The sequence below is a fragment of the Telopea speciosissima genome, chromosome 1 (genome assembly GCF_018873765.1).
Source record: "Telopea speciosissima isolate NSW1024214 ecotype Mountain lineage chromosome 1, Tspe_v1, whole genome shotgun sequence".
NCBI lineage: Eukaryota > Viridiplantae > Streptophyta > Magnoliopsida > Proteales > Proteaceae > Telopea > Telopea speciosissima.
In genome coordinates, this window is record NC_057916.1 from 7,211,482 (window position 1) to 7,272,429 (window position 60,948).

At 38.6% G+C, this 60,948-nt stretch overlaps 3 protein-coding genes and 2 pseudogenes across 3 annotated transcripts in view; 2 read left to right on the forward strand and 3 right to left on the reverse strand.

Moving 5' to 3' along the window:
* LOC122648973 (alanine--glyoxylate aminotransferase 2 homolog 1, mitochondrial-like) overlaps nucleotides 1-3,339 on the reverse strand; it is a 5,383-nt gene extending 2,044 nt beyond the window's left edge. Inside the window, exons 1-5 of the mRNA XM_043842304.1 lie at nucleotides 2,988-3,339; nucleotides 2,230-2,460; nucleotides 1,365-1,535; nucleotides 399-542; nucleotides 102-281 (exon numbers count right to left, since the gene is read on the reverse strand). Of these exons, the coding sequence (XP_043698239.1) occupies nucleotides 102-281; nucleotides 399-542; nucleotides 1,365-1,535; nucleotides 2,230-2,460; nucleotides 2,988-3,245 (984 nt within the window). The 5' untranslated portion in view covers nucleotides 3,246-3,339. The remainder of the gene's footprint in view (nucleotides 1-101; nucleotides 282-398; nucleotides 543-1,364; nucleotides 1,536-2,229; nucleotides 2,461-2,987) is intronic.
* Nucleotides 3,340-16,300: 12,961 nt separating this feature from the next.
* LOC122661903 (protein RAE1) lies at nucleotides 16,301-35,012 on the forward strand. The gene is made up of 11 exons (XM_043857418.1): nucleotides 16,301-16,381; nucleotides 16,485-16,571; nucleotides 16,812-16,889; nucleotides 16,971-17,164; nucleotides 17,313-17,454; nucleotides 17,721-17,801; nucleotides 26,646-26,774; nucleotides 29,502-29,579; nucleotides 33,602-33,673; nucleotides 34,316-34,396; nucleotides 34,609-35,012. The coding sequence occupies exons 1-11, from the start codon at nucleotides 16,331-16,333 to the stop codon at nucleotides 34,657-34,659; spliced, it is 1,044 nt and encodes a 347-aa protein (XP_043713353.1). The 5' UTR covers nucleotides 16,301-16,330; the 3' UTR covers nucleotides 34,660-35,012.
* On the forward strand, nucleotides 21,245-44,088 carry LOC122661923 (annotated as a pseudogene).
* A 1,776-nt stretch (nucleotides 44,089-45,864) lies between these two features.
* On the reverse strand, nucleotides 45,865-49,494 carry LOC122661913 (phosphopantothenate--cysteine ligase 2-like). Its single transcript, XM_043857427.1, has 9 exons — nucleotides 49,011-49,494; nucleotides 48,755-48,878; nucleotides 48,617-48,661; nucleotides 48,410-48,495; nucleotides 47,922-47,974; nucleotides 47,715-47,774; nucleotides 47,350-47,451; nucleotides 46,943-47,062; nucleotides 45,865-46,299 (listed from the first exon to the last, which is right to left on the reverse strand). The coding sequence occupies exons 1-9, from the start codon at nucleotides 49,180-49,182 to the stop codon at nucleotides 46,048-46,050; spliced, it is 1,014 nt and encodes a 337-aa protein (XP_043713362.1). The 5' UTR covers nucleotides 49,183-49,494; the 3' UTR covers nucleotides 45,865-46,047.
* A 6,510-nt stretch (nucleotides 49,495-56,004) lies between these two features.
* On the reverse strand, nucleotides 56,005-60,692 carry LOC122661507 (annotated as a pseudogene).
* Between the last annotated feature and the right edge of the window lie 256 nt (nucleotides 60,693-60,948).

A 60,948-nucleotide genomic window follows, 5' to 3' on the forward strand; every position in this document is an offset into this window, starting at 1 on the left:
AAAAGCAAACCAATGATGCATAAATATGATACAACCCCCCCCCCCCCCCATCCCTCTCTTTTCAGATCATGTACAAAATTATAGAGGGTAATAGAACAGACCTTTGCCATCGTAACAATGTCTGGAAGAACACCTTGGGTTTCAAAGCCCCAGTAGTGGCTTCCCGTTCGACCGAACCCAGATTGCACTTCATCTGCTATGCAGACACCACCTGCCTTACGTACAATATCATACACCAGTTTCAAGTATCCAGGGGCCAATTCAACTGCTCCGCCAACTCCCTAGAAATTGTCAAAAATAAGGAATTCCATAAAAATAGAACAGAAGTTTCCCAGTCAAAAACAGATGGGTAACAAAAATAAAACCTACACCTCATCATATAACTTATCTAGCCTAACCTGAATGGTTTCTGCGATAAAGCCAGCAACTTTTCCTGAAGTACCGAAGTCAATGTGATCTTGTAAATCTTTGGCATAAGAGGTGGCATCAGAACCAAAGACCCCACGATACGGATCTGGATTCATAACATGATGAATTTCTCCCTGTAAAAGATTCACAGCAAGTCTTGGCGAGGTTAGATGAAAAAATCAGTTTTGGTCTTGTAAAAATTTGTTACTAATCTGAAATCAAAAGGAAGAGGACAGAGAAATGGCCTGAGTAGGTCGTTCTGTCCTTAAGGCAGTTTTTGCACCTACTACTTCAAATGGGTTACAGCAAACCTGAAACTATCATAGAATTGTTTGGTACGCCTCACGCGTACGCGCTCGGACGGTCACTGTCCTCGCTCGCCAGGGCACCGTACATCCTTTCTAAACATAAGATGTGATAATAGATCACAAACATACATAAGCCAAATGATTTACTTCTTCACAACCGATGTGGGACTACACCAATATTTGAAAATTTCCAACAAAATGTCTTTTGAAAAAGAAAAAAAACCATCCAATGTGATACTAGATTAATAAAAGTTGAAAAAAGTGGTGGGACGGGGAGTGCAAGGGATTATGTGAGACGTATGAAACTCCAAGAAAAAATAAAACCTTCTGAAGATTAAATAACAAAAAATGCTCAGACCAGACATGTACAGGCCTATGGAATGACAATATTCAAAATCAAACAAATGCAAATAAAATATTATGCTGCTATGATATATCCAATGTTTGGGCAGTCCACGGGGAAGGTCAGAAAAAAAAAAAAAAAAAAAATCAAATGATGCACATCATTACTCAACTAGAACAGAACCCAGTATTCCTTCCACCTTCAGACTTCAGTACTACTACAGATGGTTAAGGAAATTTATATGGAGAGGCAGAGGTTTTATGAAGGGAAACAAATTATTATGAAGCTTTAGGAGATACACGAACCTCTGGTATTGAGTACTTCCAAGTACTTAGAGCCGTCAGACCAAGTGTTCCAGAACTTCCACCATGATATCCATTTCTCAGAGAAATCATACCAAGATTCCCACTATATAGCCGAGCCATCAACATTGCTAAGTCATTTGCCTCAGAACCAGAATTGACAAAATATACAACCTGCAATTTTTCAAGCTGAAGTATTACTGCTATGAACTCTTCTTCTTGAAGCATAATATATCCCTTAGTACAACTAACCCCATATTGTGGTTGGTAGAAGAAAAATAAATTTAGGCAACCAGGAAACAGCAGAAAAGTATGGGGGGGAAAAAACATAATTCATAATTATAAAACTGCCTGATCTTATTTACTGCTAAATTTCCATCACAGAAAATTTGTAATTTTCTTCACAACATACTTCAAAATACTTATTGTTCATCCTTTACAAGAATTGCAAATTTTTAGTCAGTGCCTCAATGAGACAAAAAGTTACCTTTGATCAAACTTTATACTCATTTATATAGATTTCTAAATTTTCTAAAAGGCACTCAGCATCCATCTAATTTTGAGCGATTTCAAAGTGATCTAGCACTTACAATGATCATATTTGATGCATTTGAAAAGGCTCAATGAGAAGCCTTTAAGGTCCCTGTAGGACAACATAGAGTGCACAACCATGAAGCCACAGCTCATCGATAACTGACTAGTTCAGTTAATTCGTGTATAAAATCTTCTGGCTTTTTGTGCATGCCATGATGGAGGAACAATAGCACTGTTGAATGGATGTTTCTGACTCTCAATTTCCAGTCCAGTTAAATTTTTAAGGCTTAAAATCTGCATTTACTACCAACATATATATATTAAAAGAATGAACCTTTAGGTTTCCAGGCATTTTCGATGCTAATGCCTCTGCAAAATCAGCTATTGCATGGTGCAAGTAAATGGTTGTAGCATGCTGGAGAAGCTTGCTTTGTTCTACTATAGCATTCACAACTTCTGGATGGCAATGTCCACAAGACACCGTGACTATTCCAGCAAATGCATCAAGATAACGTCTTCCATTCTCATCAAATAAATACTGCATCTTGCCTTCAACAATATTGAGCTGGACAAAAGAAATTGATCAAAACAAAATCATTTTCTAAAATAAAAACCGATATAGATCAAAACACCCAAGAATAATAAGATAAAGAAATCATAATTCATATTCCCTGTCATTGTACAGATATTAGGAATTATAAGGTAAAGATCTAAAAGGCCAAAGAACTCAATAAAACAGTAGAATACCTTATAGCCCCTCCATGAAATTTTCAGAGAATAACAATCAAACTAGAGCAAATAAACAAAGCAGGGCCAGATAAAACAGCAAAAGATCTGTTGACAAGAAAATGAATTTTAAAAGGACCAGGCTTCTAAAACCAAGAACTCAAAGGGAACAGACCTTCAAAGGACATTCAAAAAAATATATATATATTTCCTGTACAAAAACTATCTGCAATTCAATTTTAGGGAATTAAAAAAAATCGAACATCAAACCGAAGAGTGACCCAAAAACCTTAACACCAGCGAGTTTTTTCACTTTCACACTTCCAGCGATTTACATGGACGAAGCAAGAGAGCAGGAGGACTTACGGGCTTCTGATAGAAATGGAACATAGAGGGACCAAGATACTTCTTTCGTTTCTGAAGAATTTCGTCTCCTAGAGGTCCTTTGTAAGCCTTCGGTGAGTAATCGAAGGAAGGGAGCGTAGGTGCATTGTAAGCATTCGGTGCGTAATCGAAGGGATGTAACGCAGGTGCAGCTATGGAAGAAAAGCTACGGAACAACAAGGGTCGAAGCTTCTCCCCAGCTTCATGGCTTCGTTTCAAGAGATATCTCTGCAATGCCATCGCCAAATCACCGGAGAATATTGGCCAAAATACTCCGATTGTTCACCGGTAACGCTCGGCCCCGGAGAAGTGATATGACACAGAGCTCCGCTGCAACGCTCTGGTTCGAGTTTGGCTTCTTCAGTTGGACATGTATTTGACGCCATTTTAATTAGAGAATGGAGGGATATTTTAGAAATTGCTGACGTGTACTTTCTTGGTTTTTCTTTTGTCTGTCACCTGCGAGGGGTCTGTGTAGAACAGCTGTAGCCCGCTTTTGACATGACATGTCAATAAAAAGGAGGGGTCAAAACCCAAAGGTGAGGAAGATTCTCTTTTTGTTTTTGTTCTTTTTTTTGGGAAAAATAGAAAGATTCTATGAGGTTGGTTTGATCTGGTGACGTGTACTCATGATATGGAGTATCACGAGTGAGAAAGATTCTCTTTTTGGAAAAAACAGAAAGATTCCCTTTTTTTTTATATTGCTACTGATTTGACATGGTGACGTGTACTCATGATATGGAGTTAGGTTACTCCCAAGTTGGCTAGTTGACAGCCTGGAGTAGGTTACCTCCAAGTTGGCTAGTTGACAGCATGGAAGTAGGTTTACCTCCAATTTTGGTACGGATGAAATTTAAAATAAAAAAAAAACCAAGAAAAATAGGATAATTCGGCAATAACAATATCGGTATTGATATGTATTGGCCCACATGGAGAGTGATAAAAAAAAAAAACTATATTTGGAGAGTATCATGGGTATCTACATAGTGGATCCAAGGTGCTTTCCACGTACACGCCTCGTCAACCTGGTCCAGTGTGGTTTTTTTTTTATTTTTTGGTAGAAAGCAGGGCTATTCATTCATGTGTGCCCAACGCCAAAAGAAAGAAAACAAAAAACATAACGCAGATAGTTGACATGTGATACACAAAGTTTTAAATTTGTCAAGGTTCAGAAACCAATGAGAGACATATGGTCCTGACATACATGCCATAGGCAGGACCGGTCGGGGGAGGGAGTGGGTAACAACCACATCCTAATGAAACTCGTTGTAGGCACAGCTTGCATAATGAAGCGCATGCACGAACGTGCCATAAAAAAAGAATACATCCGCAATAAACAAAAAGAAGACATCATTTTTTATGCCGCATGCCAGACACGTCCCTGGTAGACAGGAAAAGTCACAGTATGCACGTGGCCCAATGAAGATCTTGATGGTCGTTACATCAATTCCAGGGCGCATATTCCGAGTAGCTTCACCATCGCCGACGATGGTGACCGCCCAATCGAAGGGGGGAGGGCTTCGATTCCGACCAAATTCAAGGCGCCACAAACGCCAAAACCTGCGAAAAGGTGTGGTGGATGGGGACAGTAAGGGCGATAGCATGGAGGGTGGAGGCATCAATGAGGGTGAGGGTGAGGGCGGTGACAATGAGAGAGGTGGTGGTGAGGGCGATGGCCTTGGAGCAGAACAATTTTTTGCCAACGAAAGCAAAAAACACAAACCACCCACCGAGAAGGCCCACCATTTGTGGCCACATTAGAAACAAGAACGAGCAGCTCATTCTTATTCTTGGCCTCAGCCTCGTAGGATTGAGCCATCTCCATCACCAACGTCGTCGCAACCGCTTGTAGCGTGGCAGAATCGAACATCTGGTCAACACCACCCAACACCGCCGCATCACCAAACACCTGGTCTCCTGTCCGGCACCAACAATTGTTGCATCTGGTTTCAAAAACGCACTTGACGCCGAGGACGTGGTTGAACTTGAGAGTGAACCGATGAGCATCAATGGGACTGGTTTGAATCCCATGGAGGAGATGCCAAGCAAAGATAAGCGCCTCCTTCCCTGCCTGTTGATGGTGCGGCTTATCATAAAGAAACTCATCGACCAACACCAGAGCATACTGAGATTCGACGAGGTCCCCTATTTTTCCCTCTAGAACAGGGGTATCATCTTCTTCAGGTTTTGGTGGCTGAGGCGGTGTGGGAGCAGCGGGGAAGAGCAAATGGGTAGTGTCCCTGGCCTGCTTCAATCCAGGCGACCGAGTGTAGGAGAGAATGTTGTCGGAGGTGCCAATATGCTGGAGCTCTGCTTCAATCCAAATAACCGAGATGAGGAGCCCAATCACCAAAACCATCTTCCCCTTATCGCGTAGGTCAAGATCAGTACTGGTGCCAACGGCGGAGCTAAAGGCGAGGTCGTTGGCGCCCCTGGCGATAATGTAGAGCTCCCTACCGGTTATGCACATGAAGATCCAGAGGGTACAGCAGGTCTCGTCAGAGCAGGGTAAGAAAAAAGGCCACAGAGGGTGAAAGACGCCGTCCCCAAGTCGATATGCCATCGTCAGCATCGTCAGCATCGTCATCCTCGTCGGAATCTTCTTTAGTAACGAGTCCGATGACCATGGCGGAGAAACTGAGGAGGAGTTGAAGGAGAAAACACGCACAGAGGCGGAGATTGGACACACATGGCGGCGGAAAAGAGGTTCACAGCGGCGAAGAAAAGAAGAAAGAAACCCTAAGTCTCTGACAACTTGGGGGAAGAGAAAACCCTCATCACTGGGTCCGGTGTGGTTAAATGGGCTTGAGTCTAAGTCATAGATATTTTAGGTCCATTTGTCATAGGCTTGTCATTTAGGTCTAATACGAATTGGAGAATTCATTGCCTTAAAATACATATCCTTTCATATGGGTCGTGTCTTTTCACATGCTTGAAGGGATACCTCCACATCCATGCTTTGTAATCTCAGATCGGATTGGCCGATATCGGTCCGATCGGATCGGTATCGATTGAAGCCGATCCCGACATTAGACCGATCCAACAAGGTTTAACTAAATCATTTTTTGGATCGTCCAACTCGATTGGATCGGCTGATCCGATCTGATATATGCCAGTTTTTTAGGTTTTAAAACCCATATTTATTCTTGATCCCGACTCTTTTAAGCTATGATTTATAAATTTAGGGTTTCAAATTTATGAAAAAAGGAGGATCTTACCGTTTTTTACTAGGGAATTGATTAAGAAAATATTTTATTCCATTTAAACATTGATTTGCTTAGTGTTTAAAGCTTTAGCCTCAAATCTGGGAGTGAAAAGAGGGGGGGATCTTACCATTTTGGACTAGGAATCTATTATGGAAAGATTTTATTCCCTAAAATGGCGTTTTCTTTTGTAAAGAAATGGCGTTTAAATTTGCTTAAGATTGTTAAGGATATAACCTCAAATTTTCTAAGATTGATTCCATTCCACAAAACTTGGAGGTTTTTAGATAATGGCGTAGTGGGTGAGATTGAGGAGGAAAAAAACTATAGGCTCAACCTAAACAATAGGATTAAAGAACATTACCGTTTTTTCCGCTTCTTTTTTTATTTTTTCAATTTTTATTTTTTAATATTTGTTTTACCGATACAATAACCAAACCCATAAAACCTTGATTTTGATATTTTTATCGATTTTAAATGATTATAACCGATCTGGTATCAGCCTTGACCGACCCCGAAACCGATGCCTGGATTACGAACCTTGTCCACATCTATAAACAGGGGTAGGGGTAGTACCTGTCATTCAGTTTCATCAAATCCAAATTCTTTGGGGACGGCATTCTTTGATTGATATGGAATATCATGCGTGGCAAAGATTCTATGAGGCTGGCTTGATCTGGTGATGTTTACTTATGATATGGAGTATAATGAGTGAGAAAGATTCTCTTTTTGGGAAAAAACAAAAAAAAAAGATTCCTTTTATTTTAATATTGCTACTGATTTGACCTGGTGACGTGTACTCATGATATGGAGTGACATTACTACCAACCGCTCCCAACTTTGGCTAGTTCACAACATGGAGTAGGTTACCTCCAATTTGGTACGGATGAAATTTTAAAAAAAATAAAAAAATAAAAAATAAAAGAAGAAATATACAAAATATTTGATAAAGGTATTGAAAAATTATCACCTCAATTTGTCTGTCGGTCAATTCTCTCTAATAAAGGGAGGTGGATCCCACTCAAACAGTGTGTTTACGTAAGGAGTAGGGTGATCATTCCCCCCCCCCTCTTTTAGATGGAATTGAGGAAATTGCCAAGTAGGTACATTGTGGGGATAAAGATCTAGGTTTAATTTAGCAATAACAATATTGGTATTGATATGTATTGGGCCACATGGAAAATGATAAAAAAAAAAGGGCTATATTTGGAGAGTATCACTTCTTGGGTATCTTGGAAGTGGATCCAGGGTGCTTTCCACATATGCGCACATCAAGCTAGACCAGTATGGTTAAATGGGCTTGAGTCTAAGTCCATTGTATATAATTTTTTGACAAAAGACTTTAGATGTTTTAGGTCCATTTGTCACAGGCTTGTCATTTAGGCCTAAAATGAATTGGTAAATTCATTGCCTTTAAGATACATACCCTTTCATATGGGTTGTGTCTTTTCACAGAGACACATCCATCCATGCACAGGGAAAGCCAAGATTAATGAATTTGGAATCTCCAGGGGAGATTGAATCTTGACCATTCGTTGGGGACACACACTTTAAGGGGCACCTCCACATCTATAAACAGGGGTAGTGGCTGTCATTCATTTTCATCGAATTCAAATTCTTTGTTGATTTTTTGGAGACAACATTTTTTTATTGATACAACACTTTAGTTTCCTCGAGAGAAAAAGAATTTATCATCCATACTGTCTAAAACATCAGGGGAAAAAAAAAGAGATGATTTATTCAGTTCATTGTTCAATTTGAAAGTTGGTAGTTCGGTTGATTTGATGCGAAACCGATCGTAGTCAAGAAAAATGTCCACATTTTGAGACAAAATCAAACCGATTTGTCTCGGTTTAGTTCGATTCAATTTTAACGGTTAGTTTCGATTCTAAATTGACACCTTCTAAAGCTGTCTTTGATATAGTTTAAATTTATATTTAATTGACACCTAAATGTAAATAGATGTGTTTGGTATGATTTATGACCCTTATTTATCAATATTATTTTTATACAAGAAGATACACCCTTAAATGTTTAATTGAAACTTGAAATAACCCTATCCTCGACATATTCATAGAAAAAATCACCAAATAACAACGTTCCATTGATTACAATTCATTAAAATCCACCCACTAATAATTGGAGTTTGGCTCACGTTCCACTAATTACAATTCATTAAAATCCACCTGCTAATAATTGGAGTTTGGCTCTTGGAATTCAACCACTTACTCTAATCCAATCTCCTACGTTGAAAAAGTAAGGAGGAGGAGGAGAGTCATTGGACTTCAACAAATTTTGATCGGAAGTCTCTCAAAATGCCTATCTAAATATACTTTGTATATTTTGTTTTGTTTTGTCTTCAAGGTTTTAAAGGTTTTACCCACCCAAATTTTACTTTGTCTCTTGTAATTCTTTGTTCCCACATGAAAAGTGAGAAAACACTTTTAATTGGGGAGGAACATATTTACTAGTTATATCATCTGCAATAGCCTGAATCTCGAGACGTTGTTTGAACCAACCATATATTTTATTGAGATAGGTAAACTAAAGAAATTCCTCCTCTGATAACCGTATAAGGGAAGTCACCGGAGTGGGTTTGGGGTGCTTTTCACGGACGCGCACACTGAGTTGGGCCGATGTGGTTAAATGGGCTTGAGTTTAGGTCCATTAGATATCTTTTTGGGACAAAAGACTTATAATACTATACCCATTTGTCACTTATTTCCAAGTCACGGGCTTGCTATTTAGGCCCATTACGAATGGGTAAATTCGTTGCTTTAATACACATACCCTTTCACATGGGCTATGTCTCTTCACAGAGCCAAGCCAGGCCGGTGTGGTTAAATGGGTTCGAGTCTAGGTCCACCAAATCAGGCCAGTGTGGTTAAATGGGCTTGAGTCTATGTCCATTAGATACATTTCTTTTGGACAAAAGACTTAAGATTCTTTAGGCCCATTTGTCACTTATTTCTAAGTCACGGGCTTACCATTTATGCCCAATACGAATGGGTAAATTCATTGTCTTTAGACATATACCCTTTCACATGGGTTACGTCTCTTCACAAAGACACACCCATATGTAGGAAAAGGCCAGATTCATGGATTTGGAATCTTAAAGAGAGATTGAATGCTAGCTATTTGTTTTGGGGACACACCCCCTTGAAGGAGCACCTCCACGTCTATAAATAGGGGTGGTGGTTATCATTCATTTTCATCTAATCCAAATTCGTTTTTGACTTTTTGGAGACAATATTCTCTGATTGACACCAGAAATGAAGATTGCGTTAAGATATGACGAAGAACTAAAAAATAGAGGATAAAATTGCATAATGATGTCAGAAATGAAGTTAAGAAGATTGTGAGGATGATTAGGGCGAAGAAATATGAAGATCTCTATATCAACTTAAACACCAAAAAAAAAAAAAAGATGAAAAAAATATTATATATAAGATAGTTAAGATGAGAGAAGGGAAGAGTAGAGATTTCGATCAGACGAGGTGTATCAAGGGTGATGAAGGAATAGTGTTGGTAAGGAATGAGGACATTATGAAGAGATGGGATGCGTATATTTATGACCTACTGAATGGAGATACGTCGAGTAGGATTGATATGTAAGAAAGGTTATTGTGGCGAAAGTTAAAGAAGCTTTAAGAGAGATGAAAGCAAGCAAGACACCAGGCCCATATGAGATTCCAATAGAAGTATGGAAAACCCTAGGAGGTTGTGGGATGTATTGGTTAACCAATATGTTTAACAAGATTATGAACACAAGGAAGATGTCAAGTGAATGGAGGAGAAGCATTGTATTCCCTGTCTACAAAAATAAATGTGATATAAAAAACTGCAATAACTATTGATACATAAAGCTAATGAGTCATACTATGAAACTTTGGGAGAAGGTTATTGAAGCTCGTTTGAGAAGAGAGACTTATATCTCAATGAAACAATTTGCCTTTATATCAGGTAGATCTACGACAGAAGCAATCTACTTATTAAAGGGACTCATGTAAAGATATAGAGATAACAAAAAGGATCTACATATGGTCTTTATTGACCTAGAAAAAACCTATGACTAAGTCCTTAGAGATATAATTCGGCGTGTTCCAATAAAGGGAGAGGTGTCGAGTAAATATGTGGATGTAATTAAATATATGTATGAGGGCGTGGTGACTAGTGTGAGATCTACGGGAGGGCAGAGCAAGGAATTTTCAATTACAATTGGGTTACTTCAGGGATCAGTCATAAGCCCTTATTTATCTATGTTTATCATGGACGACCTAACCACGAGCATTCAAGACGAGGTCCCATGGTGTACACTCTTCGTCGATGATATCTTTTTGGTGGATGAGATAAAAGAAGGGATTAACGCTAATTTAGAGCTACGAATATCAAACTTGGAGACAAGAGACTTTAAGATTAGTAGAACGAAGATGGAGTATGTATAATTTTAGTCACATTGTGATGGATGACACGGTGCAAATTGAGAAAAGAGAGATACTACAAAGTGACTATTTTAGATATATGGGGTCAATCATAAATAAAGAAGGTGACATAGAGGATGACGTTTCACGGATAATTGAAGTAGGATGAATGAAGTGAAGAGGTGCGTCCGGAGTGTTGTGTGACCGACGTATTCCTTTAAAGCTCAAAGGAAAGTTCTATAGGACTGTTGTTTGATCGACTATGATATATGAGGCAAAATGTTGGGTAATTAAGAAGTATCATATTGAGAAGTTATGTGTAGCATAAATGAAGATGTCAAGATGGATGTGCGGAAACACTAGGAAGGATAAAGTTCGGAATGAACGTATTAGAGCTGACTTGAAGTTACCTCGATCAATGACAAGCTACGAGAGAATCGTTTGAGGTGGTATGGTCATGCCCAAATGATGCCTAAGGACGCCCCAGTAAAGAGGAGTGATATGATTCCGATTGAATGAGCTAAAAGATTAGGGGCAAGCCTAAAATGACCATAGAAAAAGTTGTGATGAAGGACATGCATAGTTTAGGTCTTGTACTAAGTATGACCTTAGATAGAGCCTGTTGGAGGGCAAGGATCCATGTAGCAGACGCCATCTAGTTAAGACTCTTCTTGCATGCTGGGTTGTGCCTCTTTCCTCTTACTTATGTTTTTTTTTCCACCTTTCATTTGTCATTGTTCAATTTCATTTATCATCTCATCCCCCATCCTTCTTTTTCCATCTCTTCATTCCCTTTGTTTTGTTTGGATTCATGTAGTTGACCCCATTAAGTTGGGATAAGGCTGAATTTGTTGTTGTTATTTAATTATGTGATTGATACGACATTTACTCTGGTTTATTTGAGGGAAAAATAATTTATCATCCACATTGACTAAAACATTGGAAAAAAATATATGTATGATTTATTCGATTCTGTGTTCGATTTGAAAATTAGTAATTTGGTTGATTCGACGAATTCAATCACGAAACTGAGACCGAACGGAACCAACAAAAAATGTTCACATTTTGTGACAAAAATCAAACCGATTTGTTTTGGTTCATTTCAATTCAATTTTAACAATCAATTTCGATTCTAAATAGACACACTTTGTCTTACCCTCCCTGTTTATTTATCTAGTTACGATGTCAAGGTGATTTTGTAAGTATACATTATGTTCCTCCATATATACATGTACATTATTCAAAAGGGCCAACCCATATACATCTCATCTAATCTAACCCATGAGATCGGCCATGACTCATGGACTATACCCATGGCCTATTTCTTCAACCCAAGTACCATTCATAAAAATGTACGCTTTATTCATTTCCTTATTTATTGCAAGGTGATGGAAATTTTCACTCGTGCCCTACAAGATAAAGATAGGGGCAAATCTTTGTCAATCCAAATGAAGTAAAAGTAGAGATGTTCTGTATCCCTTAGAGGGTTGGGGTGAAGATCTTCTGTAACCTTAAGAGGAAAACAAAATGACCAAATTTTCCTTAACCATGGTCAAGGGAAAATCCCTTGACCAAGGGCTTCAAATGGTGTCTATAGGGTATCAACAACAATGAGAATAGTTTCAATCATTCATAAATAGAAGGTAGACATTGACGACCATTAATGGTTGTCCTTTTCCTTTACGTGACGTGAAGGAAAACTTTCCCCAAAACGAAATGGTACTTTGATAATTCACCAACAAAAATGAAAATTTATTTTTTATAGATTAAAAGATTGGTTGAAAATACAAACAAAAACAAGAATGCATCATAGATTCACATGATTGAAGGGAAGTGCTAATTGCATGCAAGCATGTAGGAATGCTCCCTTTATGATCACTCCCAACAATGCAAGAGTATCTATGGGAGAATTTTGTTGTTCTGCATGCAAATAACACTCACTTGTAATTGGACTGAGCTTCGAAAATTGCCATGTGGCTAGTACAAACTATGTCTTATCCCAAATTTAGCCATATAAAAAAGGGAGTGGGATAGATATGATGCCCGCTCATATTGACATCATGTTTGCTTAGAGAGATGAATTTTGATGAGTTTCAATTCATATATAAGGAGAACCATGTCATTAATTAGGTAGATGAGTGAGAGCTTGTGAGGGGCGTGTATATGGTCACATACCCATCTTTTTCCCTATAGTAAATTTCAGACTCAAATATCCTTTCCTGTAACTTCCAATCATCTATTAATCAACATACCTTATTCGGAGTTTGTAGATTTCCAAAGCTTTACTTTTTACCACTTAACATGTGAGCAAAGGAACTTTGTATGGATTGAAACTTATACATGGTTAGGATATTGAGTTATAATTGTTTACAAAATTTAGGCTCAACACAAAGGGGCGCTGCTCTCCATGCTGCAGCGCAGGCTGTGCCCAGACACATGGGGGTGGGTGCATTGACCACCCTGCCCCCCTGAGTGGTAGGCCCATGTGCCTGGGTACAGCGTGTGCTGCGACACAGAGAACATTCTCCCTAACACAAATTATTTGCCATCGTCTATGAAACCCAACTAACAGATAGATCAATCGACATTGTTTCGAAAATTGGAATCAGATCGATTGAATTGATAAATTCAGTTAAATATCAATTGTAATCGATCCTGATTTTGGATGTACCGATCTGGTATGGGGTTTTAGGACCATATCATTAGGTTTGCGATATAAGGGGTCAATTCTAGGGTTTCTAGGACCGACTTGACGCTTGATTTCGAGTTTAAAATCATTGATTGGTTTGGCAAGAAATGTGTAAAATTGGGCATGGAGATTACGCAAATACTTATTGATTATAGGGTTGTAAGACTCATACACGTGGTTATTACGCAGTTGCTTACCAATTCTAGGGTTTTTAGGACCCATTCGAGGACATTGATTTATGGTTTAAAATATAGTTGTAAAATCAGATTTTCGGACTCGACTCGTCTTTCAGAAAAACCTAGTGACTTGGCATTGTCAAACCCGGTCAAAGCGAGTCACTTTTTTTTTTTTTTAATACAATAAATATGTATAAATTAGTAAAGAAAACATAAAATTTCAGAAAAAAAAATATAGGAAAAACCAAATAAAACAATGAATCGCATATCAATGCATTTTGAGTTTATACCATTAAACAAAAGAACGGAGTCGAAGATTTAAGGGTTTCTTACTATTTTAGAATACAGATCTACAATTTTACTCAACTCAAAATTTAAGTGAACCGAAGTTATAGTTTTTAAAAAAACGACTAAACTCGTCGAGTTTGTCATGATTTTGGTAAACATATCGAGTCTTATTTGACTCGGCCGATTTATAACACAATCTCATAATTTTTTTACTCTGACCTAATCTGCAGTACTCTTGACCAAGTTTTCCAAAATTCTGACTCGGGCGACTCGCCCCCAGTCAAAATCCGATTTTCCAATTATACTTTAAATGCTAAAAAGAAATAGAATAACATTATATATCAGTTTAAAATCCTTAGTTAACCACGCAAGAAAAAATATAAAATTACGTGTGGTGATTACGCAGGGCTTACTTCTTTCCGCGTTGCCCGCCGTGTTTGGTAACACTCATCAGAAACGATTTCATTGATTTCTTGATCTTCGGGGAGCACATTGTGAGTTGAATAGTGTTTCGCACGCCGGTCCGGTTTTTTGTTCACAATGAGCAGTTTTGGTTTAAGAAGTGGTCAGTGAACAATTTCCACAGAGTAAATTTTTTTTTTCTTTTTTTTGCTTTTGCCGCTCGTGAATAAAATTGCGCGAACGAAAACACTCTCGAAAATGAAAACTCCCTCGAACACATTGGCGCCTCTACTCGACTCGACTCTCAGACACCTCTCTCTCTCTCGACCGAGACGCACGTACCAAGAGGCAGACGCAAGAACCCAGGTATGCTTCGGCCATGGCTTTCATCCTCCACTCCCCTCGCTTTCTCTCTCTCACACGACTTCTATCGTCTCTCTATCTCTCTCTATAACGTGCCTCTGTGTGTATGTGTGTGTCTTCTTCATCTCCCACTCCATTCGCTTGTCTGCAAATCCATTATTGGTTTGGCTTTTCAATCCCAAACCCTAGAACCATACAGATTAAATCTCTAATCGAGCATAACCTTACCCTTCAACCGTTTACTTAATTTTTTTTTCTTTTTCCTTTCAGAGTCCATTGCAACTATGCCTTCTTCAACATCTGCAACTCAAATAGCAACATGTGTTCTCCAGAATCACCATTTACTTATTTCATTTTCTTTCTCTTTCCCTGAATTTCCCTTCCTGTTTCTGGTTGTGCGGGTTCTGTAAATTATGTTTGGCTTTCAATTGTTTGGCCTATGGGATAGGGAAAGATCAATATATATATATATTTTTAAAACTAAGATTATTGTATATTGATTGTTGCTTGTATAATCAATCAAATATTTGTTTGGCCTATTGTTTCAAAGTATGGCGTGTATAGTTCTTGTATGCCTTGTTTACTGAGTTTTTTGTTTGCCAACTGTTATGATTATGACTCCTTTATGTACTATTATCTGAATTCAAGAAAGGCCTTGATACACATGTTGTTGGAGTGTATGTCTGATGAGAAGATTTGTGCCACCTCTGAATATGCCTATCCTTGCAATACTCTTTTGAGTGGATTACTCTCTTTAGAGATAGTGGAATATCCATTCTGTTTCACGTAGGAGATGTACAGAAATGATATACTATCATTTATTCTTTTGTTTATATTGTAAAAAATAAATAAAATCTGTCAAATTGAGATTGGAGAATTGTCCATCCAAACCCACATCAAATTTGTTGGTTTTTTACCTCAGCAGAATTGGAAAATTCATGAGGCGTATTATATGCTCTCTGTGCTTTCGAACAAGAGCTTTTCCCCTTCTTTTTGCAGTTGCATTATTTTCTTTGGGCTTTGTGCAAGTCTGGTCAAATGAGTCCTGCTTTGGCATTGTTATGTTTTCTGAAGAAGAAGAGACTTATAAATGATGTATCCTCTCATATACAGCTTTGGTTCATAGGTTTAGTAGAGAAAAGCTACGGGGAAAACTTTTCATCTCTTAGAAGAGATGCAAAATGAGTATAATTAGAAAAAATATTTAAGTGAAAATGATATTTTAGTACAGTGGCATTTTCATAGTTATGCCCACAATTATTGGTTTAATGGTTTTATATTAGAGGTGATGGCATTTCATAAATATATAATTGAAAATGATATTTTAGTAAATATAATGAATGTTGGAAGTGATTCTATAAGGTGCCTACATGTTTTTTTTTTTGGTTGTTGCGGAAACATTTATTTCTCCTGGTTACCAAACGCCAATCTACTCCCTGTAATTACTCTCTGTGAGCAGAAATAGAAAAAAGTACTTACAAATCAAAAGTCCTTTTTGAGAGCAGAATTGTTACCAATGTAGCCAATTGACACGAATTCAAATCAACTATATTTCCTTTTCTTCCTCTCTTTCTTTTGCTCTCTCACATGCTCATTCACAGGTAAGCACTCCGCGCCTGTACAAATTCTTCTCGCTTATAGTGTATATTGAAGGAGTGTCACGATTTGCAGAGGATCACTTTGTTTTAAATTTGACAAGTATAGTTTGAGGTATTTGTGAAATTATTTATCTGCTTTAACTTATAGGACGACATTTGTTTGACAGGAAATTTCATTTTGAGCAATGTCTAACATTGCATCTGCTTCAAATCCGAATCCTAATAAGTCTATCGAGGTTTTGTAATCTTGATCTTGAAGCTTACCTACTGCCTAGTATTTCTATGCTTTGCTTACTCCTTAGGTTGTTTTCTGATTTTTTGATGTGTTGCTTGATACAGGTCGTTCAACCTCCTACAGATTCGGTTACTAGCCTTAGTTTCAGTCCCAAAGGAAATTACCTCGTTGCTACTTCTTGGGACAACCAGGTTTCTTGATCGCCGCTGCAATAGAATTTGTTCCTTATTACTTTTTTTTTTAATCATTCTCTCGCAATGGTCATCCTAATTTGCGCTAATTTAAATTGCAGATCATAATCATATACACACTTCCTTAATTTTTTTATCTTAAATTTCTTTCTAACTTTACCACCTCCCTTTTACTTTGTTGACTGTTCATAAAAGTCTAATCCGAGATACGCATTTCGTTTTATGTGTGGAACTTGATAGGTTAGATGCTGGGAGATCATGAAGACGGGGGCCACTGTCAGCAGTGTGCCGAAAGCATCCACTAATCATGACCAGCCGGTAATAAGTTGTCAATGTGTGGGATTTGCAGACTCACTCTTGTAGTTTTTATATTTAGTATTAAGTATAATATATCTGTAGGTTTTATGCTCAACTTGGAAGGATGATGGAACTACTGTGTTTTCTGGGGGTTGCGATAGGCAAGTTAAGATGTGGCCACTAATGTCTGGTGGTCAAGCCACGACCGTAGCAATGCATGATGCACCCATCAAAGAAGTCGCTTGGATCCCACAGATGAATGTTTTGGTTACAGGAAGCTGGGATAAGACTCTAAAGTGCGTTTTGATTTCTTCATTTACTTTCTTCATAACAATAGATTTCTTTCCGGTCCAGTAGTTGAGTGGCTAAGTTTGTTAAAATAAGTAACTGTTGTGAATTTAGTGAATGTGAATAATCTATTAATAGTTTTGCTAATCTGCTTAGGTACTGGGATATTCGACAACAGAATCCTGTACATACTCAACAACTCCCTGAACGTTGCTATGCACTAGCAGTTAATCATCCTCTGATGGTCGTCGGCACCACTGATCGAAACTTAGTTGTGTTCAACTTGCAAAATCCTCAGGTATTGATTTAAATTCACTATTTAGTAATTAAATAGTTGGTGAAATACTAAATTCTTTGTCTAGTAGTACTAAATATAAGCTTGCTTTTTTTGTTTTTCCGATTTGCAGGGTCAGTCTTAAGTATGATAGGCTCTAGTAGTTGATCTAAGCATATATCCTAACCTTCTTAATGCTCCAAAATGCTCTATCAATAAATTACTACTTCTTCAGTTCTCAATTGCTCGCCCTATATATTATATCTAAATCATTATGTACATATCAACAGACTGAGTTTAAGAGAATCACTTCGCCCCTGAAGTATCAGACAAGATGTGTTGCAGCATTTCCTGATCAACAAGGTTTCTTGGTAAATACATTTATTCTGTTTGTCTATATTTGAATTTGTTAAATGGTTCCTTTGCTTCTATTTCTCTTTCTTATAGTTTGGTCAGAAACATGGAAGCATGTTATTTGATGAAGGTAGCTTCTTAATTTCATTTTTGTGTTACATACTGCTGCAATAATGGTAATGTAATGTATTAAGAGAGAGAGGGGGGGGGGGTACATGCCTTACCTATTAGAAATGATATCATCTGCAGTACCTTTGAAAAATAGAATCTGTGATGTTGCATGGCCTCACTTGGAACAAATAAATGTTTATCATGTAATGTATCCAATAATGGCACATTGATTCTCTTTGCTTGTTGTTAGATCCACTGAGGTACACACTTTACCTATTAGAAATTATCAGTTGCCTATGGAACATAGAATCTGTGATATTGTTGGCCTTGCTACCGGACAAATATTGCACAACTTAAATGAGTCAGAATAGGTTTCCCCACCTCGACCACCCCCAAAAATTTTTAGGAAAAATTTCACGTACCTCCCCTACTTTCCAAACTAAGTAACAAAAACACCCAGTCCGTTAACTGTACACATTAAACATTAAATTTGTGTTTTAATTGACCAAAATGCCCTCATCTTCCTCAAATCTTTTAGGTTTTGATAAAACCTGCAACTGATTCATCTTCCCCAAACCGTTTCCCCAAAACCTTCTACTCACAGCAACCATCATTCCCCCTGCCGCCATATCCATTTTCTTAGGTTTATTGTACAGGTGAGATATTGAAATAGATCATCATCTACCTCCCAGTGGAAATAGAGCACGGGAAGGTGATTGCTCTTTCGAAAGTTGCAGCCCCTCATCCAGGATACCAAGGAATCTCTTGAATTCATGCGACCATAGCCCCAAAACCCATTATAATATTAAATGTAAACTCCAGAAATCAAGCTGGGCGATAGCTACAAAGCAGTTCTGGTTTCAAGGAAGTATATCACCGCAAGATTGGAGTTAGGACATGAGAAGTTTGGGATTTAAAAGGGTTTAAATTCATAATGGGTTTTTTCTCCTTATCTTTGATGATGAAGAGATTGACAGTAAGATTCTAGGTGAGAGAAGGGAAGGAAAGCAGAGACGAACCAGTCTTGAATTGGAAGAACGACAAGAGAAAATGATGACAAAAGATAGATTTAAAGAAAGCATCTATCACTGCATTGAAGGCTGCGGGATCTTTCTGAGGCATATGATTGAATAGCTCCCTTGCAGTTTCCCCCTCTCCTGTTCGTGCATATCCAACAAGTATAGTTGTCCAAGACACTTGACTCTTGTAAGGCATTTTATCTAACAAGGTTCTAGCCAACGTCATATTTCCAAATTTAGCATACATATCAACAATTCCAGTTGATAAAACCAAATCAGAACCAAAACCCATCTTCAACACCTGATTATGGAGCTGCTGTGCTTCTTTAATGGCCAAATTGAATCCACAAGACTTCCCAAGGATGGGAACGTGTAATCATCTGGCAAAAATGGTTTTGATACGAAGGCATCTATAAAGGTTCACAGACTCTTTAAATTGGTTTCTGTCGACTTGAGCTCTAATAATGGAATTGCAGAGAAATGGGTCGTCCCTGTGACATCGGTGATCAAATACACTGAGCATGCCGGATTCCAGGGTGGAGGTGATTCTGCAGGGAGAGGACGATAATGGTGGTAATGGTGAGTGGCGGTAGTGGTGGTGGTGGGGGCTGCGGCAATGGTGGGTGGTGGTGGTATTGGGTATCTACATTTGTAAAAGAAGAAGAAGAAGTGTCATTTTACCCCATCAAAGGTATATTGGTCATAACAGGACATAAAAATTCCTACCGTTAGAAACTAACGTGTACACTTAACGGACTGGGTGTTTTTGTTACTTAGTTTGGAAAGCAGGGGAGGTATGTGAAATTTTCCCAAATTTTTAATAAACTTAAACTGTGGTTCATAATGTTGAAGGTTGATAAAATATTCTTTGTCCAAGTGTGCATCTATACACTTTTTAGAGAAATTGCTTGTCTTGAATAGTTGATTCATTACAACCATAGGGAAATTCTTTGTTTAACACCAGAAGGTTAGTATTTGTGGTGCTTTAAATCCCTAAGGCATGGGAACCTAATTTAGGAAAATATTGATGCAACTATAGTGGGCTCCTTCATACCTGAGATAATGGTGAAAAATTTTTGTTAATTATTAAGAGAAGCTGTTGCTTATAATTATGTGAAATATTTTATTCCACAACCTTTTTCTTTTCCTTTATCCTTTGTGAGTTTGTGAGTGTGTGTGTGTGTGTGCAGAGATTACAGCTTCTTTTACAACTTGTTATTTGTTGTTACAGATGTATTAGACCAGCCTTTAAAAAAAGCGAAAGAAAAGACAAGTAGTTTGGCTAACCTCGCAAACAAAGTGTGTGTGCAATCAACCTATGAGAAAGGGAAGAAGTTAGACTAAAAAAGGGAAAAGGGTTAAACTAGGATTGAAAAGATTCATGTCAAGTTAACTGGTTAAAAATCTCCTAGTATCTTTTTGAAGCATTTGCAGTTTCTTTTCTACAGCTTTATCATGCACTTTTTCTTCTTCAAACTCTCTTTAATTGGTCTAAAACCTCATGAACTTAACTGAAGCTTCCTCTACTATTACATCACCTTTTAAATTGCAGTTAACACTCCCCCACAAAAAAGACAAAAAAAATTTGGTCTAAAACCTCATGATTCTTAACCGAAGCTTCATCTACTATTACATCACCTTTTGAAATGCAGTTAACACCCCCCCACAAAAAAGACAAAAAATAAAATATCTTATTCAGTGTCTCTCCCTCTCTCTCTCTCACACACACACACACACACACACACATATCGAGTCATAAATGCAGAAAAATGACCATTTATCTAACAGTGAGCACACACAGTCTGTCAAAGTCTCAGCAAACAGCTGACGCCCCCCCTGAGGTTTGAGAAGTCTCTTCACACACACACACACATCTACAGACATTGAGTCATAAATGCAGAACATGGCCATTTAGCTAACAGTGATTGCTCAAGGATGTTTTCTTCATGTTTAACCTCCTGTGGTTATACAAAAATCTATCAAAGTCTCAGCAAACAGCTGACAACTCCACCCTGAGGTTTGAGAAAGTGCAATCTCTCCAACAACAGAGGATTTTAAGTGTGTTAATTGTATGTACCGTGGGATACATTGTGTTGTAACTCGATTGGGGGAGTCTTCATTATATCGAGATTTTGTGTTTTGGGTTCCTAGTATGATTATGATTATTAGAGTCAGTCTTTAAGTTAATCTTTGACTTGTTATTATCTTTTATTTCTGATTCCTATTGCGAATAGGAGTCCACTATTATGCATTCTCTTAATTATAAATAAAGGATTTTTTTGGGGTGGGGGACTGCTTGGTATCAACTTCTGCTCTCTAGACAGTCCCCTTTTCTCTCCTTTCTCTCTCATCTGTTCTCTTCTCTTTGATTATCTGGTTTTACTACTCAGATACTGTTACATGGTATCAGAGCAGTAATATCAACAAATAGATCCTTTCTTCCATTCCAGTTTTGAAAGTCTTCAAGGGTTTCAAATTTTCTCTGATTGCGGCCTTCATGTTGCCCTTACTTGGTTGATTCTTCCCTAGTTAATGATATCACAACAATAAAATAGGGCATTCTACTTTACAGCATCTATATGGAGATATTGGAGCACAACAATCGAATTTGATTCTACTATGTTTGAGGTTGTAATTTTTGTGAAATCTCTTCTCGAATCTGAGACCTGAAATTACTCTCTTCTCTGCCATTCGATGTGGCTTATTTTTTGAAAACAAACTGGTACATATAAAAGGTACACTTGATCCAAAGCTTGGGTCTATCTACTAATTTGATCTTGTTTATTTATATCCCCATACCTGCTGGTGGATGCTCTTTGAGCTTTTCTTTGACTATTTGCTCCTGGAATTACCTGTGATCTCCCCACCTGATCGAGCCAAGTTTTTGGTGTTTTATTTCTGTACAAGTCCCTTGTTTGATCCCAGTTTTAGGTCAATCAGACATTCGGACCTGTTGAAGTTCTGGAAATTGAAATCACCCTAAAATAGGATTTACTTGGGTATTTAACCTCTGCTGCTTGTGCTCTACTGCTACTATTTAATTGGTTTTCTGATAAGTTGCTCTAATGGTTGATCCTAAACCACCCATGGACAATGTCCAAGTCCAGATTACTAACATTAAACTCTATGGAGTCTCCAACTATCTCTTATGGGCCCAGGCAGTACAGGCCTACATACATAAAAAAAGGTGTACCCAGTGCACAAGGCTCCCGCCACTGTGGGGTCTGGGGAGGCCTACATACATGCCAAAGGAAAATTGAAGTATATTACTGATGATCCTCCTACTCCTAATCCAAAAGCTCCTCCAACGCTCACAGTTTATGATGAGTGGATGCGTGAGAACTCTACTATAAAAATATGACTATGGAACAATGTTGAACCTGCTATCTGCATATCTCGGCTGGGCGTTTTGTTAGGACATTTTGGTGCTCAAATGACCATATTTTGGTCCAAAACTTCAGGGAAATACTGTAGGACAGATTTTACAGCTTCAAACAATTCCACAAGAGGATCTTAAACCAGGGAAATAGGTCATACTTATGGGTACTCAAGTTGTAACAAGGCTGAGGGATTATGGGTATGAAACAGCATGGGAGAAGACCAAAGTATTAGCAGCTTAGGGGTTAGGAAAGAACAGGGGTGTATGAATATGGATCTGAAATAAAGGTAAAGGTTAATTACATTGGTTCTATGTAATCAGCAGATTAAAACATTCTTACCAATTTCATAAACAGGGCAGAGAATTGCAGGAATCGATCTCAGGGGCAGGTTGAGGGAGAAAGGTGATATCAGCAGATCCACTGGTCCAATGGTCCTGAAACTTGGATAGAGTGGTCCTCTCATAGGGGGAAGAAGCTTGAACAAAAGTGGGGAACAAACTGATTATGGGATTTGGCTGGAGACTGAGGTTATGGAATTAGAAAGGCTAGAATTATAAACTAACCAGAATTTGGGGTCAGAACTTGCAACATTGAGGATTGATTGTTGAAGACACCTTCCAACAGTTTTAAGAGCAGTGTAGGGATGAAGAACATAAGTTGATATCAGCCTTCTGGGCTTCCCACCACAAGGAGTTGACTGGATCGAACACCAGCCCCTTCTTAGATCACACACTAAGGAATATCCATGGGAGAAAACAAGCATGCCAACAGAAGCAAGGGTTGAGGTAAAATCATGGGATATCTTGTGTCCCCTTGGGTTGCTTTATAGAATAATAGAAAGTAGCAGCAGGGGTCCAAAATTAGAAGGTTCCCAAAATAGGAAGTTTCCAATTGGTCACCTTTTGCTTGGAGTACAAGGCACAATCAGTTTTAAACTGATGTGAACTAACTGTTGACAATAATTATTACTAAATAAAGTAGAAAGTAAAAGTAAGTAACATCAACTAGACCAGCTGGATTGGACCACTACTTAAATTGAACCAACCGGTTCATACAAGGACATATGGAATTAAAATAGATCAACCCAAGGCAAAAAATCGTGGCTGCTAGAACTAGGCAGCAGCCATCTTCTTTCTTGGATACACCTTTAGATCTGCATCAGCTCTCCCTGGCTTGAAAACCTTTTACTCCAATGAATGGGTGAAGAACATATAATGCTCGTACAAGTTGAGATCAAGCTTCTTGGAGTCATCACCGTGAATCCAAGTACTATCATGGTAGCCGTTGCCACGACGAGTGGTTTTGTAGGTGTCGTCCAAAACCTCATCAATAATGTCTTCTGTAGGTGACTTAAGTTGGGGCATCCTTAGCATTTGTTTAGTATCACCTTCGTCAGAGTGATGCCTCACATACAAGTGCAAATCAGCCACGTTGAAGATGTTGCTTATGCTCATATCTTCGTGCAACTCGAACACATAAGCGTTTGGTCCAATACATTTCAGCACCTCGTATGGACCCATCTTCCTTGGATGGAGTTTCGTGTTGACACCAGGTTGGAACATCTCGCAATTGACATGAACCATCGGCATGTCCCCTGATCGGAACTCCACATATCGTCGATGACGATCATCTGTAGCCTTGTAGACATCGGTTCTAAGAGTGATTCATCGTCGAACATCAACATGTACCTCCGTGACGTGCCGCAAAAATTCGTCGGTCTTAATAATAACGCAGGCTTGGGGTGGTAGTGGAACGAGGTCAATTGGTTGCCGCGGTTGAACTCCAAGTAAGATCTCAAAAAGAGTACAACCAATCGTTCGGTTCACTCAGCTATTGTAAGCAAACTCAGTAATATCAAGTATGACTGGCCACGTCTTCTCATAGTCCCTGACTAAACACCTCAACAAGTTCCCCAAACTTCGATTCAGGTGCTGGAAAAGTTTTCTTATTTTCCCCATCTTGGTAACCAAATCTCCTATTTGTGGATACCAACAATTCTTCAGCACATAGAGCTTTCTCAAAACAATCTCTAACATTCGCTACATCGGTAACACCAATTGCTCTATTGATGTCAGTACGTAAGCCCAATCTGCACCAAGATAAATCTTGTATATCCTTCTCCCTAATCCCAATTCAAGAGGAAAGAGAATCAAATTGCTCCATGTACTCTGCCACTGATAAATTCCCTTGATGAAGAGAATTTAACTGGTCCTGTAGTCGAGCTCTAAAAGTAGGTGGCAAGTACTTGTCTCTCAATTCATCCTTCATCTCTTTCGAAGTGGTAGGTGGTCTACCATGATCTTCTAGCTCATTCTCATGAGTTCTCCACCACTCACGTGTAACCACGATCTTCTAGGTCATTCTCATAGGTGTCATAACTATACTAAAATTCTGAATGAATCTTCTGTAGAATGAGGCCAAACCATGGAAGTTGCGAACCTCAGTGATTGTCTTCGGTTCTGGCCAATCAATGATGCTTTTGATATGCTTCGGATCAGCTTCATTTGAAGCACTAAAGCCAAGGAATACAACCTTGGGCAGGATAAAGGAATACTTCTTGAGATTTATGTACAACTTCTTTGTACGAAGAACTCTCAAGACTTGTCTTAGGTGGTCAATATGGTCATTTGGGTGCTTGCTGTAGATCAAAATATCGTCAAAATAAACAACCAAAAATTGACCAATAAAAGGACGAAGTACCTGAGACATAACGCGCATGAAAATGCTAGGTGCATTTGTCAGACCAAAAGGCATGACATTCTATTCGAACAACCCATCCTTGGTTTTGAAGGTGGTCTTCTATTCATCTCCGAGATGTATACGAATATGATAATAGCCGCTCCGAAGGTCCAATTTAGAGAAGACCTTAGCTCCGGACAGCATACCTAACATATCATCCAACCGTGAAATAGGGAACCAGTACGTGGCGGTTATTTTATCTATTGCCTTGCTGTCCACTCACATTCGCGACGAGTTGTCTTTCTTTGGAGTAAGCAAGGCTGATACGGCACATGGGCTTAAACACTCCATGACAAATCCCTTTCGAAGCAAATCATCAACTTGCCATTTGAGTTCAGCATGCTCTGTAGGGCTGTGACAATAAGCTGAAAGATTCGGTAACACCAAACCAGGTACTAAATCGATGGCATGTTGTATATCCCGTATAGGAGGCAACTCATCAGGAACAAAGTCAGAAAAATCAGAAAGCAATTCTCAAATTGGTCTGGAAAGCGTTACCTCATGCTGAGGAGTAACCTCCCTATTGATGAGCCAACATCCGTCCTCTGTCATGGCTTGTGTAGATATATTCCTTATGAGGAATAGCCAACAACTCCTTCTGTGGTAGAGCCAGCACCTTCTTCTCGTCACCAGTGCTCTTCTGGTTGGTTCTCAATGATCTCCGTTGGTGCAATTCAACTGGTGTATTTAAAGGATGAAAGACAGTATGAAGTCCCTTGAACATGAGCACACATTGATTCTTCCTTCCCCCCCACCGTAACATCATTATCATACATGCAAGGTCGACCGAATAAAACATCAGTGGGTCTCATAGGAATCACATCGCACCATATTTCTTCCTCATTCCTATGAAGCTTCGGAGTTACAAAACATCGTTTATTTACCTCTGAAGTGTTACCATTCAGTAATGACACCTTGTAAGGTTGAGGATGCTTCTCCATTTTCAGATTTGCCTTCTTCACAAAAACCTCCGAGATAACGTTGACACAGCTTCCACTGTCAATTATCACCAATATAGTGTTATCTCCTGATCGCATGCGGCTGTAGAAAACACAGTTGCGCCACCAGTCTTCACCATTAGTTTCAGCCACTAGAATACGACTGACCACGTGAATGCCAAAACTACCATCATCAAAATCATTCTCACCATAGTCATCATCATTGAGTGGGTATGGAAATAGATTAGGATCTTCCTCGTCTTGTGCACCTTCAACTTCAGCAACAACATTTACTCTTTGACGATGTGGATAATTCTTAGCATAATGTCCAATTTCTTGACAATGGAAACATTGCACCTTGGTATCACTAGTCATGAGTGCCTTGCCTTTGTCCTGTCGTGTAGGAACTGTGGACCGAGTAGGGGCTGTGGTAGAGAAGATTTAGGTGCTGGAAAATTTTTCTTATTTAATGCCATCTTGGTTATTTTTCTCTCTATAGCTAATAATTTTGTTTTCCATGAAACCAGGCCTTTAATGATTGTTTTGAATATAATTATTGATTAACTTGTCTTGCTCTTTCATATTCTTTAAGTCCTTAAATTGATAGAAGCATTATAGATTCTACCATTTTAATACCAATTTTCTTATGTAATTGATGGAACATCTGTGCTCAGGTTGGCTCAATAGAGGGGAGGGTGGCTGTTCATCATTTGGATGATTCACAACAAAGTAAAAACTTTACTTTCAAATGCCATAGAGAAGGCAATGAGATATACTCAGTCAATGCTTTAAACTTCCATCCTGTAAGATTTTTGGTTTCCATTCTGCTACAAATGGTTTTCTCTGTAGGTTGTTTTAGCTATAAGCCTAGAACAACTTTAAACGTGTTTGGCTGCTCTAAATGGTTATCATTATAGATGGTTGGATTTTTTATTTAGGTTTATCACTGGTCCAATTGTGCCTGAGATTCTGGCATTTTCATGGCTACATTTTCTATTGAAGTGATTTATTTGAGTTTAGATGGATTTTTACTTTGTTATACGTCCAGCTAAAAGACAGTCTATGCAGTAATCAGGAAATTAAATAAGGGTCAGATGTGGCAATATGTTATTTTTTTTTGGGATAAGCAACAAAAAATATTTTATTATTAGGGTAAATAAGAGAAAGGTACATTGTCACATAGAGTGACAATAAAGCATAATTGGAGGAGAAAATATAATACCTGGGCCTAAGAAGCAACAAAAGTTCACCTGTGCAGGTTCATTCCTGTGCCTTATAGCTTGCGTTGTGAAATACTGTGGTAAAAAGTAATCAACTAAACATGATAATGGGCCTTCCGTTTTAGTCTATGAGGGTATGTATCAGGCAAAATTCATATTTATGCTTTACTCATCATATTTGATAATTGTTTACTTATGAATCTTGTTAAACATCACGAAGGTTGGTTAACTTTATCCTTTTAAGCAACTTGCCATGTGGTTAACAGGGGTTGGTCCACAGGATATAGGTTCTGACACCCATCTCACTGGTGAAAATTTTTGCTCAAAACAAGAAGAGAAAGTGTTTAAAAGTGAATTTAAAGTAGTAAAATTACAGAAATGCCCCTCGATTCCATTAGGCATTTTTGTAATTTAATGAGACTTCTAAACTAGTGCTTAACCACTTTCTGTGCTGGTCTTGTGCTGAAATTTGACCTGTTAGATGTTTATCCTCCCCCCCCCACCAAAAAAAAAAAAAAAAAAAAAAAATAAATAAATGAACTGTTAGATGGGTGTAGGTCCTTCTTCAAATGGACACACCACTTTCGATTGTATCCGCAATATGTCAATGGATCATGGTGACAAAGAAAAAGTTCAACTCTTGTGATATTTTGTCCCTTTATTTTTTAGAAAACTGAAAAGAATTGTTTGATGTGTGTATGAGTATATGTATGTATGCATTATGTACATCACGAAGTCATGAGATCTAAAAAAATGTTGTTAATTCATGTCCAACTATGCCACAAAAATGATATAGATCCAGATTCATGTGGAGTTCATATGAAGTTTTCTATTGGTCATGAAAATCACATGTAAACAGCTATGTCCATTTGAGTTTTGAGTTACAACAAATGAGTTTTTACTGTCAAAATCTGTCAGTTGCTAGTCAGATCAGCAAGGTCGATTGGTAAAAAAGAAAAGGAAGGGATAAAAACTTCGAGGAGTACTTTCAAAAAACTTGATATTAGCACTGGCAAAGTGCTGCCGAGAGATAGGATTATAGCAGCGATACCCTTTTTGAGAACGAGAACGGAGATATTCCAAGCTGTCAACATAGACATTTACTTTAGAGCCTAGTGATGATTTTAATTCTCGACTGTTGAGTGTTGATTCAATGTGGTCCTAGGGGAAAGGTAGCCTGCAAGGTGGTCCTATTTGCAATTTATTGGGGTGTCTAGTTAGAACTGAGCTGAATTTTGATGTACACAAATACTTTTTCATTAAAATTTTGCATCAACTGGATCCATCCTAATGGGCTAAGCCTTTTCTTTGAAGGAATCTAGAGGGCCAGACAAGAAAGTTTGGGATAATCTGCACACTTCACTTTTATGGGCAATTGCTTCTCTTTTGGGAAATCTCTCTCTCTCTCTCTCTCTGTCTCTCTCTTGTATAAAAAATATTAAAATTGTGGACCAATCATTATCATGGTGATTTCCAGTCTGCAATTGACACAATACCTACCAAGGTATCTCATTGGGCTGAAGTGGAGGAGCGCTTTAAAAGCATTTCAGCCCAAGGGTATGGATGGATAGAGTGAGGCTGGTTTGGCAGCCACCCCTTTGGGTGTTGTGCAGCTGAACTTTGATGGATGCTTTCTTAATAACCCAGATCCTTTTGGGGATGGGTGGGGCTTTTAAATTGACTAACGGGCTGTTGGTGGAATCTATTCCGGACCAACTGGAGAAGGAGATTCCACTTTGTTGTCCTTGAAAAGTGGCTTGGAGTTGGTTATTCTAAGATGGTATGTTAGAAGGTTTTTATAAGAAGATTGTGCAAATGTTGTTACTTGCATGGCTGATCATACTCAGGAGCCTTGGAGATTTGCACTTTTAGTTGGACGCATTCCTCATCTTGCCTCTAGCCTGCATTGCTCTTTTCAATGACAGCTTAGAGTGGTCAATGTGATTGCTGATGAGTTGGCCAAGCAAGGAGTTTTATTTTTGAGATTCTGTTATGGGAATACCATTCCATTATGAGGTGTGGGCTTTTATGGGGGCGGGGGTGTAGTTTTTTGTTGTGTATTATCTGTGTTCTTGCCTCCTTGGAGGCCTGTTATACCATATTATCTTTCTTTAATAAAATTTATATTATAAAAAATATTGTTATTGTTACCAATTAAAGTGGTTCCATATGTTTCAGATATTCTTGTTTCCCTTCAAAAAATTTCCCTGATAGGGGACATCTTCTGAATTTTTGACTCATGAGGAGGTTTGATTTATCTGTTGCTTGATATACTTTTCAGAGCTTATATGTGGGTATCCCTTATTCTAGGTACACCATACTTTTGCAACATCAGGCGCCGATGGTGCTTTCAATTTTTGGGACAAGGACAGTAAACAGAGACTTAAGGTCTGCTAACCTTCTTTCTGTTTTACTCTTATCTAACCCCAATGGTTGTTATTCATTTCACTGAATGCTAATTATTTTTACATGATATTTCTGACTACTAATTACCTGCCTGTTTGTGGAGGATAAGCAAATTCTTGATGAGAAGATAATGTTTTTTTTTGATACATTTTTGGACACACTGTTGTAGACAAGGCAACTTCCTAAGAGACTTATGAGAAGATTCACCTAAAATCTGTGAAATATGAGTTGGAACCTACAAAAATGCTCAATTTGGATAACTCTCCTGGTGCAAGGTCTGAAACCGGGCCCTAAATTGAGATGAGGGCAGAATTTGCATAGGCTCTTAAAGGACAGAATACTAATTAGAAAAGAAGAAACACTGACTACAGGAATAGGTAGGCTGCAGAAACAGAATTTATGATTAAAAGATTAAAGCAGAAATGAAGGGAAACGATAGCTCATTAATAGGATAGAATAAGGGATATTTTGTTACTCAAAACTACAGAGCTGTTGGGCCTGAAACTTGGTTTGAGTAACCTTTTTGATCAAACCTATCAGTGGTTAAAACAGGACAAATATCTCTGGCTAATTATAGCAGGGTGTGATCGCGACTGATATGGGAACTAACAGAAAAGAGCAGGAGTGTGGAAAGTGTTAACAGCAGGTATTAAACTAGTGTTCAAAGATCAGAATCAATAGAGAATGATATCAGAATGCTAGATATGAAATATGAAGTAAAACTGATCACTGAATAAACAGAGATGATGGAAACAAACTAGCTGAACGATGGGCTGAAAACAGGTCTGTCACAGGTGTGTGTTAGGGTGAGATAACTGACCTGATATGGTGGTAGACTGAATTAGAATAGGAAAAATAAGGAGTTGCAGATAACAGTGGAATCCACTTACTAACACTTGAGGGAGTCCAGCTGAGACTTGAGAAATCCACCTCAACACACCATGGGTCCACGTGGTTTTGCAGAGAACAACAGTTAGCTTTCAAGTCATACATAAAAAGTTGTGTTTTACAGCTTATATTGACCCCTATATAAGGTGGGGTTCCAGATTTAGGCTGAATTATGAAACATTTAACTTAATGCTGAAATTAAAAACTACTTAATTCCTAAGAGAACAGGAAATACCGAAATTGAAATTAAAGTTCTGGAGCTTAGCTTGCAGGCTTAATCTTCAGCTAAATTCTCTAGTTGATAAAATAGAAATCAGAAAAAGAAACCAAAGGAAATAGCAAAATTGAAACTGGTGCTGCTGGTGGCTGAAATCTACTAGGGCATCTAGAACCATACACTGCCTAGGGCCTTATAGGCCTTTATCCCTTACCCCTTGGGTGCAGCATAAACTCTCCCTGCCTTGGAAATAGATGATGGGCATTATGGAGGCTAACTAGATTAATTTAACCCTTGTTTCTTGGATGGTCCTAGTACTTGCCTGGGGTAATCCCATCCCTGTAACGTGGGTACATTATATTGTTTGTGACAGCTATAGTTCATAATTCTAGGGTTTTGTGATAACTATTCTGTATCACTCTCTCCTTTACCAGCAGCTTGGCGGTGATTGATACTCTGGAGCTACCAAGGTAGTCTATAAGGCTCCTCAATTAGTCTCAGCTTTAGAAGCATGAGACAAACCCCTACAGCTCCAATTAATTTTGCCTTATAGAGCAGACAAGATAGAAAATGCTTGCTATTAGGGTCATATTGGAGGTGTTAAAATCTTCACATTTTGAAATCCACTTTTCAAATATAAAATAAATTAATAAAAAAAAAAAGGTTTTTAGCCTCATAGAACCGCTTTAAAATCTAATTTTCAGGAATTCGATGATGTCTAGGGTTTGATTTCCATACCTGCTTTAACAATCCATAAAGTTTTGATCTCAATCAGAGTTTGTCTGAGTGGCTTGCTTCTAGTGTTCTAACTTTGGACCTACAATTAGGAAGACTTGACTACCTCTTGCTCAGCAATACTTAGTTGGTTTCTAGGGCTGCACTTCTCTCTAAATGCTATCTTGCTGTTTACAAGTTTACAACATTTAGAAAGAATTGACTCAGTCCTGCATCAGCAATACTTAGTTTCTAAGCTGCACTTATCTCTAAGACTCTAAATGCTATTATGCTGTTTACTTCGGCACCCATTTGATTACTTGGCCTCGAGGTTTGAGATAAAAGCTCCCCCAACCTCCCCATTCTCTTGGGAAGGTGGGTGTTAATTAGAAACCAACAAACATGTTCCAGATGTGATGCAGGGGAGTTTAAAACCTACTCCTGCAGGAGAGGCAAACAGGCCTTAAGGGACTTGGAAGCAAACAAGCCTTAAAAGGCCTTTTTTAAAATGCTTTTCCAAACAGGCCATAGCATCCTGTTTAAGTGAATGGCAGCTGGGTCCACCAGCCAAATTGTGGGCTAGCTTTTAGCTTGTTATTTGGTTGTTTTTATGTTCTTTTATTGGAGTTACTTTGTAGTTTCAGACTTTCAGTTGTAAAAGGAGTCCTCTTTTAGCTTTTGTTTCCTATTCCTATTAGCTATACAAACAGTTTTCAGTTTCCTACTAGGAATCTGAAGTTTTATTTGCTTTTCTATTTAAAGACTTGTAAGAGCCAAGGCTCCCACAATTTCATGAATAGAGAGTTTATTGTCTTCTTCAATGAAGATGCTGTGAGATTTAGTGAAGGGTGGGAAACCCTGGGGAACAGTGAGATTCTGGTCCGGGTGTATGGTGGGAAGTCATTGGTTAAGTTTCTCCTCTCCTATATTTTGTTTTCCTGCAAGTAAGTTACTGTTTTCATTTCTCTATCAATCGACAGTGCTGTTCTGTGAATGAATCCCTGGTTTGAGTGATTCAACCTTCAATAGTCAATTGGTATCCATGGTATTCTGTTAGTGCTTGCTTTATATCAGAGAAGCCACTGTTATACCCTGTGGATGCTCTGTTGTGGAGCTTCTTTTCTGACATAACCGAGACCCGACCTGAGGAGAATCTGACCTTCAGATTAAGGAAACATTTTGGGATGTTCTGGTCTCCCTAAAGAGACCTTCGACCAGGGCATTGTGCAGATCAGTTCTGCTGATCTGGAGGTTAAAAAATCTCCCAAATCTGCCTCTTTGTTTTCCAGATTTGCTTCTTTGATTTGTGACTTCAGTCCAACCATTAGAACACTGCAGTATTTTGGGTTTGTGTTAGTTTATTGGTTTATGAACTTTGGTTGAATTCTAACCTTCATCAGAAAAGGTTCACTTTGACCATACTGTTGACTTAAATTCTGTGTTGGGGTACTTGGGATCTTATTATGTGGGTGTGTAATTCTGAATCTAGGGTTCATCATATCTCTCCCACATCAATGTATCAATATAGTCTCTTACTTTTGATACACTGGCCTTTTAATGCCTTTACTTGCAACTGCTTTTGGAGTCTCGAAACTAGAGAGGATCTAAAAATTAGTTTGCCAAAAGGAATGATGGGTTCTCAGTTAGGGGTCTGTGATTGTTCGAGTTTGTTATATTGCTTGCGGTACATATTGTTTCAACCATAGTATTAAGTCTCGTTTTGGAAGGCCATTTCGGCCAGACTGAAATTTCGTTGAAACAGTGCATTTTTAGACCGAAATTACCAAGATTTCCGAAACGAGATGACCAGAATTTTTTTAATTTTTTGAAATATTGCATTTTTTCAATTCGATGTTGCATTTCGTTTCGACTCGACCGAAATACTCGAAATATTCGAAATTTCGACCAAAACGAAACGAGATTTTGAACTATGGTTTCAACTAATCAGTAAATGGGTGATGTACATATCTTCACTTTGTTCTTGCTAATCAATTTCAAACAGTTGTATAAGCTAATATGCACTTTAGTTTATCCTCTGTGTTGTAGGTTTTTTTTTTCCCCCCTTAATTATTATTTCCCAACTCCTCACCTAGATGCCGCCATCCTCACTCTTTTGAAAATCATAGTTTTTCTTGGGGACCATATCTTTGCATCTGTATTAACAGAACCTTTTCTGATTTTCCAGGCCATGTCTAGGTGCAGTCAACCTATACCTTGCAGCACTTTTAACAATGATGGCTCACTATTTGCATACTCGGTATGTCTCTATTTCCATGTAACTGAGTTACTGAATGAAAAAAGAGCGGCATCAATCACATCAGAACTTCAGAGACACTATTTTGCACACTAAATGACAAGTGAATGAGTGTTCAGGCAAAACCCAACACATTTCTTCCGCTTTGAACTCTTCTGAAGATGCCATCCTCTCTCTACCTCAGCCCCATCCCCACAACCCTTCCTCCAACCCCCACCCCATTAAAAAAAAAAAAAAAGGGCATGTCAGCCCTCAGGGGATGTGCTTAAAGCACCAAGGTTAGATGTTGGATTCTTGTAATAAAAAAGGCTTTCCAAACCACAACAAGGTAGCCGAAAGTCAGAACGATGCAGAGAAACAAATCATGTGGCGGGTGCTTTAGCAGGCCCTCTAATTTTCTAGTTCCCGGCGAACCTCAATGATTTGCCAAAGAGGGCTCTAGGAGACCCGTATATCTTAGGATGTAAAGCTTTCTTTGAGGGAAAAAAGGGAAAAGGAAGAAGTTCTTCATTATTGCATGATCCATTAGTCCTGGTATGGCTTGCTTGGAGCCGCAGATATGTTAGCTTGTCCAAATTCTCGAGTGTCTGATCATGATGATGTTATTGCAGTATGTTTTAATGAAATTTGAATGCCTGTCTATAGGTGTGTTATGACTGGAGTAAGGGCGCAGAGAATCATAACCCCACAGCAGCAAAGTCCTACATTTTCCTTCACCTTCCACAGGTATGTTTCTGCTCATATATGTAATTTCTGGCCTTTATTCCTAGTTTTGAATAATTTTTAAGAAATGCATAGTGTGTGAATATGGAAACAGAAACTACATCCAATCTAGGCCATAATTTCTGTAAATCTCCAATTGTACATGTACCCCTAGTCCCACCCATTTTTTCATCCTTGGGTTTTCATTGGCTTTCTTGATGATCTGGGATGTGCAGGATTCCGAGGTGAAAGGGAAGCCACGAGTTGGAGCCAGTGGTCGAAAGTGAATTTCCTTGTCTGGAGTTGCTGATGGGATCTTCAAAGGCTACTGCTGAGTATGGGATTTAGTTTTCTGTTGCAAATGGTCCATTTCATTTTCATCTTCCAGTTTAACTATGGGAATGAGGGTATGCCAGTTTTGTTGCCTCCCCCCCCCCTCTGTCTACTGGGATCAAAATTGATGGTGTTGTAGAAGTTTCGTCGGTTAATTGGTTTTTTACTTATTTGTGTAAAGAACATTCGTTTTTTGTTTTGGTGGTAGAAATCACTAGTTTTGGTTGTTCCTTGTTGCACTGCATCATTTGGGCTACTTGCCAGTGTTAAGAGGATTTTGTTACACACCTACAAGTGGATGGTTCTTTAAATTCTCTGGGTTTCCAATAACCATGTGTTGTTTTATGGATCTGCAAATATTACCTATTGATTGCTTAGGATAATATTAACCACAGGCCTTGATTCTTAGGCAGATCTGTGGGAAAAAAAAAGTTTCTAAAGAACATAAGCATTGCCTAGAGTGCGAAGCATTTGTTCTGGCAACCATAAATCTACATGATTCTCCTTGCTTATCTGAAGGCAGACATGGCTTCAACGTCTGCCCTGCATCCTTGCTCAGGTAAGCGGTGATCACCCAACTTCACAATCCAAATTGAATCTCCGACATGATTCTCTAAGCTTACCTGGTTCAACCTTTGTGTATTAACTATTAAGCCTGTCTCTAATTAGGTTTCTAGGAGCACAACTGAACTGATATCTGTAATTTGTGTATGTAAAAGCTTGCTTGGGTATTTGGTGGTACCCAAATTGATTGGACATGTTTTCCACGTATCCAACATTGCCAACTTATTAGAATAATGCGTTTGGCAATTGCCTGAAAGAGTAATCACTCTGACGCATTTGAATACTCAGAAACAAAGGGAAATGCCATATGCATGGCCGGCCTGATGGGCACCTAATCTACTAATGTCTAGTCAAAATTTCTCATCCATCTGTGAGAGATTGCTTTCTGAATTGAAGTTGATTGATTGGTTCTCTTTTTCCAATTTTAATTGGGCATGTTTAAGTGACAATGGGTTATTTAAAGAAAGGGAGAATGTTCTCTGTGCTGCAGCGCAGCCTGTGCAGGGGGTAGGGTGGTCATTGTGCTCACCCCCATGTGTTTGGGCGCAGGCTGTGCTGCGGCACAGAGAACAGTGCCCCCTTAAAGAAAATATTTTAAGGAAAAGGGTTTTCTGAGCAAGTGGTGTTGAGGAGTGCACCACTTGGGAGGGAAGTGACATTCAGGTAAAGTACAAAGTACATGCGAGGGGAGTGCAATTTCGCGAAAGGGAAAAGATGAACATGAAAGCTTTCACAATATAATTTCCTAAGGTGTTCTATGCTAGAAGGTTCACAATTTAGAAACAAGAAACATATATAACCAATTGTTTAAAACTTAAAAAAAAAAACAATAGCCTATTTTACAACATTCACTTAAGTAATTAAGATTTTCCAAAAAAACAAATTAATAAAATCTACGTACACAAATGTATAGCTTATAGTAAATATCATAGAGAAAATCATGAAACGAGTATAGGTATGCTCCACATGAGAGTGTGGTCTACGTTAGCATTCTCATGTGTCTATCTCTCTCATCCCTAAAATAAGGGGGTAGAATTATCTTTTCATATGAGGAGGAGAGAGATAGACTCATGAGAATGCTGGTGTAAGCCACACTCCTAGACAAATTTTTTTCCCCATATATAGCACAAACATGAAGTGTTGAAATAGGAAATGACACTCTATCACTAAGGGTGTCAAATTGGAACTAGAATCTAAAATTGAAACCGAACTGGAGCGAGTAAGTTGAATATAGAATCAAACCAAATAAATTCGATCCAAATTCGACTATAATATGTAGGTTTTAAGTTCGGTTCTAGGTTCGGAACCATTGGTTCGACCTAAATACAAGAACCGAATACAGGCCTAAAATTAACCGAACCAAATAAGCTTGGTTTTATTATCAAATTTCAGAACCAAATTGCAAATACGTTTGATTGAGTATCAAATTTCAGAACCAATTTGTTTTTTGGTCTGATTTTGGTTCAGATGAACTGAATTGAATACCCGAAACCGAACTGTTTTCAAGCTTATTGACACGGTTTCATTAGTCTTTCTCTGTCTCCTTGTGCTTAGGGATGTGAACGGATTGGATTCGGCTCGGATAGTGCTATATCCACATCCGCATCCGCATCCGATTAGCTTTCGGATGGATTCGGATAGTGCTAAACGGATATGGACACGGATTTGGATCGGATATTTTATCCGTTTACATGTAAATATAGCTTTCCGGATAGCTATAGTCTATCCGTATCCGTAGCTGTTTAGCTTTTGGACGGATTCGGATAGTGCTAAACGATTACTGACACAGATACAGAAACGGATTTCGGCTATTCATTTACATCCCTACTTGAGCTGAACCTGTAAAGGTTAAAATGGTAAAAGTATCTCCAACAGCTGCGCGAGAGGACCAGGAAATCTTCTGAAATTTCCCGGTAAAAAAACCAGGCACATAGAGGCAGTTCTGAATCTTCTGATTGCTTCCCCTGAAAATCCATCATTTCGTTCTCTTCCTTGGATCCATCTTCATGCGAAGAACAATTTGGACAACCATGGAACCCTAATTTTTTTTTTCTCTCTCTCTTTCTCCATCGATTTGGGAACCAAAGGGAAGGGAAGACATGAGCAATCTCAGAACAATCTGTCGGCCTCACATGGTATTCTCTTCCTTCTTCTGTTGTAGACACCAAGCGCGACCGAGACTTTCTTTCCTAAACACCAGTTACAGATCTCGGGTTTCTTCTCCATATGTGTCTTCTTCGTGTTTTGATTCCTCGGAGATAGTTCGGAACGAATCCGCATACCGCCTCAATTCCAGAAGAACTATCGTCAGGGCAACGAATTGGACCGATGAGAAATCTCCTTACGAAACTCTGGGTAAAAATTCACTCAAAAACAACTGATTTTGTTTGAGTTTCAATTGAAAATGCAACTTTCTTGGCATGTTCTGATTTTTGAGCGACCTGCTATTTTTATTTCACAGTTGTGTGTTGATGCCCTGTGAAATTTATACTTAGATTTGTATTTCCTAAGAAATGGAATTTGTTAGAGGATGATAACAAATTTAGCTTGCATTCATTTAGAAACCTGATCGTAGAACGACATCATTTAGAAACTTTATCTTCTATCTTATCATTCATCCTTGATTTGGATCTCACCTAGCTATTTAATGTTGCTTATCAGAGTTGGATAGAGACGCTGGTGAAGAGAAAATAAAGATTGCTTACAGGCGGTTGGCGAAATTTTATCACCCAGATGGTTTGTCTATTCGTCTTCTGTTCTTTTCAAATTTGGAACTTTATAATATCATATTAATAGTTCATGCTACTACTCCTTGATAATGTCTTGTGTTGGTAAAATAAGGGACCTTTGGATTTTGATTGGAAGAGGAGTTATTGAAAGGGGGATAGGCCTATTTATTCTCTTTTTGAAAATCTCATGCTTAATTTATATGGTTAACTTGAATAATTTAATTGGGGCTTGTTTTCTTGATGACCTACCTACATAAGTTTTCCTTGACGGTCCAAGTATCTATCATGTGGCAGCTTAGTTGGCCCTCAAATTGTATGGACCTTGGCAAGAGTCTGGCTACTCATGGGAAAATTTATTCCAAATGTGTTCTACCTCCTTCAAAAAATGATCCTTTACGTATAAAAAAGAAAAAGGAATCTTGTCACCAGCTTTGAACTTTAGAAGTTTCCTTTACGTATAAAAAAGAGAGAAGGTTCTTTGTGCAATCTTTTCTTCATTTCCGCCTTCCAAATGATTTCAGGAACATTTTCATTAGGATAGTTAAATTTTACTTACCTCTATTTTTGTTGTCATTTAAAAAAAAATGTATAAAAAATTTATAGGTATGGGGTTTCTAAGCAAAAGGCTTTTTCATCTAGCCAACCAGATTGGTATCTTTGTTCTGCACTTAGTGTACCACATGGAAAGATGGTGTGGCAATTTCTGACCATTGGATAACTAGGAGATGACTTGGATAGGCTATGTGTCAAATTTCAGATTCAAATTCAATCATATAAGCTCCCATGTATTGACATCCTCCCTTGTATTTTTCACCTATCCGTGTATTGGCATACACCCTCCTGCAGTCCTGGATTTTTCGAAGCTTTATTTTTCCACTTGGCCTACTTTTTTGGGTTGAAACTTGACTTGTGCACATGGGACCTTTAGATCTACCTGTCCACAAAATTTCAACATCATATAACCTGCCATGTGGCAGTAAACCCTGTGCAGACCAGAGACACCAGGGTAGTTGGGTAGAAAGAAAACCCGTAATTCCCAAAGGGATCTAGAGTGTATCGAACCCCTTTAAAAGGATAATAATATTTTGTCACTATTTCTTCAGTAGAACCTCCAAAGTTCCATCATGAAGTACTTAATGTCTTGGTAAATGTGTCCTGCATCATGTAAGAGCAGTTACTTTTTCTTCTTTTTCCCCCCTTCCCTTCTATAGTAATTATTGTAGCATATTCTTTTAGTATCTTTTTTGTTTAAATATTTTCTAAATCAATGTTCATCATATCATGTTGAGGGATGAATAGTAATTATTGTACTATCTTCTTTCATTATTTCCCTTTTTTGCAAATTTTTCTAAATGAATATTCATCTTATTATGTTGAATGTTGAAGGATTAAGGCTTTGTCCACCGGTGTAGCCTCAAGATGATTAGATCATGTTTGCTTTTTTTGTATCTTTAACAATTATGTTGCTGAATCTCGAATGACTTCCTTAATTGCTAAATCTATCTCTGCTTGTGTACATATATATATATATATATATATATATATATATATATATCTTTAGTTATTCTTGAATTCAGTCTGAGTTTAGAAGTGATTGTCTTCTGTACCTTTTTTATCGCACTTAACCTTTGAAATCTTTGTACTCTTGCATTTATTTACCTTGTTTAGGGAGAGGAATGAATTTGTAATACACTGTGGATGGATTGCACTGGCCCTTAATTAAGGACATAACATCAGGTGGCTTCAGTTCACAGGGCTGCTGGGTTTGGCATAGACATGCATATTCCCCACTTGCTTGCATAACCTACTTAGTATTCTTATCAGTGAAGGGCTTGAATGGATGGAGGATTTAGATGGGGAAGGGTGCAAGAAGGGATGATCAAGAGGAAGTTGACAATGGATAAGAGTGAGTAAAACAATATTATGGGTTGGTAATTGGTAGGTTATCTCCAAGTTTCTAATATTTGTTAACCATGGTATTGAAATTCAAGGCTTGCTTCATTTCTTGGATTGTGCTACATTGTTAAGCGGAAGTATAATGGCTTTGTATCCCCCTAGTTGTAGTCCAACGTTACGTGGAAAGCTTTAAATTTTGATGTCAGTCTAAAATTTTTGGGAAGAAGAAATGTATTTGGAAGCTTATTGGAGTTTGAAATATAAGAAACTACGGAAAGCATGGAAACCATAAAAAGCATGCATGGTGTCCTAGAACTTGGCAATTGAAGAACAAGCTTGAGTAGCACTCAAACTTCCTTCAGGTTTCAGATCTTACTTTGTAATGGTCAATAATAACAACGTGAAGTTTAGGTTTCTAGATTTATGATGTTAACTAACATATATTTTAACTGTTGATTGGCAATTGCAAGTAATATTGGTATGTAACAATTAACATTTCGGGAAGAGTTTTATGGAATATTGTGATATGCAAAAACGTTTTCATATTATGGAACAGATTGCCATGGTTAATTCTAGTCGTGTATTTTTTTAAGAACTGCTGAAGCTGGTGTTTTCATTCAAGAATCAAGATAAAATTCATGAGGAAATCGGATTTGGATCTCTTTTAAGTTCTATTCATGTGCCTAGGATTTGGTTAATTGAAGAAGATACATGTACTTGGTTTACCACTCAAGAAAGAGGTGGAAGTCCTAGTAACCCTGTTAAGTGATGTATCAACATGGATTCTACATCTTGGAAACAAGCCAATTTTGCAGCAGCTTTCTACTGATGGAACCAACCAGCAAAAAGCACCAATGCTACAAAGACCATGGCACTAGTTGCAGTACAGCAGAGTTGTAATTCACTAGTTACTCCGAATGCATGCCCAATCACTGGCTACCTGCTTGGGGAGGGGGGGGGGGGGGAAGAGGAACTGAGGTTATTTGTAGAAGAAGGGAAGGACATACTCAGTGCACAAGGGTCCCGCCCCTGTAGGGTCTGGGGAAGTTCATAATGTAAGCAGCCTTACCCCGGCTTCGTGGAGCGGCTGTTTCTCTACTCGAACCCACGACCGTTAGGTCACAATGGATCAACCTTACCGTTGCGCCTTTCGACGTTTCTTATTCTCATAAACCTCCACCTCGTAGACAATGAAAATTCCAATGATGTGCTTTTTGATGTTTCTTGCAGAATTTTCCTGTGCTACCAGGGTTGTATCTATGCTTATATCTTTAGTTGATCGGATTGATTTCTCTTTTGTAGTGTATGATGGTGGAGGAACTCTTGAGGAAGGGGAAACAGCAGAAACTCGATTCATTAAGATTCAAGCTGCTTATGAGTTGCTTATAGATGAAGAAAAACGGAGGCAATATGACAGTGAGCACCGCGTCAACCCCATGAAGGTTAGAGTTGTTACTTTGTGTGTTGATTTTAATGTACGATTAAATAGTGCAAGACAGTGCAAACTTAAAACTACTGGTGATTGCATTTGAAAATTTTATACTATTTCTGGGGTTGCTCTTAAAGCTTACTTGAATGTAGTTAAATTAGTTTTTGGTTGACGTAAGTTTGCCATAGGGATTGCAATCAGGTGGGCTTGAGCAGGTTGAGCTTGGGTGCCAAGGGGCATTGACCCAACCTGACTCCAACCAGTTATAATACGGGTTGTGAGCGGTCTACCCGTACCCAACCCATTGATAGTTGGTGAGTTCTACTGGATATTATTTTTAAATTACCTATTATCGAGTTTAATCAAGCGGATTCAGGTAGATTTGGAGTTCACTCAAAGCTAATCAATATCTTAATGAAAAGATTAGAACCTTATCAAGTGGATATAAACAGGTGGGTTCAGGCAGGTTGAGCATGGGTGCAGACCTGCAGTAACCCACGGGCTCTGGAGGCCAGCCCCAGCCCCACCCATTTATTAGTTGGGATGAGTGGGGGAACGCGACTACAACCCAATTATTAAAGGGGTTGGTTTTAGACCAATTAGGTGGGATGGGGTTTTCCACCTCTATTTTTTACCGAACTGTTTGTATCACTTGTCTGTAGCAAAACTACCTTCAATATTACACTGTTGGACTGTGGGATTGCATTCAACTAATTCCTGGGATCCTAACAGCAAAGTGTACTTAGTTTTGTCACTAGGAACAATCTGAAAGAAATTCTTCTGCTGAAATTGACACATAAAGAGTAACCAGTACCATGTTAATATGATTTCCAATCATCCATTTTTGAAATCGTATTCATCTATTGACCTGTAAGAGGGGACCTTGGCTTGGGTCAAAATGAGAGCTGCTGATTAAATAGAGCAACTTTGAGTTGACTAAGCAGACATGCTTTCTGGGAAAATTTCTGAATTCCATTGCTTTGATGTACCAAACATTAGCTTTCTTAAGCTCTGTATCTTGTTTGTGTAATATAAAATGGGTCTGCTTGTTGCTAAACATATTAACTACTATTAATCCAGGTTAACTTGATTATTTCCGTTCGTAGGAAAAAGCTAGCTGTGAGAGTGTATTGATTGAATTATTCTTGTCTAATTCTTCTTAATCACTTTGCTTCATTTATTGTCACTTTATGTCAGGCTTCTCAAGCATGGATGGAGTGGCTAATGAAAAAACGAAAAGCTTTTGATCAGTGAGGTGATATGGCAATTACAGCGTGGGCTGAGCAGCAACAGCGTGAGATGAATCTCCGTGCACGCCGTTTGACTCGTTCAAAGGTAGTGAGTCATTTTTATTTACGTGCATGATCTTTGCATGAAGGCCCTATTAGGTTACATTCATGCTTATGATATCAGTCCTGGTGAAGAATTGGCTTAACAGATTTTTGGAAAGATGAAAAAACCAATCCTATTCTGTTGTCAAGAAGAATACATATTCCGCACTGTTTCCAAATTGCTTCTTTTCCCTTGTATTAATGAAAAATAAAGGGATGATTATGCTAGAGGGAATAGGAGCCAAGCTACAAGATGAGGACATACAAGAGCAGCCTTCCAACAGCAATTGGTACTTGAGGCTATGTTTCTGAAAATTGGGGCTTCCCATCTTGGAGATATTCTCCTTTTTTTTTTCTTGGAATAAGAAAGGGAGAAAAATTTAACCCCCTCCCCTAACAACCCACCCTAAGGAGAAGACGGCAACTTGAAGATATTAATTTGATTGAATAGTTGTAACCATTTAAACCTCCAAATCAATTTCACTAGTCCACTCCCCCCTCCCAAGTGATCCATTTGAGTGGGATGAGATTGGTATTTCATCCAATGGAGTTGATTCTTGGCATGACAAATATTCCAAGCAGTCTTCTTACATGGTGAATCTTGTTCCCGTGTATCCAGTAGAAGAACAATTGTTCTTCAATGTAAGAAAGATAGATTTTCCTTTTAAAAACAACATCATACATACCAGAATGCGGGTAAAATATGATATCACCTTCAATATTGTATCCTCTACAACACCTTTATGTTGCTTTTGACCTGAATCATCTTAGGGGTGTCTTCATTGATAAATTTGTGGATCCAGAGGCAAATATTTGTTGTTACAGACAATTTTCCAAAATACCCTTGAAATGCGTTTCTTCTCTCATTCTTTTTCTTCTCCCTCCCCCCTCCTCTATTTTTTTTTTCTCCAGACCTGTGATTTTGGGGAGGCATAGGAAACTGCATCGAGAGTCATGTGACTCTGGTTATGGGCATTTCTATTGTTTATGTGTTCCCCTTCTTGTGTCTTGTATTGTTTTATGATTAGATTCCATCTCAGATTGATCCAGAGGAAGAGAGGAGGATCCTGGCGAAAGAAAAGAAAGCATCCATGGAATATTTCTCTAACACCCTCAAGAGACATACATTGGTCCTAAAAAAAAGGGATATAATGCGGAAGAAATCAGAAGATGAGAAGAAGAAGGTCATCAGTCAGCTTCTTGCAGCCGAAGGCCTTGAACTCGAGACTGATGATGATGAAGCAGCATAGACAATTTCCTGAAATATGGTTTCACTGTTGTATACCAGTGACTGATATTTATTGGTTCCTTGAATTGTAAGGGTTGGTAGGGGGTCCACATTCCTGTTCAACTGTGTATATATAATTGTACTAGGTTTTAAGATATAGAAGAATGTAAAATCATGTCCATGAAATCTATTCATCTAAACCTACTTTAGGGTCGCAGATCTGATATCTTGCAATACTTTGTTCTGGACTACTAGTAGTACTGCCTGTAATTGGAATTTCCATTTGCATATCCCTATATTTGGAATCAAGGGAAGAGAATGAGAGAGTGTGATAACATATGATAAAGTAACAAACTTTTTTTATTTAATATAGGCAGGGTATTTAGAGGGATAAAGGAGAGAAGAGAATGAATTTTATTTTTTTTGGGTAAAAAGAGGGTGATTTGAAACCATAGGGGAGGATGACATTGATTCAAAAAAAAAAAAAATTATGAACAAATCCTATCACATAACTTAAATATAAACATGACTACTGAAAGGTCAAGCTAGGTTTGGTTGAAACCGGCCTTTTTTCAGTTAAATATGGACATAACACGGATCCGGCTCCTTTCCAATGAGCGTCCTGGCCAATGAGTGTCCAATGAGCATCCAACGGTTGGGTTGCACGGACCCAGCAAACATCTAGCCAGCCCAGCCCTTGAATGCCTCATTGGAGAGCAGTTCATTGCCATAGCACGACCCAAGACTGAAACCGAAATGAAAACCAGAGTCAATTATTAAAAATGGAATCGAGGGTCTAATTGGTTACTACCGATTCTAACCTATATCCGATGAGAATTAGCCAAAGTCAATCCCGAAACCCTAGAATCGGCCCCTTAGATATAGAACCCAATGATCTGATCTCGAAAACATTATAATTACCGTTCCGAAACATTCAGAATTGGGATTAGTCGCAGCCAATTCTGATTCCAATTGTACAAGGGCCCACGGCTTAAGCGACACTCACTCATTTAATTCATGTAACAATGGAAGGTAATGTTTACATATAAATCACAAGTCCATTTTTACATTTTTTTAAAATCTAAACCGTCTGTTCTTACAAGAGTTAGAAGAATGCATAGTAATGTCTAGACTCTACAGTACTAGTACACATGCATTGACATATAAAAGTGTGCCAACAGAAAAATGGGTAGTAGACTCTAAAATGTGACGTGGCTAATGTAAACCATGTCCTCTCTATCAAATGAACAAAATGGACATATCATCTATCCACATAGCTAAATAAAGACCTTGTGGCATTTAAAAAAATAACAAACCTTTACAGGGCAAAACCCAGTGCACGAGGCTCCCGCCACTGGGGGGTCTATGGAGGGTCACAATGTACAGTCTTACTCCTGTATTCACAGAGAGACTGTTTCCAGACCTTGATGACAACAACAATTAGCCTATTAATTGTTTTATTTCTATTTTCCAGATCACATCTAGTCCCAAAAAATGAGTTGAAACCACATCTATATGGCCGGGTGGCAATTGGACAATGCTAGGAATCCACCCTCACTCTGTTTCCCTTTCTTCTCTCTGAAATCAAGGCAACTGAGACAAATCCAGGGGTTGTCATAGAGTTGCTTTAATTCCAGATGCAGGGTGGCAAAAGGGGACAAGCAAGGTTTTTTTTTTTTTTTTTTTTTTTTTTTTTTTTTTGGGGGGGGGGGGGTGTGGGGCGGCTTGAGGTCATTGCAATCTCTCTAAAAAATTTTTAAAACATATAAGATTTCAAAGACATACTGATGCAAGCTGTAGGCAGAAAAAGTATAAATCTTGAAGTACAGAACTAATAATCAGATAATCCCATCAAGTTCAGGAGATAATATATAGAATGGAACAAATAAATTCAGTTTACTGAATTGCAACCATGGACTGTCCCATTGCTTACATTATTAGGCAACAACATGTTGGCCTGTATACAAAATGGAAATATAAAATAAGGGGAAAATTATTTCTTCTTTTCATTCATGAATCATGATCAACTATCCTTGCTTTATTCTTAAATCATTTTTGTACTACACTTCCACGAAAGTAGAAAGGGCAGATTGGGGTTAGAGATGACCTACCAAAAATATTATTAAGGAAGAAATGTGAGGATTGTCTGACATCTATGTTGTGATCTAGGCTGTTTCTCTTGGAATGGATTCTTCAATATAAGCTGAATGTTTCTCTACCAAGAGTTTAATGAGAGGATTCTCCACGTCATCATCAGCCTGGTTTTTGTCTCTGTGAACTGTAATTTTTTCACTTTCTGTGACGACTATGACTTCTTCTTTACGAGTTGAAAGCTCGTTAGCCACTACCATATGCACCTTGTACTTCCTTAGGGCCTTATCAGCCTTCTCTAATAAAATCTTTGGATCTGTTTCCAGCTGTTGAAAAGGAACTGAACATCAACTTCTTAATATTTTGTATGCTAAGTAGGTTCACATTTGAAGATTTCTCCAGTAAATAAAGCAGTGCTTGCATCATCAGATGCACAAGTAAACTGAGAATAATTTCAACAAGTTTCTTTTGCTGATGATTGGATCAGATGTTTCACCAGATTGTTTCCTTACATGAGACATGAGATGGCTAATCATGAAACAAAGAAAAGGAGAGAAAATTTAAATAGAAAAGAAGTACCTCATTTAATTTGTTTTCAAAGGCATGAAAGAAAAAGGTAACAGAGGGAGGCAGTGAGGCACATAAAAGACGACTATGAAAGCTGGAGAAAGCTAAAAGACCTACTATGTCACATGAATCCCCAAACTAGGTTTTACCCTGGGAACTAATGTATTTTCATGACACAAAACAATATTTCCTAAATATTTCTCAAAACTGAAAATCCATGACAGATGGTAAGAACAAATTCAAGAATAAACAAATGAAACATCTGCACATTTGGTTGCTTCCTTAAGTATATGTATATTTATTTCTACTCTGTTAATCAACCCCATCACCCCCCCTCCCAAAAAAAAAAAAAAAGACATGAAATTTCTACTAGCAGGTGTATTGAAATATTAGACAAGGAACCTTGAAAGAAATGCAGAAGGCCATGGGAGACCATTCTTTCCTCAGCAGCGAGAGCATCTTTGGCACTTGAGCTAGTTGCATATCTAGAGGACCACAGGCTGATTGAATCTTGTGCTCTACCTGCACAACAATGAGACTGAGAACATAAGGTAACCATGTGGTGGTGTACAACAAAACTGATTGAATCTTGTGTTCAACAATGAGATTGCGAGATCATCAGGGTCCAATAAATAATAATAATTTTGAATGTATGACCAAATATATGTCTTATCTGTCAAACATAGTTCCTTCAAATTATAGGGAAATCCTAGCGTTCAGCAATGGAAGTGGCTCAGCTAAACCCAGTGCATGTGTAAGCATAAGATAAAGTAATACAAACTCATTCAGATAACTGTACACATTCTTACCATACACTCCCAAGGAACGTAGAAGTCGGATACTGCAGCAGCAAGATAAAACATGCAATGCGACCCGAGACGCCTCATTGACATGGCAACCATCCTTAACATCTGTTAACAAATACCAAAAAATTTCCTCAGCTTGAGTGTTGAAAAATGTTATCATAAGACAATCTTGCTGAAATTCTCTTGTTCATGCAACGAGAATAAAACGGGCCCCCAAAATATTTAGATAAAGGTAAGGGAAAACAAAAGATGCGTCATCATAAAGTATATGGACAACCTTCAGCTACACTTAACCAATTCTAGCATTCAAACATCACTCCAAACATACTGAATACTAATACATTTGGTTTGTGAAAAATCAAGCTAACCTGAAGATATTCAAAGATTGAGGTATAAGGAAGTTTCAGTAAGAGCTGTTTCTTTACTGCCTGCAATTAGGGAAGGTAGGTTATTATCAGTGTTACACAGTAGCTTTTCTCCAGCAAAATAGGATTGGCAAAGCAAATTATCCATAAAGGTCAAAATAGAAAACCACAATAATAAACAAAAGTAATATAAATTATAATGGTCCATACAGCATGATGATCCCTGAGTGCCCTTGTCGCTACTGCAGAATGCGACTGACACACTGAAAAAGAACACCAAGTCCAGTGAGACCAGTGCCAGAAAAATCAATTCCAGAAAAATTGATTCCTCCCACTCCACCTCCCCCAAAAGAGAAATATCCATGGCTTGTATGGGGAAAAAAGGAAAAGAAAAATAAAATCAAAACCGGTAATTCCGTCTATATGGTAGAGTTCCTAACAATAATCAGAGAAGAGATGGGAGATCAATGACCAGCTAACCCTTTAGCACATTAATAGCACCAAAGAAATTGGACAAATGCAATTATGGAAATATGTTAAAAATTTTCATGGATGCTCTTCCAGGCTACTCATATTTGTGAAAGAAGGCCTGGTATGGTGCAATGTTGATGGTATAGTATGAAGGGTTCAATTTTTGAGTCCTTCAAGGATACAATTCTTTTCATTAATATTTATGAGTTAAGCTCAAAGGAGCAGACCTTGAACAGAAGACTCCTCTGTAACCTCAAAACATTCCAGGAAAGAATCTTCAGGAAGCGATCTGCAATATGGCTGGAAGGTTCCCCTATATTAAGCGATTACATTAATAAAAACACCAGGTAAAAAAAGAAAAGAATTACTAGTTATTCTCTTGCACAAAGTAAACTACATCTGTGCAAAAAACTCGATATCAGCATAATATTCACCGTCGATGAAGAAAGATGACAGCATATCCAGCCTTCAGAAAATACCTGCAGCATTACCCACAGGTCCATCTTGTCAAAATCAGGTTTAATGTTTAAGCAAATAGCAGTAGAAACATTAAAGGAGTCATCTTAACATACTCGGTGGATGCTGCTCCTCGATGACCTGAGCTGAAGTTATCAATAAATCGAACACATCGCCGTTCCAGAGGAACTGTAGTACCACCAGATGTTACGCATACAACCCTATTAGGTCTTTCATTTCCTGAAATTAAGAACAAACAAAAACACCAGACCCAACCAAACCACGTCAGAGTTCATGCAAACAAAAGAATGAGAATCTTTGTAGCTTCTGTGGTAAAACATATCTTAACTTATGGTAAAGAACTTCACTTGCCTGATGATGAGGAGTTTCTTTCAATGAATTCCTCCAATCTCTTACTAAGGCTGAGACTATCTCTACGAGGAGGAGCTGATTCAAAAAACAATTTGACATCTGTATCCAGTATCTCTTGTGGAGCTTCTGATCCATTTCTTGAATCCATTGGGAATATCTGGAGACAAATCATTGGAAAACTCCATTACTTTGGGTAATATTCTACTCAAAGGTTGAATGGGAGTGACGGTCTCTTTGTTGAAGAGCACCAGAGCATTCAAAGAATCCTTCGAGAACAATGTCAACAAGAAGTGACAATTTTGTCAAGGACATCAATTATCTCCTCCTTTCCCCAAGATGTATTCTATGCATCATATACTATAAACCCTCTCAATTCACATGGCCGTATGATTTTTTCAAAATCTGTACATGTAAGACTTAGAACTCCTGTTCCGGTTCTTGATTTGATAATACTCATCAGCTATTGGGCTACAATTTCTTGAGATCCATGAAATAACAACAACAAAAAACAACAACAAACTCAGCCTTAAATCAACTTAATGGGGTCGGCTACATGGATCCAATAAAAAAGGGGATGGGGACAAAGATGAGATGTGGAAAAATGGAAAAAGACAAACGAAAGATACTAAGAGGAAAGAAGCCCAACCCAGCATGACAGAAAAATCTCAGCTAAATGGGGTCTGCCACATGAATCCTTGCCCTCCAATAGGCCCTATCCAAAGTCATGTTCGGTACAATAACCGGAACAGGTTCAATTTTTAAGAATTTAATTTTTCCAATTAGTGTCATAGCAAATCTTTGGGGGGGGGGGGGGGATTCAAAACTAACACTCCATCTAAGCAAAGTTCCAAATATTTCTACGGTATGAAATGAAGAAGCAGTAGAGGGCGGACCTCATTACAACGGTAAGGTTACTCCATTACAACCTAGTGGTCGTGGGTTGGAGTTGGGAAACAGCCTCTCCGCGACACGGAATTAAGGCTGCATACATTATCACCCAACCCAGACCCTGCAGTAGGGAGCCTTGTGCACTGGGTACGCCCTTGATAAAATGCAGAAGCTACAAGAAAATCCTACTTAAGAAAGCTATTTGGTGATAAATGAAAAGGCTCACCAAAATGAGAAAACCCCATAAAAATCTGCAAAAAGAGAATACCTATAAACACTAGAGCGTGGAGTTCTAAGCTAAAGGATTAGAAACCGAGAACTGCAAAATCGAATTCAAATCTCCTCCTATATTTTAGTATCTTATACTTTGGTTAGAAAATAAAGTCAAATCTTTTGAACTGAAAAAAAAATACTATTACGAAGATTAATAATAAGTATATGGCCATTAGCCATCAACGGGTATTCTCTCATCAAATGGAAAATCAAGCACTACACTGGGTTAAGTTTTATCCAAAAATATAAGAAGAGGAACTCAGAAGAAAAGGGGTTCTGTCTGAAATTAACTCCACGAGAAACATGACCTAATTTTTGCACCTAATTGCATAAACAAGAAGAGGGGTTGGGAAAAAACTTAAAAAAAGAAGCAATGTAAACATCATGAGATTGATCACAAATGCATGAAAGGTACGGAAGCAATTCTGAAACTAAAGATGAGTGGGGGATTCAATATCAATAATTAATCATCAACCAATAAGGAAGCATATATAGTATTATAGTAGGGCTGCAACAGCGCCGGGCTGGCCCGGGCTTTTTAAAACCCTAACCCAACCCTGAATCCTCATAGCTTAGCCCAGGCCTGCTCTGACCCTGACTCAGGGCCTAAAATCTCAACCCTGGCCCTGACCCTGACCCTGACGGGCTCAGCCAAGCCCAAGCCCCCTGTAAGAACCATGGATTCCGAAAAATCCAAATTCCCCGACAAGGGGTAGGTTCTTCTCGATACGAACCGCATCTCGCCGGTGAAACCTAAACCAATGACCCTGATTCCTCCTAAGAGGGTAAACGGGTCAATAGGAAGCCGCCACCTAGAAAGGGTCTAGGGCCCTCAGATTTCTCCCGCGAATGGGGGAGACTATTGACTCATTGGATAAGGCTGAGGTTTACCAAAGTCGATGGGTAAGTGTCAAGTTACAGATTGGGAAGGTGTTAGGCACCCAATCCGCCCGGCCCAGAGCCGGTCATCCTTCTTTTGACCATTGTTACTCACTAATACAATCCTAGTTTCAAGCCACTTGTCCTATACTAGGCATCTAGGCATGACACTTGCAATCCTACACCAAATTTCTATGTTATTCTATCCTAGGGTGTAAAAATAATTACATCGACATAACAAACAATTAAACTGATAAAACAGGGTAAATATATACAATCTAATCACATTAGCACATGCAATATATAGCTAAATTACTCTAATTTGGCTAGACATGGCATGCATGGAATTCACACGATTAAAACACGCAAATCTTATCCTAATAAACGACAAAAGAATTACTAAACACCTGCGGGCTAGATGACGGGCTAGCCCAACTCCCATCTCAAAGAGCGTGTAACTACGTCCCAAGGGATCCCCACATTAAACGTATCAACTCAGGCCACTAGATGGGCATTCTAGGTGGGATTAATTATTGATTTGAATTTGGGGAGGACTTATTTAATCCTAAATGGTGAACTAAAATGCACTCATGGGCCCAAACTCTCCACTCGATCCACATCAGGTTAATGGGTCAATGCCCAAACCCAAGCCAAGGTCAATTGGCTCCCAATCAAAATGGGCCCAAATTAGGAATATGGCCCAAACCCACAACTCAACTAAATCCCATTTAAATTCTCTTACAATTCATGGATCCGGGTGCTGCAATGCCCCGAGCTCAGCTCAAAGAAATCCAAACGAATACTGGATGGACAAATGGTTGAGTCATTGCAACCCCTGAACCCAAATCATGAAAGGGATCACGTCCAAATCCTATATACTCTGATTTCATCCCATTTAATTAAATGATTCAGCAATCAAGAAAGCCCAACCCACAAAACACGGCCTGATTCAAGAATTAGCTCATAAAACTCAAAGCAATAGACCGGTAAACCACTTGGACAACTAAAATAACCCCAACTCAAGACTCAAAATGGCACAAAGAATCAACAGGGAAGAGAATGATTATAGCAGAATTCCTTTATCCATCAAAATTAAACTTGACACAAAGCAATCCAGTCGGCAACCGATCAACACAACAAAACTAAGAATTATGGGGACAAGGTCATGCATCATGTGACTTTTCAAAAATAAATTCCACCAACCAATGAACACAATCCCACATATTACAGCATGAACTCATGGAACATGACAGCAAATATCATACACAGCAGAGAGAACTAGAAGCAGGGGATTATGGCTCAAAACTGAAAATAGATATAGCAAGAGGCTAACAGGGGTGAGGGCATGGGAATTCACATATATCTAAAGAAAGTAAGCAAAAGGAATTGGGAATAGGGATTCACCTGGGGTCTTCTTGGAGCTCCCAATGCAATCGGCCGTGTGCTTGATGGGTGTAGGGACGTTATTACAACCGGGGAATCAAGATGAGAAAGGGATTATTACAAATGGAAATAAACAGAATAAAAGAAGACAAACAGAAATGGAAAAAATAAAACCAAAGCAGAACCCTTCGAACCAAAGCAGCCTTTCACGATTGCAGCATCGTCTTCTTTGTGGCTGTTGCAGACGTATCTTCCAAATAGATTGACAAGAACCAGAAATGGAAATGGGTAAATGGGTCGCTGGTCTCGGAGGAATGGACAAAAATAAAAAGAAATGATGAATGGAATGGGTCGGTGGAAACGAAATCAGAGATGGGTTTCACAGAAACCGAATTTGGCTAATAGGCTTTTAGGTAGAAGTAAAGAAGTAAAGAAGTAAAGAAGAGAAGGAAAAACGAAAATGGGTTTGACTGGGGTGTGAGTGAGTTTCGTTGATAGTGGTGAGCAGATGGGTTTAGGGAATAATGGATTCGGTGATGAGTGAAAGAAGTTCAGAAAATGGAAGGAAGATGGAGAACCATGGCTAGAATTTAAGCAGAAGAGAAGAAAATAAAAACAAAAACAGGAAGAAGATGAAGAACCACGCTGGCTGGTCGCCTCCTCCGGCTCAGAGAAGCCTTGGCTTCACTGTCTCAGATCCTTTTCATTCCCTCCTCCTTTTCACTCTCTCTGCTCTCTATCTTTCCCTCTCTGTTTCTCTCTATTCTCTCTATTCTCTCCATTTTTCTGCTCTCTGTTCCTTCCTTTTTGCTCTCTGTTTTTTTCTTTTCTCACTCTCTCTGGTTTTTTCCTGCTCTCTCTCCGTCCTTTCCTATGACCAGACCCTTCTCTTTCCCAAATTCTTTTCTTTTGCCTTGCTGTCCCCTTTCTTTCACTCTCCTCTCGTCTCTCTCCCCTCTTAGAGAATGACGGCTCCCCCTTCCTTTTTTAATCTTTTTGTTTTTATATTTATCTCACCCTACCATTATTTTAGGGTTTTTATGTTTCTTTTTCATTTTACCCTTTCCCTCCTTAGATTTAGGTATCTTTTTTGTTTTCCTTTTTTTTTTATCCTCCCGATTTTATTCTTTCTCTTTATTTTTATTTTTTTACTCTCCTTTTCATTTGGTTTCCTTTGGATGTTATGTGGCACCTCCTTATGGAGTTGGGCACCAATGGATTTTTCCATGGGCCGAATCCACACACTCCCTTCATTTATTTTTTGGTGTGTCTGAGACGGAGATCACCGGTCCTCTGCATATCGTCATTACAGTGAGGGGTGACAAAAATCAAGTGTCCACACCCCCTGAATGGGTCTTCAACAATATAAATGTTTTAACCTACAAGTGTTTAAATCTGAAACTGTGTATACGCCTCACAATTTGGGGCTCAGGTCCCAATCCATGGCAGATTCCCATTAGAGAGGGCAGAGAGGAGAATGATAAATAGGTTCACCCCATTTCAGATCCCAAAAAACAGTTAAATCAAAATCCACCAAATACCAAACGTGAACTTCCAAACTCCAATTCCTACCCAAGTTCAGGCTGGGATGTCAAATATATACTCCCAATTGATTAGGGTAAGCTCACGGTAAGCATCTTAAAGAGAATCCGTCGACCTCAGAACACACTAAATTCAACAATGATCAAATCATTCCATGGAAACCTATCTTTCACATCGGCAGACACTTGAAGAAACAACGGGTAAATTTCTTGCAAAGGCCACCCCACGGCATCAAGATTATTTGGACACGTGTTTTTTTTTTTTTTTTTTTTGTGTGGGAGAGGGGGAGGTTGGGTTGTGCAAAATCAAGAAACCCAACCATCAATTTCCAGCAGCAACTGAAAGGAGAAAAAAATGAATTGAAACAATAAAAGAAGAAAGGAAAAAGGTGGGCCAAAATTTAACAGCTCAGATCCACCTGCAAGCCTTGAATCAAAGAAAAAGGAGAAGGGGACGAAGTGGAACTACAAGTCCAACAAGAAGAACAAGCTGAGAACAGAGGTTGTTGCGGTAACAACAACAACAACTACAACTGGAGACAGAACCCTACAGTAATCGTTTGGTATTTGCTTGTGTTCTTCTCTCTACTTCTCTGTGAAACGTTCCCGTCAGTCCCGGTTAGATGTATTGGACAATGAAGAAATGGACACGTTATACGCATAATGTACCAGAAACACATACAAACTCTATTAAAGGAAAGGTAAGCCATGGAAACACAAATCAAAAGTACCCTGAAAGTTCTATTCGCCTTTTGCAGTACCCGAGAAGAAAAAAAAGAAAATGAAAATAAATAAATAAAAAAATCAAAACTTACCGGAGGAAGTGAGCAGTCACCGGTCGAATCAAGGGAGGAACAAAGGAAGCAGTCGCCGCAGAATCGCAAAGACGAAACCCTAAATAGCTAAACCCTTTCTCTTTGAGGCCACGAGGGGGCGATAAGTTCTATGTTTCTGTGTACCTATTTCCTAAATATCTCCGCCGACTTTGCTTGTTAACAGTCGTTTTCCGCGAATTGCAGTTAAGGCTCTTTCTCTTTGAAATAACTAATTTATATTTGCGTTTTTATTTTTATTTATAACAAAAAAAAACTATTTATAATAATAATTTAAACATATCGTTTAATTATTATAGCTTTAATAGAAATAGAAATAGACGATTCTGTCTGGGAGCATGGCTTTGGCTAGGAGTGTCAATCTGTCGGGTTCGATCCGGCTTAATCGGGTCTTATCAATTTTTCCCCCGCACTCTGATCGCTCGTCAGGCATGGTATGGATTGCGAGGGTCAACCAATTTCACATTACACTGAAAATCATTGGCTTTTTGATGGTCCTAATCAAGGATGGATGGAATCGTTAAAATAACGGATCTGGATCGTCTACAGGGAACAGGGAATGCCCAGGGCCTTACCAGCCATTGGGTTGTGTGCCGCACACATTCCTAGGTGTGCATCGAGATGTGTGCGGCACAGCTCAACCGCTAGATAGCCCCTGGCAGCACCTTGGACGCACGCCTCCCTGGAGACGAGCTAAATTCATATTCACATTATAAAATTCTTTTAAAAAGAAAAAAAAAATTAATTGCCACACCAAAAGACATGGAAAAAGGATCTATTGTTGCGAAGGATGGAGTTAGGTCAAGGTGTTGGGGCAACTAGCAAGGGGATGACGGTGAAAGGGGGTAAATCAAGGGAGAAAGGGTTTGAAAATTAAGAGGATAAAATTGTCATTTCAAGTGAAAAATAGCAATGATGTCATCACTTAATAGTCATCTCCTAATGGACTGTTAATTTTATTTTTTGAAAAAATAGAGGGAGTGTACAAGTGCGATTTTTTGAAACTTTCGGATTTATTATCACTTTAGACAAAGTACAAGGGGTGTACGCATAATTTTCCCATTTTAAAAATCAATTGACAAATTAAAAATGTGATTAATCACTGTTATAAAATAATTGCTTACATGGGAAGCAAAAACTAAAAGTGCTCTATGATGGGTTGTTTAGAGAAAAAAAATTTCCCTCTCATCACCAAAGCTTCTCTACTATCTGATTTCAAAGGCTGTCTCCCAGTTCAAAAGCCAGCAGGAATGCCACCTTTTCTTGGATCACTTACACCTGCAAGCTCCCCAAAGATTACCCCTCCTTTTGATTTGCGTCCGAACAGGGGTAAGGTGGTCAAAGCGCGCCACCATGAACCTGGTGCTGCCCAAGCAGCCCGGCTGCACGGATTCACAGGATCATTTTCGGATTTCAAACCTTCCAACCTGTGCACTACAAACTGGCATATAGTCCCACCAGCTAGGCTCTGTAGGGCATGGCCCTTCTTCAAAGTGGTCACCGGTGACAGTTGTCCAATTCTCATATGTTAACACATTAGGGATAAGCTGCACAAATAAAATTTCAACACTTAGAACTTACTATCCAAACTTCATTGCTAAGGGGGTCTGGTCCTCAGATGAGGGAAGAAGCATGATTTCTGAAATCCTATAATTATAGTCAAAATGTTTGCAAAAATTAACTGCCCTGTCCAGAATATATTTTGAATTCATGAATTTAAAATTGAATCCTGTAATAAATACCATGACTTCCATTGCAACAAAAGGTTTACCAGTTGCTACTTCTCCATATGGGCTCTAGGCTGTTAAAAGTACTATTAGAGAGGTTAGAGAACAATGGGATTTACAGTTTTCACTTAAACCAAACACAAATCCCCTTTATCTCATGCATTAAGCCTTCAATTCTCAACAAACAGTTTCATAAACATTTTTGTTGGATCTGAACAAGAACAATCATGTCAGTCTATGAATAGTTATTCCTTTCTTACAGCTTCAAAGAATTTGACTTCTGAATTGGAGCCATAACAGAAGAGGGTGACAGTAAAATTTTTCTAGTATTTCCTAATGATTCCCTGGTCCTGAACACAGGTGGTCAAGGGATGAGGGTGGTCTCTTAGCAATTAGAGTTAGTAAATTAGGCTTAGTGTGGGTACCTGATGATAATACCTTGGAGCCATAACAGAAGAGAGTGGATCCATTCCCCTGGCAAAATGATTCAACAACACCTGTGTTGTTACAGCAATGATCATGGCTCCCCCACTTGCACCAACAACTGCTTTCAGTTGTTTGTCCTAAAGAGCCAGAACACAAAATAGTCAATTAAAGGGAGAGAAAAAAAATTGAGTTGAGAATTTGCATATTTTAAACTTAATTAGAGCTAACTCATTCTCCACTTAGAAGTAATCCATTGGTTCAGAAAAAACAACCAAGTAGACAATCTGAACACGGAAACAGAAACACATTCACAAACATCTACTACCTTGAGGACAATGGTAGGAGACATAGTAGATAATGGCCTTTTGCCTGGTCTAATAAAATTGGCAGGAGAAGGTGGTGGAAGACCAGAAGAAGCTTCGACAGGTATTGAGAAATCATCCATATTACTGTTAAGCAGTATTCCGGTACTTGGCGATAGAAACAGTGACCCAAAGTAAGCGTTTACACTGCTAGTCATGGATACGGCATTTCGCTCACTATCTACTATAGACATATGACAAGAGCCATGGTCATGGATTTGATTCCACCTGGAAGAAAGTGAAGTTTTTTCAGTACAAATATGAAGGGTGTAATCACCACAACTAGATAGAACTTACCTGTGAAAGGCTTTAAAACAGTTAAAAGAAAAAATCTAATCTGCACACTATTTCATAGACAGTGATTATATCAGATGTTCCACCAAATTTGATAATTTTGCATTTGACCTAGATCATCTGGGGTGGAAGTGGGTCACCTCAAGAAACCATTGTTCATATATGAATAGAGTTTTCATACCTGCCACCATAATGACTAGGACCGAAAGTCATATTATCAAATATGGTTTTCTTCAAGTCTTCTGCAAACTTGGGAGAGAGCATATCAGATAGAACTTTTGAGTCATTAATGAAATCAGGATCACCAAGATTCATCCTCACTGCGCATCCATGTTTCAATGCTTCAATTTGCCGATGGATCCCCAGTGAGCCAGAAACACCCTGAGGGAATCCATATTGAGCAAGAATGTTTAAAACCTGAAAGGAGATTTGGAAGACATTACATAATGAATCTAGCCAAGGAGTTGGACAATCAACCATAAAGGAAATGAGGATATAAATTAAATTTTACAAGTATCATTGCAGCACCACCAGATGGAGGAGGCATGCCTAGTATCTCAAGCCCAGAGATTTTTGCTGAGATTGGCTCCTTCACTCTGACTTGATATTTTTCCAGGTCTTGCATGGTCAGTATTCCTCCAAACTTCTGAACATCTCTAACTAAACTGTGCCCGACTGAACCGTTATAGAATGCATCTGGGCCATATATTGAAATGGTTTTGAGTGTCTTTGCTAGTTTTCTATTGTGGCAGATAACTCCTAGCTGCAGTAGGCTCCCATTTGATGTGAAAATATTACGAAGTCCCTTGTCAGCAAAGATCCCTGATTTTGATTTATTCATCTGCATGTGGAGATATGGAGATATCTTGAACCCTTTTCGAGCAAGATTTTCTGCTGGCCTTACTAGCCTTTTCCATGGAAGCCTCCCATGTTGTTTCCAAGCTTTGTGAAGGCCAGCAAGTTCCCCTGGAACTGCTATAGAAAGTGCACCACTAGCTTTCAGTGAAGAATTTTCACCATACATATTCTGAAGAGGAAAAACAGAAATAACAAAGAGAAGTCGAGGATCCAACTACAATGAATTCAATTTTTCTGTGAAGTACAAGCTTATGGGTAGATAAATACCAAGTGACAGTAATGCATTCATTAGTAACAGAGGGTCTTCACTTAAGTGTACAAATCTTATTTACAAACAAAGAACTGATGTTAGAGATTGGCAACTTGAATTAGCTATTGCCTTACAGTTACTTGAACATCAGTCTGAGATCTTCCTCGCCATAAATGCATTTCAATTCAGCAAGATGGGATCATATTTGTTTCAACTTATATAAATAAAGAACTACTACAAAAAGGAGAAGCAAAACCTACACTGAAGTACAGATTTGGTGTTACAGCCCCAAGGCTTGAACCTTAACCCATAAGTGAACCAAAATCTAGGTACTCAGCCAAGTTTAACCATGGCTGAACAACACAAGTCTAACCCCACCTGAGCTTCCAAATTAGCTTCCCACATTTCAAAACAGAAGTCATCCTCTGGTTAGACAATCACATATTTTAGGATTGAGCCCTGCATTGCATTATCCCCCACAAGAATGAAAATAAAAGTAGAAAATTAGACAAATTTAAGCACCTGGGAAGCATGTAGAGGAGCAGTTTCTCTCATATCCAATGCTTCTACCTTCCCACTGGCTAGTCTGACCAGCATGAAAGCACCACCCCCAAGGCCACTTGATGCTGGGCTCACAACACATAAGCAAAGGGCAGCTGCAACGGCTGCATCTACAGCATTACCTCCTTCCTTGAGAACATCTCTCCCAATTCTTGAACACCGGCCATCATCGGTGGCAACAACACCATTGTGTGCTGTAATTAGTTCATGTCTGGGCTTGGTGAGGTCACTCAAACTGGAATGACTTGAACAGGTGGGCAACAGGAATAAGAAGAGCAGAGTAATGGTTGGCCACAACACCATAGGAGCTTCAAGTGCAACAAAAACTAATACAAAGTTTCCCACACAAGAATTTCAATAAATAATACATCAAGCAATACACTTTACACAGACCACATCCATCAATGTGACCATCCAGACTATGTGAACTACTAAGTTGGCTTGGATTTTTTGAGTTCATCTCATACCCATTTGAACATCACTAATACCCATCTGCTTGTTGAACTTCTTGTTAGATTAATTTGATCCGAATAGGGACAAAATCCCAAAAGCCAGGATCTCCATAGGGCGTTCAAGAACACAACCAAATAAATAATAAAAAACAGGGATAAAACCACCAACCTTGTTTCGCATCCATAATGATGATGATTGCAGCGGAAAATAAAGAACAAGATCTAGGTGTTTCCCCTCTATTCCCAAAGTAACTGGCTCGATGAGAATTCCTTATGCATAGGGATGATGAATACTGAATATCTCCCTCTCTGTCCAGAATGCACCCCTCAATAGAGATTGAGAATAATTAGTTGTTATGGGTAGAGGGGGACCTAGCTCTCTTTATATAGTAATTCCTATAGGGTCTCACTCATCACAGTCCCAATAGGAATCTATCTGCCCACACTAAAGCCAGTCCACATAGGATTCCTAATATAACCCAATGACCCCCTTAATTAGACCAATATCATAATTAGCCTGAGTTTTACTTTATTTAATATTGATCCATAATAGGGAATATGAAATTATATTCCAAATATAATTCTAACACTTCTATGCACAAATGCAAAATGTACTTCCATTTTGGGCCAGAAAAATCTATCTTGTTTCATTCTTCTTTGATGCCTAACATGTTGGGCTTGTTCAAAAACCATCCTACAGTTGTGGTTACCTCTTGAATGAGACATTTTTAGAGCTCTGAGAACTCCTCTGCAGTAAAGTTTCATTAAAAAAAGCAGGGGATGTAATATTTATACAGGGGAAATCACAAGATTAACTACCCTAAACCAGATAAAGTAAAGAAGAAGGAGCAAAAAGAAGAAACACTCACATGACATGATTTATCTGTTCCGTCTCCCAACAAATTCTGATCAAACCCAACTTCTTTCTTTTCCTTCCTACTAGTATGAACTATCAAATAAGAGAGAGAAGAAGAAGAAATGGGTAAGAGCAAGACAACGAAAACAAAGCCTCAATCAAAGAAGAATATTGAGCCAACTTACGCGCGTTACATGTTTTGGATAAGAATTGTCGTTTTCATCCCAAATGTTGAATGGTTCCCTGTTCGAGATGACCAGATGTCATATCAGGCTTAGCATTAACTTTTCTTCTTCTTCCATTTTTCATTGCCGTAGTTTCAGCCATTTCTACCTTTTGATATGCAAATCTAGAG

What these genes read in the sequence shown, in the direction of transcription:
- LOC122661913 (XM_043857427.1), bottom strand. Translation starts at nt 49,182, where the DNA reads ATGATTTGTCTCCAGATATTCCCAATGGATTCAAGAAATGGATCAGAA. An exon ending in AGAGGAGTCTTCTGTTCAAG is followed by an intron (nt 47,975 to 48,409) that starts GTCTGCTCCTTT and finishes GTTCTTTTTCAG; the next exon opens with TGTGTCAGTCGCATTCTGCA. An exon ending in CACTCAGGGATCATCATGCT is followed by an intron (nt 47,775 to 47,921) that starts GTATGGACCATT and finishes CCCTAATTGCAG; the next exon opens with GCAGTAAAGAAACAGCTCTT.
- LOC122661903 (XM_043857418.1), top strand. Translation starts at nt 16,331, where the DNA reads ATGTCTAACATTGCATCTGCTTCAAATCCGAATCCTAATAAGTCTATC. An exon ending in ATCCTAATAAGTCTATCGAG is followed by an intron (nt 16,382 to 16,484) that starts GTTTTGTAATCT and finishes TGCTTGATACAG; the next exon opens with GTCGTTCAACCTCCTACAGA. An exon ending in CCACTAATCATGACCAGCCG is followed by an intron (nt 16,890 to 16,970) that starts GTAATAAGTTGT and finishes ATATATCTGTAG; the next exon opens with GTTTTATGCTCAACTTGGAA.